The 67,651-nt window shown below is 61.1% G+C and overlaps 3 protein-coding genes across 4 annotated transcripts; 2 read left to right on the top strand and 1 right to left on the bottom strand.

Moving 5' to 3' along the window:
• Positions 1-20,980: 20,980 nt before the first annotated feature.
• Cd81 (CD81 molecule) lies at positions 20,981-37,622 on the top strand. Of its 2 annotated transcripts, XM_076847768.2 has the most exons (8): positions 20,981-21,279; positions 31,483-31,597; positions 34,652-34,749; positions 35,549-35,623; positions 35,870-35,974; positions 36,299-36,400; positions 36,888-36,974; positions 37,063-37,622. In XM_076847768.2, exons 1-8 carry the CDS (start codon positions 21,214-21,216, stop codon positions 37,123-37,125), a joined length of 711 nt encoding a protein of 236 aa, XP_076703883.1. In that variant the 5' UTR covers positions 20,981-21,213; the 3' UTR covers positions 37,126-37,622. The 2 variants fall into 2 exon arrangements, with proteins under 2 accessions (XP_076703883.1, XP_076703884.1); XM_076847769.2 differs by lacking the exons at positions 20,981-21,279; positions 31,483-31,597 and adding an exon at positions 33,122-33,140.
• A 1,680-nt stretch (positions 37,623-39,302) lies between these two features.
• On the top strand, positions 39,303-40,961 carry Tssc4 (tumor suppressing subtransferable candidate 4). The gene has a single exon (XM_076844875.2). It carries the CDS (start codon positions 39,831-39,833, stop codon positions 40,767-40,769), a length of 939 nt encoding a protein of 312 aa, XP_076700990.1. The 5' UTR covers positions 39,303-39,830; the 3' UTR covers positions 40,770-40,961.
• Positions 40,962-41,894: 933 nt separating this feature from the next.
• Positions 41,895-57,342, bottom strand: Trpm5 (transient receptor potential cation channel subfamily M member 5). Its single transcript, XM_076842958.2, has 24 exons — positions 57,226-57,342; positions 56,531-56,711; positions 55,553-55,716; positions 54,731-54,914; positions 53,345-53,409; positions 52,989-53,180; positions 52,560-52,662; positions 51,232-51,350; positions 50,493-50,843; positions 50,283-50,423; positions 50,058-50,181; positions 49,514-49,659; positions 48,989-49,101; positions 48,718-48,810; positions 48,333-48,591; positions 47,797-47,915; positions 47,497-47,629; positions 47,156-47,330; positions 45,108-45,261; positions 44,459-44,640; positions 44,056-44,188; positions 43,273-43,345; positions 42,848-42,914; positions 41,895-42,439 (listed from the first exon to the last, which is right to left on the bottom strand). Exons 1-24 carry the CDS (start codon positions 57,340-57,342, stop codon positions 42,333-42,335), a joined length of 3,495 nt encoding a protein of 1,164 aa, XP_076699073.2. The 3' UTR covers positions 41,895-42,332.
• Positions 57,343-67,651: the final 10,309 nt, after the last annotated feature.

Raw genomic sequence — 67,651 nt, 5'->3', positions numbered from 1 at the left:
GAGATCTTATAGGTTTTGGGGGGTACTCTATGCGTCACAACATCACACAGCACATCATTCCATACCGCGGGAAAGTCAAACAAGAACTCTGAACACTGATTAGCACATTCACTGGTGGGAACAAGTTGGGTAGGGTGATTGGTTAGCACAAGAGGGGGGTTCATTTGAACTGATGGGTTTAGGCCACGAGGGGTGCACGTGCTGAACGACGTGGTTTCCCAACAGGTTATCAACCACCATAAACTACTGGGGGGTCATCTGGCTTCCCAGGTATTTCCCTGTCTCATGCTGATTGGAGGTTGCTAGGGGGCTGCTATGGGTCCCCACCTAGCCTGACTGAGTCAGGGACACCTGGCGCCAGGTGTTATTTACAGACAAACAACTCAGCAGGGGGGTATGTGCCTAGGAGTGCTCTGTGGGTCTTTCCCAGGACAAGGGTCTCGCCCCCTTCCTTGGACAGGCCTTGAGGGAGAAGCTGCTGATTTATTTATTTTCAAAAATGGAGTCACCTTAGTTTCTCAGCCCATCTGGTGGTGCCCATGGCCTCCCAGGTGCCCACTCCTTGACCTGGTTTCGTGTTTACCAGCTGTGTCTGTTCTCTGTTCCGCGTCTGTGTCCCCTGCCCGCTGTTGGGGGGACCCTGGGCCTTTCTCACTGAGCTGTGGGGCGCCTTATGCGTTACTGGGTGGAGATGGCGGGAGCTCGCTCGGTGCTGAATGTGGCCTCCCGTCCATGGGCTCTCACCCTCCACAGCGACTCCTGATGAACCAATTCGATTCCTCATTCCTGTTTTTCACCTTTTCATGAAATTGTAATACAGAAAAGCAGGTTCAGCCAATATGGAAAGCAGTATGGAGATTCCTGGGAAAGCTGGGAATGGAACCACCATTTGACCCAGCCGTTGCCCTTCTCGGACTATTCCCTGGAGACCTTAAAAGAGTGTACTACAGGGATACTGCCACATCGATGTTCATAGCAGCACAATTCACAATAGCTAGACTGTGGAACCAACCCCGATGCCCTTCAATAGATGAATGGATAAAAAAAAATGTGGCATTTATACACCATGGAGTATTACGCAACACTAAAAAATGACAAAATCATGGAATTTGCAGGGAAATGGATGGCACTAGAGCAGATTATGCTTAGTGAAGCTAGCCGATCCCTAAAAAACAAATACCAAATGTCTTCTTTGATATAATGAGAGCAACTAAGAACAGAGCAGGGAAAAAGAGCAGGAAGAAATGATTAACATTAAACAGAGACATGAGGTGGGAGGGAAAGGGAGAGAGAAGGGAAATTGCATGGAAATGGAGGGAGACCCTCAATGTTATACAAAATTACATATAAGAGGTTGTGAGTGGAAGAGGAAAATAAACAAGGAGGGAAATGAATTACAGTAGATGGGGCAGAGAGAGAAGATGGGAGGAGAGGGGAGGGGGGATAGTAGAGGATAGGAAAGGTAGCAGAATACAACAGTTACTAATAGGGCATTATGTAAAAATGTGGATGTGTAACCGATGTGATTCTGCAACCTGTATTGGGGGTAAAAATGGGAGTTCATAATCCACTTGAATCTAATGTATGAAATATGATTTGTCAAGAGCTTTGTAATATTTTGAACAACCAATAAAAAAATACAAACAAACAAACAAACAAACAAAAAAAGATCAGAAAAGCAGCAGAAAGAAAATCAGAGTGAACATGGGAAACACTGATAGCTAAATCTGTGTCACCCAGGGCACGGCGCCCTCCTGTTTGTTCAAACACCAGTCTAGATGTCGCCGTGAGGGTGTTTTTCAGTGTTGAGCATTTAAAATCCGCACACGTGGGCCAGGCGCAGTGGTGCACACCCATGATCCTAGCAACTCGGGAGGACGGAAGCAGGAGGATCGCATGTCAAGGCTGGCCTCAGCAGCTTAGCAAGAACCTGACTCAAAATAAAAAGTAAAAAGAACTGGGGATGTGGCTCAGCGGTAAAGCACCCCTGGGTTCAATCCTCGGTACCAAATAAAGAAAATCAAATAAAATGAGTAAACTTGGAGTAGAGCTGGTCACCCCCATGAGGTGGGGCCACCCCATGAGATGGGGCCTCGCGCAGTCAGCGGAAGGCTTAAGAGCAGAGACTGAGGCTCCTGGGAAGGATTGGCCTCAGGTCCGAGACTCCAGCCTGCCTGACCCAGAGTCCAGGCTCTGCAGCCCCCAGTCACACAAGCCAGATCCTTCAATACGTCTATGATTTGCAGAAGCACACGTGTGGCACGTGTGTAGAATACGTGCGCGTGGTATACGGGTCTGTTGGTCTGCACCTCCGAGGGCCTCGGATGCCACCACCTGCCTCAGCACAGTGGCAGGCCATTTGCCTTGTCCCCTCCCCTTGTCCCCTCCCCCTCTGTGTGTTTCTTAAAGTAATTGCAATGAAATGTTTGTAATTAAAGTAAATTACAAACAGCATGGTGCTTCAAGCATAAATAGATAAATAGTTCAGCAAATTCCGCATTCAGCTCCCAAAATGGAGGCTACTCTCCAACGGAACCACAAGCCATTGGCACAGCTAGTTCAGTGACCAGTAATTCCCTGATGCATCAAAACAACCCACCGTCGCTTTTCCCATGTCCCCAGATGGCTCTCACTGCTGATTCGTTTGAGCTGAGACCCCACCGAGCCACACTCTGGGAATGTCCCCTACTCTTAAGTGCACAGTTCCCTCACCCGTCCACCCCAGCCTCTTCTCCCAGCCACCAACTGCTGCAGGAGCCTGGCTCTGGGCCGGCTCCTCGTCCTGGGGCTGCGTCCCCTGCTCCTCCCTTTCCCAGGGGTCAGAGTCTCCCAGGCCCTGTGGGGGTCTGCGCTCCTGCGGCCCACACCAAGGTGAGCGCTGCATGCTTGTCCTTCTGCGAGGCTGAGGTCACCCAGGAAAAGCCAGCCATTTCCATTATAGGTGGCTTCAGTGTCTGTATCCCTGCCCCCCACAATATATGTTGGAACGTCACCTTCCGCCAGGTGTCACCAGGGGGTGTCCAGAGAGACGATTAGGTCACGAGGCTCCACCCTTGAGAGCTGGCCTGTGCCGCCCACCCGGCACCCCTCGAGGACACAGCATGAGAGCAGCCCCCACCCAGTGCTGAACCCCCCCCCCCCCCCCCCCCCGTGCTGGACTTCAGCCTCCAGGACGGAGGAATCTGTGTCCAGACCAGGACACGGGGGTAAGCCTGTGTCTCCTCTTTGCACCTGGCCACCTGTCTGTGGAGTCGCCCTGGCCGCAGCTCCCAGGAACCATTCTCTATCGGAGAGTTGCGGTCTGGGTGTGGGGTGTCCCCAGAAGCTCACGTGTGAGACGGTGCAGGAGGTTCAGAGGAGGAAGGACTGGGTTGTGAGAGTCTTAACCCCTCAGTGCGTTAATCCCCTGGCAGGGATTAACTGAGTGGAGCTGCCGGAGGAGGTGGGATTGGGGTGGGGGGGGGGTGCTGGGCAGGTCTCTCTGTGCTCCTGATCGCCAAGTGAGCTGCTTCTCTCCGCCACACTCTTCCTCCAGATGCTCAGCCTCACCTCAAGCCCCGACCAATGGCGCCGGCCTTCTGTGGACTGAGACCTCTGAGACCGCGAGCCCTCAAATACACCTTTTCTCCTCTACCCTGTTCAGGTTGGGCCTTTAAGACACAGCAGCAAAAGAGCCGCTGACACGCAGAGCCTCTGTGCGGCCCCCGCCTGGGCCCCTCGCAGGTGAAACGGCACGGCTTGATTGGGTGGCATCTGACATCAGCCGGGGGTCCCGTCTGGCATCCCAGCCTCCTGCCAGCCCCTCTTCAGAGCCTGGGCTGGTCCTAGCCAGGCTCTGGCAAGTCAATCAGGGCAGAGGACTGGAGGCCACGGGAGCTCTTCACCCGGCCTCCGTCCCCCTCCTCCCCTCTCTCCTCGACAGCCAGCACCCATGGGCAGCGGCCTCTCAAGAAACTGAGGCCCTGAGACCAGCAACTCCCCAGTGGAGGCCTGAGACCGCCTCAGGGGAGACCCAGCCCTAGGCCCAGCTCAGGTGTCCCCCAAAGCCATGGACCGGATGCTTTTTGTTGGTTTTTAGTGCAGCACAGTTTATTTCTGGCTTTATATACATGGCATTTTGAGAGACAAAACTTGTTTTTAAAAGCTGTGCTTTTTAGCAGTACATCAATTTTTTTAAGATGTGGTATTAAAATATAACTATGATGAGAAAACCATTTCTGAATCTCCAGATAAAAATAATCAGTAAGGACATCAAATTGGGTCTACTTCCACCTTGACCTTCACAACTGTTACGTGAACGAGACGCAGCGGCCAAGTGGGCCAGGCCCAGGCGGAGCCCGCACAGCGGCCTGGGCGGGCCTGGAGACCGCGGGGAGGCTCCTGCAGAGGGGCTTGCTCCCAGCCACTGCTCTCAGGGTGCCACACAGCCGGCACAGCTCCCTCTCTGTGCCCCGCCCGCGGTTCCTACTGGCCCCTCCTGGCCACGGGTGCTGGGAGAGTCCCGTGTTTCTTTCTGTCTGGCCGCTCCCTCCTTCCCTGATGAGTCTTCTTTCCTTGAAGTTTCCTAATTTCACGGCCTACACTTTTTAACACCCTCTGTCGAGACAGTCAGAGATTCGCAGAAGTTGCAAAGGAAGGCCCGGGAAGGCCCGCCTCCTCCCCAGCCCCTGCCCCAAGGCCGCCGTCCTGCCAATCAAGACCACGGGCTGACCCACACTTCACCACTGCCCCTGTTCTTATTTGCAGGTGTGTGTGAGTGTGTGTGTGAGTATGTGTGTGTGTGTTTCTGTGAGTGTGTGAAGGGAGAGTGCGTGTGAGTGTGTGAGTATGTGTGTGTGAGCGTGTGAAGTCACATCACATGTGACTTTGTGTGGCCACCACTGGGCCCCCTCAGCCCAGCTCCCCAGCAGTCCCCACCCTGACAGCCACTGACCTGCCCTCTCTACACTCACATGTGACATGATGCTGGCCACACAGTGCACGCCCACTGGGTCACCTTTGTCACGATTCCCCCAGGTCTGTTCCCGCTGTAGCGCTAGTTATTGCTGACTGAGCACAGCCTGGGGCCGGGGAGGGTATGTTTAGTTTGTTTAACCTTTTTTGGGAATGGTGGATTGAACCCAGGGACACTGACCACTGAGCTACAGTCACCAGGCGGTTTTGTTTTTTTAATTTGTTCTGATTAATGCATGTGACAGTAGTGTGCGTGGGACACACTGTGCACTAAGGGAGTGCCACTTCTCTTCCTCTGGCTGTGGGTGGTGCTGTCACCCCAGTTGTGTGGTCACACAAGTATACAGGGTGACAACGTCTGTCTCTCTACCATCTTCCCATCCCCACAGCCCCTGCCCTACCCCCTCCCCGTGCACAATCCCCAGAGCCTTCGTCCTTCCCTGCCCACCCCCACATGGCCAGCATCTATCTGCTCATCAGGGGGAGCCTTCGGCCTTTGGTTTGGGGACTGGCCTACTTCACTTAGCATGATATTCTCCAGTTGCATCCATTTACCTGCAAATGCCATAATCTCATTCTCCTTTAAGGCTGAGTAATATTCCATTGTATATATGGACCACGTTTTCTTCATCCACTTAGGGCATCTAAGTTGAAGGGCACCTAGGTTGGTTCCACAGTTTAGCTATTACTAATTGAGCTGCTATAAACATTGATGTGGCTACATCCTTTTTTTAAAAAAAAAAAATTATTTTTGAGTCAGGGTCTCACTCACTTGCTAAGGCTGACCTCAAACTTGTGATCCTCCTGCCTCAGCCTCCTGAGTCTCTGGGATGACAGGCATGGCCACCACCTGGCTTAACTATCCACTTTTTAAGGCACCTTTTGGATGATCCCAACTCAGGCCATTATGAAGAAAGCTGCAGTGACCATCCACGCTCAATCCTCTGAGTGGACAGAGATCTTCGTTTCTTTTGGACCAATGTACAAGAGTGTACTCCTGGCCCGCCGTAGGGACCGCTCTTGCCCTCGTGCTGAGCCTGTCCACTGCCATCCTGACCTTCCCCGCATTTTGCTTCTGTAAGACTGCTACTTCACTGGTCTTTCCTGGGCTCCCTCCATGGCCTCTCCCCGCCGCCCCATTAAGTCCTGCTCTTAGGTTGTGATTTCCTTCTGCGGCTCCCGGGGGATGAGCCTTCTGTCCTTACTGCAGCTTCTTTGGTGAGATGCTCAGCTCGTTAACTCCAGCCTCGACCAGTGTGAGACACCCCATTTCCTCCCCCGCCCCTTGGCCATACCCCATGAGACTTCGATGCAGCCTTTTCCGTAGCATGGACTTCTGCGGACTTTTAATTCCCCACCCTGCGGCTTCTTTGGCCCATTAGTTGTGTGGAATCAGCGTTCTGAGTCACCTTGTGGCTGGCTTTTGGCTGGAGTGACACCCAGTTTGGGCCATGGTCGAGACTGTCTCCTCCAGGGGACGGAGACCTGGGCCTTGAGGGCTCTGAGTGGAGGACGCCCCACCAGGATCCCTTCTCTTCACCCTCAAATGCCCCAGTGAAGCTAGCTCGGGCCTTCTGGGCTGGGCCTGCCCTGACCACACGGGGACAAGAGCCCGTTCTCACATGGCCTGCTGCTGGGGTCAGCCAGGGACACTCCCAGCCACAGCAGGCCCTGACCTGCTCCTGAGCACTGGTGCTATTATAGCCCTCCATGACCCTGCCAGCTGTCCCTACCTCAGCGCCGTCTTCCCACGTGGACCGAGGCTGGCCACGGGCTCCCGGGGCCCTTGTGGCTCTCCCCTGATGCACTGAGAGAAGTTCTAGCAAGTTCCCCCAGAAGCCGAGGCCAGAACTGGCCCAGAGGCTCCTCTCAGCACCTGTACTCCCTGGGGCTTCTCCTGGCAGCTGGGGCTGGACTGGACGCTCAGGCTTTCGATGCTGAGGGTGGACATGCGGGGCCCAGGAGGCCGCGGTGTCCTTCATGGCCTGGGTGTCCGCCTGGCTCTTGTCCCCCCCTGCTGTGCCGCCGAGCACCCCTCTCTATTTATTTCTCTCTCTGTTTCTTTGGTGCCTGGGCATGAACCCAGGAGCCCAGTGCCCAGCCACCCGCAGCCCTCTTCACCGTGACTTGGAGGTGGGCTCCCACTGATTGTGAGGCTGGTGCTGCCTGTCTGCTGGAGAAGGGGCAGGGGAGAAGGGCCGAGGCACCTCCCAGACGCTCTCTCGTGGGCTTGCTGGGCGCCAGGCACCGTGGCAGAGGCAGCCTGCGGGCCACGGCTCTCCCTGACTCCCCGAGACGGCGCCAGGGGGACCTGAGAGGACGGACAACACCTGAGCCCTCCCCAGGCACGGCTGTGCCGGGGCCCTTCCTCTGGCCCTTCGCCCCTCTCTCCTCCTGCTGAAGGGCAGCCCACCTAGATCTGAGCTGTGACCAGTCCTTAGACCCACAGGCCCAGAGGGCCAGCAACGCCTTCCCTACACCCTGCTCTGGGATGCTGACCCTAAGGCCCTCCCAGCCCACGGCCTCGCTGCTCCCCCACAGACACCCTTGGGCTCCACGGAGCCGGAGGTGAGTTCTGGAGAGCGCCGCTCTGTCCCGCTCAGGGTGGCCCCGGGGAAGCCTGACCCCCCCGCAGGCAGCAGCAGGGCTCCAGCCCTCCAGGGTTTGGGGACAGCTCACTTCCAGGCTACAAGGATCCGAATTCCTAATGGCAAAGGAGGGGCCGGGGGGGCCATGACCACAGTGGCAGCCGGATGTCAGCTGCTGGGATGGTTAGAAATAGACCCTGGGGACTCCGCCAGCTGCCGCCTCTGACCAGGGTGGAGGCTCAAGCAAGGCTGAGGCTGGGGCCCCGGGGAACCTGAGGGCTGGTGAGGCCCGGGCCTCACCCACCCCTGCCTGGAGTCAGCCTGGACTCCCCTCCCAGCCTCCTGCGTGGGTGAGACCCCAGCTTTCCCGAGGCCAGGCCTGATCCCACACTTGGGCTCCTACCAGGAGCACCCAGTCCCAGCAGCCACAGCCTGCAGCCCAGTGGCCAGGGCAGAGACCAGACGGTGGGCAGTAGCCACACAGGGCAGCCAGCACTGGAGGAGGAAGGAAAGGGCAGGGATGGAAGCCCAGGGCACTGGAGAGGGGAGCCCAGCCCAGTGGGTGGACAATCCAAGCTGAGGTCCTACAGGGGAGGGGAGGCTGGGATGTGAGTGCACACATGTGCACACGGTGTATGTGTGCATTTGAGTGTGCACACGGTACATGTTGGGTACATGGAGGAACCTCCCAAGCAGTACACACTGAATGTCCATCTGTTGGGTGAGGAGCCCACTGTGTCAGGAACAACAGGCTGTAGGTGGCAGGTCGCTGGCATCACACAGGAATGGAAATGGGCACTGGCAGGGAGATGCACGCATGCCTGTAATCCCAGCTACTGAGGAGGCTGAGGCAGGAGGCTAGCCAGTTGAGGCCGGCCTCAGCAACTTAGGGAGACCTGGCCTCAGAATAAAAAATAGGAGGCTGGGGGTGTGGCTCAGTGGTTAAGCACTCCCGGGTTTAATCCCCAATTCAAAAGGAAGGAAGAAAGGGGGGAAGGAAGGGAGGGAAGAGGAAGAGGAAGAGGAAGAGGAGAGGAAGAGGAAGAGGAAAGGGTTATGGGAAGAGAAGGAAGGGGGAACAAAAAGAAGAGGACAAGAGAGGAAAGGACGCGCCCAGGTGATGGGTTGGTTGCCTCCATGAGGGGACAGCAGGGGAGAAGGGACGAGGCAGTGCCGGGCCTTCTACTCTCTCTGGGCACCGATGTGCGGGTCAGTGTGACCCTGGTTATGCGCAGACAGGCAGGGGGCCGGCACGGAATGTCGGGGTTCCACTGCCAACGTGCCTGGCCGCATGCCCACCCTCAGCGCTGCCTCTGGACGTCTGGGAGGCGTTTCTGGATGGGCCAGTCCTGAGCCTGAGGAGGTGGGCAGGGGCTTCTTTTTCCTGCTTCATGGTTGAGGCTGGGAGTCGGGTCTGTCCGGCCCTGGATGGGCGAACACTCTCAGAGCTGCTGGCCTTGGCTTTGGCCGTGGACTGTGCTGGACCACTGGCTTCTCCCGGTGTCCAGCCAGGGGCAGAGACCGTGGGACTTCTCAGTTTCCAGAACCGGGCACATGTGTATGCGTGGGTGTGCATGTGCGTGCATTTGTGTACGTGTGTGCGTGTGTGCATGTGCATGAGTGTGCGTGTGTACATGTGCATGTGTGTGTGTGCATGTGTGTGTGCGCACGTGTGTGTGTGTGCACGCATGCTTTATTTTTTAAATCCTCTATATTTTGCAGTACTGGGGATTGAACCCAGGCCCTGCTAGGCAAGGCTCTGCCACCAAGTTTCACCCTTCCCAACCCTGGTATTCGGTTTTGAGATGGGGTGTTGCTAAGTTGTGATCCTCCTCAGTCTCCCAAAGGGCGGGGACGACAGACGTGGCCACCCTGCGTGGCCAGGTGTGCATGTTGTGTCAGTGGTCCCCTGGAGCCAGGGGCTGAGACACTCACGTGAGACTTGGGAACACCCCTGGGGGAACCTGAGGGATCTGGTGCCATTGGCTGGCTGCTCTGACACTGCCAAGGCCCTGACAGTGACATGGCCCCAGGCGGCAGGGGCTGAGCAGTGGCACCCAAGTGCCTAGCAAGGTGGGTGTGGTGGCCTAAGGGACCGCACAGGCAGAGCCGCCATCTGAGGTCAGCTGGTGCAGACCTGCGGCGGGAAGCCCGGGAAGCCTGCTCAGCTGTGACCTGATTCACGTCACAGAAAGCTTGCAGGTCCAGGAAGCAGACGTCCAACCTGAATCACAGAAACAGACAGACCCAGTCCATGCCCAGATTGGAGCCCGCTTACAGACTCGGTTCCCTGGGGAGGGGAGGCCTGGCCCAGCGCAGGGAGAAGCCAGCGCAGCCCTAAGATGGGCACAGTCGCTGGCCCCGCCTGCCCCAAAGGGACCTCCAGGCTCTCAGCAGAGCACTGGAGACAGGGAAACAGCCGAGCTGAGGGACCAGTGGGCACCGGCTCCCGCCTGGCGTTGCTTCTGGGAGACGCAAAGCTCACAGTGGCCCCCGGAGAGGGGCTACGGAGGGCCGAGCGGTTCATGGGCTTTGGCACAGGTCCTTCTCACTGTTGGCCCAGTGGGTCCCAAAGCCATCCTGGGGCTATTGCTCTTCCCAGGACGCGTGGCTGGAACAGGAACGTGCAGCAGGGGGCAGAGTGCCCAGTGGTGAGGTCAGTGGGAAGGCCAGCGGGGCCACTGGAGCTGCCCCCACCTGGGACAATGGAGAACCTGAAGTGATGGAGCTCCTGGAGGAACTGCAGGTCGGTGGCACCACCAAGGACTTGGAGGAAGCCCCGTTCAGCGCCCTCTTTGCCCGTTGCTGAGGGCGCTGGGTCCTGGACAGTGGCCCTGGGCCGTCTGCCACAAGCACCGCTGCTGTGCCAGATGTGGCTTCTCCACTCGAGCAAATGAACACATCTCCTGACCACAGGCACTGCTGGGCCAGCACTGCCCCTTTGCCCACGCTGGTCCATGAGGCCACCAGGAGCACCGCCCTCAGGCTGGCCAGGCCAGCACCTCACCTGGCCACCATTGCTCGGGAGCATTACAACCCCCAGGCCGTGTCACAACAGATCACAGGGACCTTGGTCCCCTTCCCAAGCCATCAGCTGTCCCTTTGGCCTGGAGACCTAACACTGACTGGACCCAGTGAGCAAGAAACAGGGGGACATGTGACCAGACCCCAGCAGGCCCTGAAGGCACAGGGAGTGACACTGAGAAGTCCCCAGACCTGTCCCTACTCCTGCTTTCTGCCTCCTCTCAGCCTGCTCCTGTAGCCTCATGGGCAGCTCCCTATGGCCACTGGACAGAGGGTCAGCCTGGCCTGTTTGCCTCTGCACAACACAGAGACCACCGCATGTGGGCGCTTCTCCTCTCCAGGAGAACATGGCCAGGGGGCCTGACCAGGGGGCCGAGCCCGGGGCAGCACACAGGCTGTGCCCTCTGCCTGGGAGGAGAAAAGGCCAGGCCTGTGGTCATCCCCAACCAGGGATCCGTCCAATGGTCGCCTGGATGGCTAAGGACTGGGAGGGACATGACTGGAAAACTGGTGACCAAGACATGAGAGGAAGGGGGACGGGGATAGCCATTTGCGTGGGCAAAGAACACGTCCCCTGTGAACGCTCAGCCCAGGGTGGCCTCAGCAGAGGAGCCTTGGACATCAGGAGAGAGGATCACGTGTGTCACCGTGACTGGCCTCTTTCCTCAGTGTCCCCATCACCGTCCTGAGGTCCCTGAGCAAAGGGCCCCAGAACAGGCAGGAGGGGATGCGTGGGCTCAGCAGCCTGGACCGCCGCTGTCCAGCCAGCCCGGGTGTGTCCACACCAAGTGCTTCGTCTGCCTGCAGCTGGACCAGAGCCGAGCCCCACGGGTGGCAGTGCTCCCCAGGAGACCGGCCGGCCCCCTGGTGGCAGGTGGCATACATGGGGATGCTTCTGTGTCCCCACTGGAGGTGATTCTTCCACGTGGCCATCCCTGGGGTAACAGGAGGCCTCGTCCCCTTCACGGTGTCACACGCGTCATCAGCCTGCGAAGGCGCGCGCATAAAACACCGTCGGCGGCGGGCTGTCCACAGGGTGTCCCTTGTACCTCAGAGAGCGGGCTCCGTGTCTGGTGAGGGACTCCTCCTCATGCCGTGTCCTGGGGGAAGGAGAGGACGGGGACCTCCCTCTACACGTGCCCCAGCCCCGCTCCCTGGGGCTCCCCTGTGTGACCAGCCCCCCGAGGTCCCTCCTCCTAATGCCCTCGCCCTGTGGGCTACGCTCCTCCACCTGTGGATTTGGGGGACAGAAACACTCACGGCTTCGCTTCTGACGGAGGAGCAAACACTCCCCCGTCCATGGGCAGCAGGCCCCGTCCATGACAGCTCTGCTCTTGCCTGGCCCCACCATCCTGAGGCCGGGACTGGGTGGGACGACGGAACGGCCGTGGGAAGAGGCCAGCCAGCTGCGTGGCCCGCCCTGCAGGCCGAGGTCCTCCAGGAGGCTGATGTGCGCAGAGGCAGCGTCCACAGTGCGCTACCGTTTCTCCCCCAGCCAGGGCTCAGGGGTCCAGGAATCGAGGGGTGGACGCCAGTGGCCACTCACTGCCCGTGATCCCCAGGAACGAACTGGCAAAGCTTCGGCTTCTGCTCTCAGGACCTTAGCTCTGCTGGCCTGGAGGCCCCGGGTCCAGGGGAGGGTGCTCCCCCAGGAGACACACTGGACTCGGTGCCACCTGCTCTCTGGCTCCTCTGGCCTCTGGGTCAACAGGCTGAGGAGTTACTGTTTGTGGGCGACTGATAGGGACGGCCACTCCACAGCAGAGGGAGCAGAGTGTCCCTGGAAGGCTGGAGAGCCCCCAGGGCAGTTCTCAGTACCGCTAGCCCCTCAGGGGAACTCCACCCCCAGCCCAGGCAGGACGATGGAAGGTCCACCGGAAGGTCCAGTTGCCCCTGCAGGGCAGAACCAAGGGCAGCTGAGGGGCTTGCTGAAGGCCCAGCGCATGCAGGGGGTGAGGGAAGAGGCAGCTGGAGATGCAGCCACACCACCTGTGACTACCAGGAGCTAGTCCCTGTGGAGAACAGGGGTGCACCCTGGAAAGCGTACAGAGGTGTCTCAGAAAACCTGCAGTGGAACACCATCTGACCCAGCTGTCCCACTCCTCTGTCTATACCCAATGACTTAAATTCAGCACACTGCAGCCACGCAGCCACATCAATGTTTACAGCAGCTCAATTCACAACAGTTAAGCTGGGAACCAACCTAGATGCCCTTCAATAGATGAATGGATAAAGAAAATGTGGTACATATACACAGTGGAGTATTACTCAGCCATAAAGAAGAACGACTTTATGACATTTTCCAGTGAATGGGTGGAACTGGAAACTATCATGCTAAGTGAAATATGCCAATCCCCAAAAACCAAAGGCCAGATGTCCTCTCTGATATGCAGATGTTAACACGCAATGGTGGTGGGAGGGGAATAGAAGTTCACTGGGACGAGGGGAAGGGAAGGGGGATGGGAATGGGCAAGACAATGGAATGAGGCAGATTTCCCGTGTTCGTATAGGAGTACGCAACCAGAGAAACTCCACACCACGCACCAGCACAGGAATGGACCTTTCCTCCAGGTGTGGACCATCTGTCCAAACACACTCTACTGTCGTGTGTAACTGAACAGGCGTGTGGTCACCTGCACTCTCGCGGAAACCCTTGGCTTTCCTCGTTTTCCTTTATCATGCATTTTTTTTCTGTAGTGGAGTGTTGACTGCCTCACATTCGTCAAGTCGTGGGATGTCAGAGCAAATCCCCCCGAGGACCTGGCTGCTCCTCTGGGAAGGGGTACAGCAGATTTGGCCGTACTCAGGGGGCCGTGCAGTGTTGGGCGGCTAGGACTTGTGGCTGTCCTTCTGGGGACAAGTGTGGTGGAAGGAGACAGGTGCACGTGCCGCCTTGGGAAGGGGTGGACTCGTGGGCTGTGGGTATCCACCTTCCCCGGGTTAAGAGCGCCCAGAAGCTGGCAAAGCACTGGGTCTGTGAGTGCTCCCGGGTGAGCCGCCATGTCAGCCAGTGGCTGAGTGAGGAGGACCCGCCTTGCCCAATGTGGGGGGCACCACCCTGTAGCCGAGGGCCCACACAGAGCTCGCAGGCAGAGGAAGGGCACGGTTGCCCCCTCCCCCGCCCCAGTCCCTCTCTCCTGTAACTGGGGCACCATCTCTGCCCATGAACGCCAGAAGTCCAGCCTCTCTGGCCTTTGGACTCCAGGACCTGCACTAGAGCCCTGCCCTCTGATCTCGGGTCTTTGACTGGGGACAGAGAATTACACCATAGGCTCCCTGCTTCTGGGGTCTTTGAACTGGGACTGATGCTCGTAGCAGCCCCAGGTCCTCCAGCCTCTCGTGGGGGTCCTCAGCCTCCATGATCAGCCCACCCCCCTGGTAACCCCACCTCTCCCTGCGTCTCCCTGAAGGCTCTGGCAGGTGCCACTGTGCACACCCTGGCCCTCCCTGAGGGACCAAGGCTCTGGGGCAGCCGGGCTGAGGCTGCAGGCCTGGCATCTCCCTGGGGAATCGCTGAGAGGGCTCCCGTTGGGAGAGAGGGGAGCTGGAGTCCGAATGTGCTGTGCACGGGTGATGGCAGCAGCCACAGACCCAGCTCCGGGAGAATGGAGTCTGCATCCGCCCACTTCCTCCTCCTTCCGCCTTTTGTCCCCTGCAGACCCCCGCCTATTGTGCTGCCAAGCTCGGGTGGGCCTCCCCGCTGTGCCCCACGTGCCAGCTGTGTCTGGACACACCCAGCTCCACCCCCCAGGCCTTTTCTGGGTCTCTCTCAGTGCAATCAAGTGGACATTGAGACTGACGGTCGCAGGCGGGGTGTGCTCAGCAACAGCAACTGCAGACCAGGGGCAGGTCTTGGAGTGCAGCCTCCCTCCACAGGTCCTGACAAGGGGCCCGTCCACACCCTGGCAGGGTAGGGCAGGCCCTTCCTTCCGTGAAGATGCCCATTTCCTGTCCCTGAGGAGCTTGGACCCCAGGGCCACCAGAGAGGGACTCAGGGTCTGGCCAGCAACTTCTGACATGGTCAAGGGGTGAAGAGCCGATGGACACTTTCTCTGGAAGTGGAGTGAGGAGAGAGGGACCAGGTGTGACGAGAATGAAGAGGAGCCAAGGTGGCCCTGCCCACCGGGCTGCAGGGAAGTGCTCCCCGGGCAGGCGGACTCCCTCCCTCCTGTCTGCCCCGTTGAGGGCCCTCTGTCCTGACCTGGCCTGGTGGGTCCCTCTGTTCTGGGTGCTGTGACGAGGACCACTCGACCACAGTGCCCCTCCACAGCCCCTCACATGTCCAGGGCCCCGGGGGGGAGAGGTTCATCATCTCTCCTATCCCTGGGTCATGGCCAAGGCCCCTGGACAGGACAGACTGACAAGGGAAAGCAAGTGGGTCTGTTAACACAGATTTCACAAGACGGGGAGCCCCAGAGCGGAGAGCGCGGGTGCCCTGTGGAGTGTGACGCACAGAGGGGTGATGGTGATGAGGGTGCAGGGAGGAGGGCCCCTCCGGGAGAGGGCCTTGGGACCTGCCCCTGGGGAGAACAGCAAGAGAAGCCAGGTCACAGAGACCTGCCCCTGTTTGCTCCAGTACCAAGGGCCATGTTTCAAGTGGCATGTCCTCAGCCGTCACTCCCAAACCTGGCTCCTTGTGGGTTGAAGAAACACGTGGACTGGGGAACGGCCAGACCCACGGGGGAAGAGGTGAGCCTGCGAGGCCAGCTCCCTGCCGGCCCAGAGCAGGTGCATGGCGGGGACTGCACGGGGGCATGGGGGTGCAAGGGGGCCTGCCCTGGGTGCAGTGCTGAGGGGCTGCGGCCAGGAGTGGGGCCGGGGGTCGGGAGTTGGTGGCTGCTGTGGGCGGGAACTTCCCTGAAGGGGCCAAGGGCAGGGACCACAGGCTTCAGGAGGGGGCTCTGATCTGACCAGGGAGACAGACGCATGCCGGGACCCGAGGTCCACAGCTCCACGCTGCCCCAGGTCCCCGCCACACCTGCGCAATCACAGAGAGGACACTGGGAGGACACCGGAGCCCCGTCAGAGATGGCAGGGGGAGAAGACCCTGGTCCACCAGGCCTGCGCCTCCCACCTGGCTTTCCATGTGGAAGTGGCACCCGCCTTCGGGGCTCTGGGCCTTGGGTAGGGTGTGTCCCTCAGGGGCAGGCTCCTTGTGACTGGCCTGGCAGACAGTGTGTCTCTGCCTGAAGATGGGGCCAGGGCGTCCCCAGAACCACGGTCGTGTTGTGGGGAGGGGACGGGGTGAGGAGGGAAGGGGGAGCCAGGGCCCTTGCTGAGGTCTGTCCCCCCACACCTCGGGCTCTGCCCCTGCCCTTGCACCAGATCCCACTTTGGTGGCCCCTCTGCCAGCTCTCCTGCCCCCTCTCTCCAGGCTGGCGGTGGCCTGGCCTATGTCCCAGGAGCCCCCTCATTGGACCCACTTTATGGGGCCTCCTCGCTGCCTACCTGAGCTCCCTACAGCCCCTTTCAGATCCAGCAACACAAACTCCCCAGCCCCATTCCCATGGGGTCCAATTCCAGCTCCTCTGTGGGGCCCCCTGACCACAGGGCCCATCCTGAACCCTGACCCTCATCTGCCACAACTCCCTGAACCTCCTTCATTAGCTGGTCTCGCTTTGACATTTTTTCCTCTCAATTATTTAGTAGTGACCTGGAAACCAGAGCTGAGTTCGTTTGCGAGTAGCAGCAGCAGGCACTATTGATTGCTATTCGTTTTCTTTCATCTTAATTATTAGAACACCCACCCCACCCTGCCCACAGCCCGGTCTTCCCACTGAGGACCAGCGCCCACCCATCCCCGCCTGTTCTCTGGGATGTTCCAAGAGCCTGGGCCTAAGTGCACATCGCAGCCATGAGGGCCTCCCCAGAGCCCGTCCACTCCAGCGGGAGGCAGCCATAGTTAAAGATTCCAGAACCTTCTCTCTGCTGTGTCTACCAGTTCCTCCTGCCTCTGACCATTCCCAGGCCCAGACAAGACTCCTCACTTTGAAAGACCCGTCTGCAGCCAGACTTTTTGTTCTCTGTAGACCACTGGCTTCCCCTGTGGACACTGCTCCATCCTGTGGGTGGGGGACCCTCCCCAGGTCCAGTGGCCCCTCCAGCCTGTCTGGGTCCACAGGCTGGAGACAGTGAGGCTGCACTCGGCAACTCAACCTTCCTTCCCTGGGCTCATGCTGCTCCTTCAGGTCTCAGGGCAGCCCTGTGTAGGGTCCCCGTGGGGGACACAGGTCTCCCTGTGTCCCTGATCATACTGAAGTCAAGGGCCAGTTCACCAGCTGTTACCTGCAGCAGTGAATGACTCCAGGGAGTTCAGGGGAGAGGCCTGGACAGTGAGGGTCTGGACCAGGAGGCTCGGGGCCATCCTCCACAACAGAGGGTGAGGCAGGAAGAGGTGGGCCCCATCTAGGGCAAGGGGACTCTGACCAGCCCTGCATGAGCCTGGTCAGTGCTGACAAGCAAGAACTGGGTCACCCATAATGTTCCCTCCAAACCGGTGGTGGTCGGGTGGAGGTGGGGACCATGACGGAAGCCACTAGGTCCCCCCCCTAGGTTCTGCTCTACGGGGCTGGAAGCACCAGGGCATGGAGCTGGCCCCGTCACCTGCCAGCCTGGCTGTCCCCTTAGGGAACGGGATCCTGACATGTCTGTCCTCACAACTAGGCTCTTGCAGCAAGGAATCTTTCCCCCCCAAAATCCCACATTTCCTTGAAAGTCTGGCTCCCTCTTCCATAAAGGAACATCAGAAAACACGGTTCCCGCTCCTCCTGGGATTTCAGCCCAGGTCTTGTTAACATCTATAATTTTGGTCATGAAACGCGCCAGCATGACTTTGACCGGCACCAACGCAACTGCTACTTGCAGGACCACAAGAGGAGTTACCTGGGTTACGCCCTGCCGTGCTGCCACACACACGTGTTTGTCTTCGCAGGTGTTTAGTGGGTTTCCGAGGATTTTCTATATGACAGTATCATGGAATTAGCAAACAGTTTCGACTTGACTTGTCTGGGAGGCTGTAACAGAATACCAGAGGCTGGAAAGCTTAGAAACAACAGACATTTATTTTTACAGTTCTGGAGGCTGGAAGACAAAGACGGAGATGCTGGCAGACCTGGCCTCTGGCGAGGGCCGCTTTCCCGGCTCACAGCTGGTCATCTTCTGTGTCCGCGTGTGCTGAAAGGAACCAGGGGCAGTGGCACCCACCTGTGACCCCAGTGACCCAGGAGGCTGAGGCAGGAAGATTGTCTGCTCAAGAGCAACCTGGGTGATTTAGTAAGACCCTGTCTCAAAAAAAGGGGGGGTGTCTCAGGTGTAGCTCAGTAGTAAAGTGACCCTAAGTTCAATCCTCAGTACAAAACAAACAAACAAATAAATCGAAATTCTGACAGAGATCAAGCAGGGACCCCTCTTGGACCTCGATTCTGTCCAGCAGTACTAGGGATCGAACCCAGGGGTGCTCTACCACCGAGCTACTCCCCAGCCCTGAGCTTCTTCTATCAGGGCACAGGTCTAGCTCTTGAGGCCCGGCCTCATCTCCTGAGGCCCCCCTCCACGTGCCATCGCCTGGTGGGCACGAGTTCAGCCTGGGGCACCCACATTCAGACCAGGGCCCTGGACTCTTTCCAACATGATGTTTTCTACGCGGTTCTCCTGCCTGACCGCCTGGGCTAGACCCCCCAGGACAGTGTTGAATGCAATGTTGAGTCCTCTCCCACAGAGCGGGACTGTGCTGTGGTCTCCGCAGCTGCCCCCACGGCCGGTGTCCCAGTGACCTGCTTTCACCAGCAGAGCCCAGGGCTCCTGCTGCTCTTCCTGCACCGACTCAGACGAGCCGTGGCTCTGTCCTGTGCGACTGGGATCGTTTCGGGACACTGACCTCTCTCCCTCTCCCTTTTCTCTCCCTCCTGACCTGCTCTTGACTCCGTGGCCAACACCAGGGACAGAGGCAGGCCCCCTTGCCACAGCAGGCTCTGTGTGCAGAGCAGCTTGTTCTGGTTTGGGCCGTCTTCATGGAGATCAGGCACAGAGGGGTCCTGTGCCCTCGCCAACCGAAAGCTGCTCTGTGGGGGCCTGAGTCATGGGCCCTGGGCCTGCGCCAGGCGAGGAGTCTGTCAGTCACACCAGGCTCACAGGAGCCCTTGTCTGAAGGCTGAGGCTTTGGGCCACATGCCAACCACCAGCAATGCTGCGCAGCGGCCATGCCACAGGGGGGAAACTGAGGATCCAGCCCACAACCACACGGGCTCCCTTCCCCACCCACTGCCAGCTGTGCCTCGTCAGCCCAGCAGCCCCCCTGATCCTCGGGCACAGCTCCTCTGTGCTTGTCCACAGTGGCTTGCAGCTGCAGTGGAAGCTGGGCTGGGCTCAGACGACTGCAGAAGCCCTCCCCAATGTGCTCTTGGGCACCCACCAGCCGCATAACCACACAGACACTTGTCACAGATGCTGCCCCCAGGAGTCCTGAGGTCCCCACACGGTTGAGCTGGTGGGCTGCTGGGCAGGGTGCTTCAGGTGTGGGGCCCTGAGAGGCAGCCAGCCTATCCCCCCAGCAAGGCTCCGGTGCCAATGGAACTGAGGTAGCTCCCTGCCGCTGTGTCCTCATTCAACCCCAAAGCCAGGCCTGGGGAACCCTCCCATATGCCCCCACTGCAGCCCGATGGAATGTGGAACCACTCTGGTCTTTGGCCCAGACGCCTGCCCACCTCTTCGAGAGCTCACCGCCTGCCTGACCTGTGTCAAGCCCCGCCCCCTCCTGGAGGGCTTCCTTCTGTTCCTCCCACCTTGCCCCCCCCCCCTGGAATGCTCCTCTGGCTCCAGGCCTGGCTCCTTCAACACGGCCTGCAGGAGGGGGTCCCCATGCCCCTCCATCAACATCCTTGGAGCCACTTCCCTCCTCAGCACGGATATGATCATCATATCGAGCGACACCTGTCACCCCCATCAGAGCCGGAGGTCCTTGAGGGAAGGGGTCCTGGCTGCCAGGTGCTCCACAGCCGGTTCCTGGAGCAGTGCCTGACACAGTGGGCACCTGAGAAATGTTTGTGCATGACCAAGGAAGAGGACAGAACAAGCTGGCCAGGCATGGCCTGCCTCAGGCTGGTGGACCAGGGATGTAACGCGCATCCCACACCTTTGGTGAGAAGCATCCCATCCCTGGAGAGAGCAGAGAACTGCTGGGACAGCAGGCATCCGGGGCATGCAGAGAAACACTCCCCTACCCAGAAGGTCCATTCCGCACCCTTTTAACAGAAAGCGTCCCACAGACCCCCATATGGAGACTGACATCCTTTACTGTAGTTCACTCTGACACGCGTGAACACAGAACTACACTGTGCTGCTCAGATGCAAGCGCGAAGCAAAAACAAATTTACAAACTGACCACCAAAAAGAACTGCTCTGTCCAGGAGGGTATCCACTGGCCACCATCTATGACATACAATTAACACTTCCATTCCTTGGTGGCCACATTCCCAGTGCCCACTGCTGCCATGGGCAGTGATGCAGCTGAGTCGGATTGGTCAGGTGGTGAAGGTTGGGTTTCCAAAGGTGGCCCCACATGGTCCCCAGGTGAGGCTCTGTTCATGAAACAGCCCCATCCTCCAGCTTTTGGGGAGAGGAGGGCATAGGACACCTTGGTGGAGGTGTCACCTATGGTGACAGATAGCATTCCCCCTTCACCTGGGGAGAAAGCACTCCTCACTGGGAATCAGAATCGGTCCTCATTTCCTTACCAGAAGCAGTGAGGCCAGCGGGACCCCACACCTTCAGGAAGGCAGCTGGAAGACCTGGATGAGGGGCAACCAGGACCCCGCATGAGATGCACAGTACTTGCAGGTTTCTTGCAGGTGTTTGGTGCCTGCTAGATATTTAACGCGGGTCTGGGGATAACCTCTGGGTGCACCAGTGGCCTTTCCAAAGGCAGACTCCACTAACAGCAGCCAGCGACACCCCTTTCTATGGGACATGGGCCTGCTGACTAAAATCACTATCTTCAGGACCTTCAGGCCCAACTTCATGCCCACCCACTTTCCTTCCCGAGAGAGTAATGCGAACAAAGCGCGCTCTTAGCCTGAGAACATTTCTCTGGCGCATCGCGGCCTCTAGGAGTCCTCCCAGAATGTCCAGGGAGCCTGAGGCAGGAAGAAAGAGGTCGGTCCTCAGGCGCGGCTTTGCAACCAGCCCCGGGGGCTTAGGGCCTGACTGAGGTTCCAGGACGCGTCCCAGCCGCACCAAGGTCGCGAACCCCAAAGTGCTTGTGCACCGGGAGGTTGAGGGAGGTTTTGCAGCCCTTGCCCCTCGCCTGGCGGCCAGAGGCGGGGCAAGGGGGAGGGGCGCGGAGCGCTGCGGAGGCGGGGCCTGAGGGGGGCGGGACCGCCGCGGCCTATAAGCGACGCGGACGGGTCGCGCGCCTGGCCACAGAGCGAGCGCGCAGCCGAAGCAGCAGCGGCGACCCCTGCGCAACCCGGGCCTCGCGTCTGCCTGTCGCCCGCGCCTCGCGCCCGCAGGTCGCTCGGACTCGGCGTCCTGCTCGCCGCGCCCCGACACCCGCTGCCCATCAGGCCCCCCGGCCCGCCCGGCCCCGCGTCCCCGCGCGCCCGCAGCCCAGGACCGGCCCGCGCCCCGCAGGCCTCCCGCCGCCCGCGCCGCCATGGGGGTGGAGGGCTGCACCAAGTGCATCAAGTACCTGCTCTTCGTCTTCAATTTCGTCTTCTGGGTGAGCCGAGGGGAAGTGGGGGTCGCGGCGGGCGGGGGCCAGGCGCACCCCCTTTCGGGCAGGCCCGGCGGCAGCGCTAGGCCCCGTGGCGGGGTTGCGGCGCGGCGCGAAGTTGAGGGGCCACCTGTGGGCTCCGGGCGCAGTGCGGGATCAGGGCCGCCGCGCCCCTGGGCGGCCCGGCCAGGTGTCCGCGCGCCGCGGCCCAGCCCCCCCGCCCCGTCCGTCCCGTTAGTCTGGGGACCGCTAACCTGTCCCTGTTGCGTGATGGCGATGGTTGCGGGGCGTGCGAACCCGCATCCCGGGCTCCAACCCCTCAGCGCCGGCGGAGCCCGCGTGGCCCTGTTGGCCACTGTTTCGGGGACCACCCTGCTTCGCTGGTACTGAGGGGCCTCTAGGGCGGGACTCCCGGCGCCCCGCCCCCATGAGCTCATCCGGGCCACCGCCCCTGGATGGGCGGCCGAGAGCTGGGGCTTGGGGGCGCACACTTTCCTCCAGCCGTGGGGACCGTCTACACCACTTTTCTTCCTGCCCTGCTCACCCTCCAGCCTGGAGACCGTCCTGCGGGTCGGGTTTAGGGCGGAGTGCACAACAGGATGGCCTCATGCTGGTGCGTGCCTTGCCCCAGTTCTGGAGGCCCATCTTACCCTCCTCAACCACACAGATTCCAGCCCCAGTATGGCCCCCACGGGCCTGTGGGCCTGTGGAAGCATTGGCGGGGAGTGAGGCCCCGGGCTGAGTTGACACAGACTGAGGGTGACCCTAAAGATCAGAATCTCTCTGCGGCCGGGGTTGTCCACTTTTTGGAGTGCAGTCTCCCCTGGTCTCCGGGCCTGGCCCAGGAGCACTTTCTCCTCTGTGGCTCTGGCCTTTTGTTTCCATTTCCTGCGGAGTTGGAATTGGGAAGGGGTGGAGACTCTTCCCAGCCTGGGAATGTGGGTGGGTGTTGCTGGCCACTCCTCTGGGCCCCCAGCTGCTGTGCACCCCAGGCTCCCTTCTCAGGAATAGGGCCAAGTACAGGCAGTCTGTGTCTCAAGTTGAGGCAGGACGGGTAAACTTATAAAGCAGCCCCTGGAGTGAGTGTGTGGGACTGGGGACATCTGTTTTCCATCTGGACAGCCAAGGTTCCCAGGGCAGATCTAGGGTCAGTGGGATGTTTGTGGGGGAGACACACTGGTCTGGACCCTGCTGGAGTAGGTTTGGGGGGCACAGCATGTCTTGCCAAGCCAGGCAGTGCCGCATGGCCTGCTGCAGCACACCATCTGGGAGCCAGGGCGGCCACGGGGAGCAGCAAGGCCATGTGGGATGGGCTGGCCCTGCCTGGCATGGCCCTGGGGGCCGCTGCTGAGTGGTAATGTTGATCGGTGTTTTTCTGCTCTGGACCAGGCAGGTTGGAGGCAGGCCTGTGCCAGGGTGCCACTTTGCTGGTCTTGAGTCCCGGCTGTAACTGAGGACCCTGCAAGGAGTTGAAGGGCAGGCAGGAAAGGGGCCTCCTTTTGGCCTCTGGGCTGTGCATCAGCCCATGAGGCCCACCCACTGCCCCAGCTGGGAGGGTGCTCAGGCTCCCCTGGGAGCTGGGCCTCCAGGAGGTGGGTTGTTTCCCAGGCAGCCAGGATGAGGCCAACACATCCCCAGGGCGCTCCTCCTGCCCATCCCAGGGGCCTGCCCAGCGCAGAACATGTATGTCTTTTTATGTTCACACTTCTGGGGACCCATCCACTCATGCTGGACCCTGCACTGGCTGGAAATTCAGAGTTGAGCTGGGAGGGCCTGGCAGAGGAGCCCCTCTGTCCCCTGCATCGCAGGGCTGGTCCTGTGGCTGAGAGCACCATGGTGCCAGGGATGGACCTAATTGAGCCCAACTCCGCTGCTCCAGTGCTGGGCCTCTGCTTTCTGCCGCTCAGGGGGGTCCTCACGGTCCCTCCCCAAGAGAGACTGGGGCTGTAGGCAGACTAGCTAATGTACCTGAGTGTGGGGCAAGGGGCTCGGCATGGGGAGAGCTCAGGAAATAGATGCAGGGCACGATGTCCAACAGGGTCCAGCCAGGGAGAGCGAAGCTGAGGGTAGGAAGTGCATGGGAAGGGGCTGCCATTCCCAGGGCACCTGGAGGACCCTGCTGCGCCTGGCCTGATGTGGACACAGGGCAGTACCAGGGGCTCATGGGAAGCTGGATGAGCACAAATTGACAGTGGGTGTCTGGATGCGGCACTTTTTTTTAAAGTTCTGTTTAGAGCAGAAGAAAGCGTCCCTGTGGTTGGAGCACCCCAGGCCGCCTAGCCTGCCTCTTTAGAAGCGCTGTGGCAACCTGGTCTCTCACGCACACTCCCATTGCTGGCTCTCTCCTACACTGAGACGCAGGGCCCCAGGCAGCCTTGAGCTCTCAGCCTCTCCTGACTTGATGCTGCTTTGGGGCTAGTGAGGTCCTGGACACTTTGACTGTGTGGGCAGCAGGCTTAAGACAAGGGACAGGGCAGGAGGATGAGCAGCAGGCCGTCCCAAGCAGGGGAGACCATACAGAGGCCTAACCAAGTAGTGAGGACATCCAATCCCTTGGGGTGGGTGCAGGGGCTCCTACTGGAGATTTGGTGCCCAAGACTTGCTGCTTTGAGACTTGCTCCTGGGAGTAGGCAGGAAGGAGAGCAGGGCCCTGTCCTGGGACAGGTGACTGGCCTGCAGAACCTCCCTTCTCATCTTGTGAAATCATGGTGGTCTTCTCCATGGCTTCTGGCCAGGGAGCCCGGGAGAGGTGCCACCAGTCTTTGCTGGAGAAGGGTCCTATCTTCTGCCCAGAACTGGCTGCCCCTCTGGACTTAGGTGACTGGTGGCAAGCCCGCCTCAAAGGAGACTGATTAGCAGCCGCGCTAACTGGCATTCAGTATTCCCCTCAGACAGCACATGACTGTCACTTGGTGACTGTGGCCTTTTTTCCGGCAGAGGGGCTACCGTCCAGGCAGGCTCTGGGTGGGGGCAGGGCTTCCTGTGCCTGGTTGCACCCGGTGGGCGAGTGGACTTCCCCTGGTGCCCCCAGGCCGTCTGGCTTCTGGCCGCCCAGCTTTGGGGAGACAACCGTCAGTCCAGGATGGGCTGAGAAGAGGAAGTCTGTGGTTTGTCCCTGGTCATGCTGGCTCCAGTGAGGGTGTCGGCAGAGAGGGGCACAGAGCTGCCGCAAGGAGGCAGGGGGCCTGGGACCCTGGTGCCCCTCCAGCTGGCCCTGCTCCAGGGCCCACGTGTTGCCACTGTCTAATGAGAAGCCCCTCTCTGTTCCTTCTAGGGCACGCCAGGCCTTCTCCCACCACCTCCACCCTAGCTCAGGTCTGGCTCCAGAAATCAAATCCAGTCCCAATTCAGTCTTAGCTGCCTCCAAGCCCAGACAGGGAGGCTGACCCCACACCCTCCCAACCCAAAGTCCTGCAATCCGCAAGATCAATAAGGTTTAGAGTCCAGGCACCATGGAGGGGGCAGGTTCTCACCCTTGCACTGGCCTTGGGTTTTGGAACCCAAGGCCTGGGACACAGACCAATCAGGCAGTGAGTGCCAGGTGATCTTCCAGCGCTGGAGGCGTCCACCTTGTTGCCTAGACAGCTGCATGAACAACCAGGCTCATCCAGAATTGGCTCTCAGAGGCCTGCACCTGTCCAGTACTCTGACCCAGCATGCTGGGTGGCCTTCCAGGAACCTCTGGACCTCCTAATACCCTGTCCCCTCTACACAGTACTGTGTACCTCTGGGTGCAACAGAAGCCACTTTACCTGGTGGGCTGCAAAGCAGGTGCTGAAGTTTTTGAGATGACTGGGTCCTCTGGGTGGCCTCTGGCTGGGGGCATCCCTGTGGCAGAGGGCCAGGCCCCAGGGGCTGGTCGATGGTCAGCTGGTAGTTGGCTTTTACTCCCTGTGTGGCAGGACCGCAGCGTTTGCCGTACCAGCACTGTGGCCATGGGAGGGGAGGGGTTCTGGCTGGGGGCAGCCGTCCTCCTGGGCTCCAGGTCTGGTAAAGGCTGCGGGTACAGAGAGGTGCATTAGAACCAGATGCCCAGAGTTTCTTAGTCTGGAAACGCTGAGTGGGTGGTGAGAGTCCTCCTTGAAGGGGCAGAGAGTGCCCAGGGTGGGGTCCCCACACCATGGAGGTGAGGTGGGGCAGGGAGCCAGACGCTAGGCCTAGGGCTCCTAGCCCTGCTCTCCTCTCTGAAGACATGCCCTTTTCTGATTCGGAGAGGTGATTCATCCATCTTCATCCTTGCCCCAGTTATTGAGGTAACTTGGCCATTATCAGGAAGGTGAAGGCCCGAGGGCCCCAGCAAGGAGGCTCTGGGCACCCCGTGCTTCCCCGAGTGGCATCGTACTCCCGTCACACCCCCATCAGCTGGATCAGCATTTCTCCGGAGGGTCTGTGTGGTCACCTGTGACTGCACATTGAGCTTCTGGTGGTGTCTCGAGGTGCTCCGCGTGGCAGGGTGTGGGAACAAGGTCCCTGGTCCCCTGCCCTGCCAGAGCTCCAGTCCTGGGGCTTGGAGCTTGAGCTCTGGAGTAGACCCCTGGCTTGTGAGGGGAAGCAGCCTGCCGCCCTGAGACTCTCTCGGGGAGCCCAGCCCTCACGCAGTTCCCACGGCCTGGCCCCAGGCTCTGCTTCCTGCTCCCCTCCTTGGGTGTAGCAACCTCAGCTACGCAGACACTCCCCCCCTCTGTGCCCAAGGAGATGATAGTGGCTCCTGAAGTCGCACTGTGCCAGGCAGGGCGTGGGAGACCCTGGCCTCCAGCTGTGCGGGGCCGTTTTCAGACCAGACCGTTGGCGATAAGGAGATTGAGTGCAAACAACCACAAACCGCAGGAGGAGGGGGCGGGGGAGGCTGGGACTAGAGCCCGTCCCACAGCCTCTGACTCCTCTGTGTCCTGGCTCTGGGCTTCCCTGGGGCGGGCGGGCGTACCCAGGTGGGAGCAGGTACAGCCCTGAGCCGGTGGAGTGCTGCTGGCTGTGACACCTGGCCTGCCCATCCTCGGACCCTGCCTGCGGCCCTGCCTCCCGTGGCTGTCCCCACACCTCTTTGGAGCACACAGCTCCGAGGGTCCTAGTCACCTGCAGCCCCCTGCACATCTCTGGCAGGCGAGTCCCCACAGGGCCACTCAGGGCAGGTGGGCTTCCCAGTGGAGGCAGACGTGTGACGAGCAAGCAGGGCACCTCGTGGCTAGCCTGCCTCAGGGTGAGGGGCCGCCTCAGGGCCAGCCCACTCCCCGCCCCCAAGTGCTCATGTCTTAGTCCGTTGCACCCCAGCTGGACGGCAGGACCAGGTCTAGGTCCTCTCTTAGCATTTATTTTTAGACTCCGGACAGGCGGCTTCCTGAGCGCCCAGTGAGCGGCGCTGCTGCTTCCTGGCCGAGGTGAGCATCTATTCCTGCTCTCGCCGGCTTCCTCCTTCCTCCCCAGCCTCCGCAGCTCCTCTCCTGAGGCCACACTGGGCCCTAGAGGAGTGGCTGCCTCCAGGGAGGCCTGAGAAGGGTCCTGTGTCCCCCAGGGAGGAGGACTTGTTCCAGTCCCACACTCGGACCACGCACTGCCCCTCACAGTGGGCGGAGAATGGAGCTCGGTCTGCAGGGACCCAGGCTAGGGAGGACGGTGGCTGGCCTCCCCTTGGTGGGCTCCCCGCCACCCAGGTCACCTGAGCATCCCTCCTTTCCTCCCTCTCCACCTCCAGCACCCCAGCTGCTGAGCCGGTAGGCGCTGGGACACTTCCCAGCACGTGCGTGCACCCTGACCCTGGCAGTGAACAGACTCGGAGCCTGAGACACCCCCACTTTCCACAGGCAGGGGCAGGGTCTGAGCTGGAGTTAGGTGCCCAGCTTAAAGGGGCTAGCCGACATGAGAATCGTCCTTGTCCTCTGGCACTGTGGGCAGCACTTGAAGTGACCCCTTGGGCCAGCCAGCTGGGGGACTGGAGCCCCACCCTTTCTGGAAGGGGCACACATGCTAAAGTGGGAGAGCCCCCAAGAAGCCCCGGCTCTGGCTGCATCCTGGGTCTGGTAAGGGTCACTCACTGTAGGCAGCTGGCATGGAGGAGGAAGCTGCCCCAAGCCTGCACCCCATCAGCTGCTGCTGGGAAACACCAACAGGCTGGGCAGGGACCCAGCGTGCTGGCACCCCCCGTGTTGACGTCGAGCCTGTTATTTATTAATTCTCAGGAAGGAGGAAGAAACAAAACCCTTCACAGAGTCATGAATACGCCTTTCTGTTCCCTTGTGTGGAGGCCTTCAGGAACCTGGACACGTTACCTGGGTGCTCGCTCCACCCCTGCCCCTGAGCAGCGAGTATGTTAGGTGGCAGGAGTACTTGGGGTCAGGGAGCAGGTGGGAACTTCAGGCAGCTTTGAGCGGACGTGTCTCCGAGAGGGATGCAAGAGGACATTGCAGACTGCTTGTTTCTAAGGCCTAACTGATCACATCCCGAGTGCTGTCCACAGCCGGGTACTGTCCACCGTGTGGCCCGTCTCTGTGTGGGAGCTTCTGTGCCTCTACTTCATTTCACAAGTGAGAATCCTGGAGGCAGGAGCACTGAGATGGGCCTGCAGTCACTCAGCAGCCAGGGGCCCGGGCCTTCCTTCATGCCTGCCCTCTGCCCAGCTCTGTCACTCCTCATTTCCATGGACACTGGGCTCTTTACTTAGCCTCTGTGTTCTGTAGTTACACAGCTGGGTTTCCCTTCTCTGTGGACAGACTCCAGCATGTGCAGATGCTTGATGCTGGCCACGGGGACGTCTGGCTCCTGCCCAGGAAAACACGGGTGTCAGGAGGTCCTTTCTCCCCTTAGTGGTCAGTCTGCAGGACACGGGGGGCGGGGGTTCTCGAACAGCTTTCCGTAGATGCAGATGGCATGTAGCACTGGCCTAGGATTACAGTGTGCAGCGGAGTAAGTCTTGACACGCTGGTGGCCCCGTGAAACCGTCGCCACTGCGGGACGTGGGGATCCTTTGTCCTTCCTCCCGGCACTGTGCTGGGCTGTGGCCTGGACCCCCTCGCAGTCCTGCTCACACAGGTGGGGTCAGAAGGTGCCTGCTCTTTTGCTGTCCTGCCCCTTTTCGCTGATGAGGGTCCACACAGGATGAGCCCCAGGCCCATAGTCACCGGCGCTGGGCCCACAGGCTGTTACTAGTTCGGGGCAGAACAGGAAAGAACCTGAGTCTTGTGTGAAGCTGGGCTCCTTCTCTTGGGTGAATACCTGGAGGGTCCCGGGTGTGCGGCAGGTTGGAGGTCTGAGCATCAGCCACAGCTGTGCTGGGCCCTCCGAACCCCACTGCTGCCCTCGTGGGCACAGGGGTGGTGGTCACTTTCTATCTTAGGCAGCCTGGTGGTCGGGTTGGGGTTGTTCGGTGTTGGGTGCTGGAGGGTGGCCTCTGTCCGTGCGTGGTGCTGGCCCTGTGTCCTGTGGTGCCCGTCCTGCCTCTGTGCGTCTTGGGGGCCGGCTTCCTTGCCGTCGAGTGCCGAGCATCCTCTGGCCACAAGTCCTTTGTTAGGCACATCCGGTCCCAGCTGGGGCTGTCCTGCTTCCCTGGTCTCTGGAAGAGGATTCTTAGGAGCTCTGACTCACTGGGGACCTCCAGCTGCCCTCCTGGGCCCCTCCTGGGGGTCTTTCCCAGCCCTCCCTCTGCCTTCCCACTGCCGTTCTGATAGAAGATCTCGGGACCCTTTCAGTTTGGGGTCTGGCTCTCCCCTGCCTGGAAGGCCCAGCCAGCCCCTTGCTAGGGCGTACCTAGAGGTAGCCTCCTGCCACCCGACCCTGAAGTCCCGACAGGAAGCCCTCTTCCTTGAGCAGATGGAGAGGGGTGACTCAGCCCCATCGCACCACCAGCTGGGGTAGCTGAGCACTGCTCCCCCTCACCCCTCAGGAGGTGTTGCCCCCAGCCCCTCAGCTGCATGGAGAAGGTAGGGGTGCCCCACCCAGCCTGGGAGGGCACGGGGTGGGGTCAGCCCCTGCGGAACAGCTGTTGCCTGCCCAGCTGTCTTACAGGTGGGGACACTGAGGCAGAGGAAGGGGGGTGAACACAGCTTCACAGCTGAGTCAAAGTTTGTGACCAGGCCTCTGGGACCCCTCCCCCTTCAGGAGCCCCCCAGAACATGTCTCCATGAACTCTGAACCAGCTTCCCAACAGAATGCGTGACGTTTTCAGAGCCTCAGTGGGAGCCAGAGTTACCAGGGCAACTCAGCCTGTCGCCTGCTCCCCTAGAGCCCCAGATGGCAGCTGGCTCAGAGGAGCCCAGCGTGGCGCCCTGGGGCTGCCCGCCATCTCCTCCTCAGAAAGCCCTGGGGACCCCTGGCACCACCACAGGGCCTGGTCACGAGGGATGTGCTTAGGGCCCTCAGTGGCAGAAATGTCCACTGTGCTGGCTGATGGGAATGAGCCTCCGTCCAGGGCCCTGACGGGTAAGTGGGGCCTATTCCTCTCCCACAGGGGAGGCCCAAGCAGAGGAACCACACGGGAGGGGCGGGTGCAGTCACAAGAGCCACTGGAACCGCAGTAGCGGAGATGGGCGGGTTCACCAGGAGGACGCCCTGGCCTGCTGACCTGGGGGTGCCTCGGCCCTTGCCCTGAAGGTGTGGGGGCCACAGCTCCTGGCCGGCCCACTCCCCTCCAGGACCTAGAGTCAGCCTACCTGGGGATCCCCGGGCCACTCGGGGCTTTCCTTTGGTGCCGTTGGTTGCATGAGCTCTCTTACACGCATCTCCCTTCCCCCAGGCCCTGCTTCCCTGGCCAGGACCAGTGGAGCGGGACCTGGCCACTGGGTGCTTTTCTTGAGGCCCAGTTTCAGTTTCTGTTCCTGTTTGACAGCTCTGAGGTGAGCATCAGCCCGGACTTGCAGACCAGCGGTGGGGCCCATCCCTGCAGGTGGCCCTAGCACAGCGCCCCACGTGCCTGTTGGAGGGCAGCCCGCCTCTGGCACTCACTGCCAGTGGTGACCAGAAGGAGGTGCAGTGCCTCCCCAGAGCTGTTCTTGGTGTGTCCCCATGCACCTGCCTCCAGGAAGCCCCCCGTGGCCTGGCCCTCCACAAGGATAGAGTGGAGGATGAAGGCAGGGCCCTTGAGGCCCAAAGGAGCTGGTGGTGGGTCCCCCATGGAGACCCTGACTGCCACTCAGACCTGTCCCTGCCCCTGGCAGGACCTCATCAGCACATGCCTCCCCAGGGTCTCCGCCAGGTGTCAGGCAGGTCTCCAGGTCCTCCAGCGAAGCAGAGGTCCCTACCCAGACAGTCCAGGGATGTTGGCCCCACTGTGAGTCAGGGACCCCAGAAGAGATTGATTCTGTGGTCCCGGGGTTACAGTGTCCCCAGGTTAAGGGATTATGGGACTGTGCTTCACACCAAGGGCAGGGTGGGACAGTAGGAGTCGAGGGACAGTGTCTGTGCCCTCTGCTCCTCTGAAGTCTTTGGCTGAGAGGTGCTGGAGTAGAAGAGGGCCAGGGCAGGCAGGACACAGGGTGTCCCGCCATTCCTGGGGACTGTGTGTCTGCAAAAGCCCTTCATGGTGCCAGGTACCAAGAGCCGCAGCAGGGTGAGCCTACAGCCACCACCCCGGGGCGTCTGTGGCCTGAGGAGGGAGGGCCAGGTGCCCGGGCCCAGCAGGCATCTAGCCTGGTCAGCTGCTGGGGGAAGACCAGGCTGGGCCTGGTCGGGACCTGCCTCCAGGGCAGTCCCCAGCTGGCTGAAGGCGGATACACAGGATGGCCTATGGTGGAGGGCTCCCTCAGCCTGAGCCTGTCCCCTGCATGCCAGCCCTGAGCAGGGACCCCTCCCCAGCAGCCACTTCCTCCACAAGCCACAGCCTGTCATGCCCCTGCCACTTCCTGGAGGCCACCAGATCTCCGCCCCCTTGGAAAAGGCCCAGCAGTCCTTAGGGTGCTCAGGTCCTGGTGTGGCCTCTGGCCAGCTTTAGGACAGAACGTCAGGTCAACCTGGCGTTGGAGATCCATGGGTTTCTTGAGTGTCCCTGCAATGTTGGGCATGGGTGGACTGCAGTAGTCTTCCTTGTTGATCGGAAATTCACGTTGTACATCCTGTCTCACCTGGCAGCCCTGCCTGGAGTCACAGCTCAGCTGCTGGGGGTGGCCCTGGGGTTCCAGTGAATGGTGGCCAAAAGACCCGTCTGTGGTCCCTGCTGAGGCCCCCTCCCCGACTGGAGGTGCTGTCAGCAGCTACATGTGACACTGCTCCCCACTCTTTCTCCAGCTGGCCGGAGGCGTGATCCTGGGTGTGGCCCTATGGCTGCGCCATGACCCTCAGACCACCAGCTTGCTCTACCTGGAACTGGGAGACAAGCCTGCACCCAGCACCTTCTATGTGGGTGAGTGACACGTGGCACAGAGTCTGCTCAAGAGCCCAGGGCTTCCAGTGCCTTCCAGGAGGAGGCAGGGCCCGAGGGTAAGTGGGCATCAGTACGGGGTCCCAGCCAGCTCCAAAGGGGCTCTTGGAGCAGGAGGATCCACCCAGGGATGGACTTGTGGCTGCTGGGGACCCCACTAATCACCACGGACTAGGCTGGGGCCCAGGGAGGGCGGGCAGCCGGCAGGGCTTGGGGATTGGTTTCAAGATCTTATTTTAACTCAGGCATTTCTGGGGAGGCTCTGGGTGGGTGGGGCTGGATGCCTGGGCTGCATGGAGGCTTCCCCCTCCCCCAAGCTGCTGCCACACCTTGCTACCTTCTTAGGCTGCCTGAGGGGGACTGAGCCTCCAGCGCCCCAGAGGCAGGGTGACCAGGAGGAGGGCCCTGGCTGGGCAAGCAGCCTTCCCCCTGGCCCTCCCTTGGAGGCGGGCCTGGCGCTGCGAGTTCTGGCAGTGTTGATGCTTCTGCCCTTTAAAGGAGGGCCCTTGGTTCAGCGCTCCATCTGAAGCCGCTGCTGTCCTCCGTCCTGGTGGGGCCTGGATGGGGTGGGGCCCTCTTACCAACTTGGAAGACATGCTGGCTGCTGAGTAGGCCCTGGGAGCCCAGGATAGGCAAGAATTCTGATCACCCCAGAGCTGTCACTCCTTTCTCCCCTTGCCCTACCCACTCTCCTCCCGGGACCTCTGTCTTCCACAGAGAGCATGGACGTGGCTGAGGTCCAGACAGGACAGGGGTGGGTGCGCCTGGGGCTGGGGCTGGTTTCCAGGCCCAGCTGTTCTGGGAGGTCCCGTGCCCTGACTGCAGGTCCCTGTAGCCTGAGTACTGTGTGCCCTCCCAGGGGGCAGCCACCCACCCTGCAGGCTCACACGCAGACTGTGGCCTGCTACACTGGTGACATGCTTAGGCCAGGCTCCCTTGGGAGCAGACTGTTAGCTTTGCCCCACATCTGATGAGGGGATGGGGGACCTGACCAGTACCTTCTGAACTCCTGAGGGGTGGGGTTCTCCAGAGAGGTCCCTCCCTGACCTTTTTTTCCCTCTTCTAAGATAATCAGGAGTATTGGGGGTTCAGGGGGCTCCCAGCAAATGCAGGAGCTACCACCCCGAGCTGGTAAGAGCCAGGCATGCTCCTGGCCAGAGTGTCATCGGCACATCTCTCCTTCTCTTGTGCAAGTGCTGCTGCCCACCTGCCTTCTCCCTGGGCCTGGGCACCCTGGTTATTGGGCTTTGCAGGGCTGGAGTTAAGTGGCCTTGGGGCAGGCACTTTTGCCAAGAACCACTCTCTTGGGGACATGGCAGCCGAGACAGTGGCTAGAACAGCTCAGTGTGGGTCACTGTTGACCCAGTGGGGCCAGACAGGAGTGGAGGGCTTACTTCACTTCAGACGAGGTCAGTTGGGGTGAGCTGAGCAAGGGCAAGGACAGCCAGGCATGTTGGCCCTCAGGGCTGCACTCCTTCAGGCCTCCTTTTCCCCTCAGCAGGGTGGACACCACAGGCTTGTCAAGGTACCTGCTGAGGGTGGTACCAGGGGAAAGGGGCTGCCAGGCAGGCCCCACGGTGCCAGGACACGGAGCCTTGGAAGCAGGCCTCTGGATGGTGTGTTCTCTCTGTGGCCCATGTCAGGCTCCAGCTCCAGAGCCACCTGCTCTCTCTCCTTGGTTATTGGCTTCCTGGGCATGGAGGACAGCTTTAGGCATGGGACTACTGGGCAGGTTGGGTTGGATGTCGGAGCTTGCCACTCTCTGGCTCTGCCTGTGCCCTGTGGGTAGGGACCACTCAGAGTCCCTCTGGCCACCAAGTCTCTGCCCATTCAAAATTGGCCTTCCTGAGTCCCCGCTGCTTATGGGTTGGGCCCTGCAGGAGCAGATGCCAACTCTGACAAAGGCGCTTTGTGCAGTGCTGGGGGAGGGCGAATGGGCCAGCTGGCTCAGCACCCCCGGAACACTGCAGGCTCCAGAACACTGGAGGGGCTCTGGGCAGCCCTGGGCCTGTCCCTGAGTCCTGTAGGCTTGGGTCTCCTGCTCCTAGGACTCTTCAAGACAAAAAGGCAATGCCCCTTTTGTCCTGGGACACTGGAAGTAGGGCTGAGGAGAGGGAGGCCCAGTTTGAGGGTGCTGTGCCCCCCAAGTGGGGAGCTATCTGTGAGGTGTGCCCAATGGGAGACTTCTCAGCCAGATGTGTTTGGTGCCGGCCAGAGGTGTCCTCTGGCCAGTGAGGGGGCCCAGGAGACCAGGTCCCAGATACGTTGCTTTTCTAAGCCTGGTGGTGGGTCCTGGCCCCTGGCTCCTTCTCCCTGGACTGGCCAGCCTGGGGGACAATGGGCCTGGCTTTGAGCAAAGAGGTTTGGGCTGCCCGGCAGCGTTGCCATGGTGATGGGGGGATGGGATGAGGGGCTGGGAAAGCCCTAAAGGGACACTGTGGCCTTTCCCAAGGGATAGGGGGTGGCATGGGCTCCAGGACAGCAATGTGACTGGCACCTCCTGGGCCTTGGTGACCCCCTGCCCTTTGGGATGTCTGCCTGCCTCCCAGGAACACATGCCAAGCTAGTGGGTATGGGCAGGTCAGCAGGGTGTGCTCTCCTCAGCTGCCCCAGCCACTCTCAGTGGCTTGGACACTCCATTCAGTTCTCAGTGTACAAGGCAGAGCAGCCTGGCTCACATGGTGACGTCCCTACGATGGGGTCAGCTAGAGTGCACTGTTGTGTGCCAGCAGGGGCCCTCCACCTCATTTCACCTCACCACCCCCAGGTCAACAGCCGGGACCCCAAGCAGTTCCGGATGCTACAGCGGGTGTCCTTCCCAGCCTTCAAGCTGGGTGTGGACATGGGTGCTGGGTGCTGGGGCACTAGTCGCCAGCACTCTGCACACTTGGGTGCTGTGCAGCCCTCCCCTTGGCATCGTCGGCCTCCTCCTGTGTCACAGAAGAGGGCTGAGGCACAGAGGAGCTCATGCAGCCAGGCCGAGCCCATGTCTCGGGCAGTGCCAAGCAGCAACTCACCCTGGTCCCTGTCCCACAGGCATCTACATCCTCATTGCTGTGGGGGCTGTGATGATGTTCGTCGGCTTCCTGGGCTGCTACGGGGCCATTCAGGAATCCCAGTGTCTGCTTGGGACGGTAAGCTCAGGAGGCCGGGGAGTCCTGGGCCTGGAATGGGGAGCAGCATCCAGCTGGCAGAGGAAGGGGTGGCCATGAGCACAGGGGCAGGCCCAGGGTCTTTGGTTCAGCCCAACAGCCTCTGGGTAGCCTCCGCATCTCCCCAGAACTTGGGCTCTGATTTTCCTGTTTTGTTTGTAAATTGTCTCTCACTGTGTTTTACTTCCATCTAGTCCTTGAGGCTAATACTTCCAAGGAGAACTTTTTATTTTCTTTAAAAACAATCCACAAACATCACAGAGATTGAGTCCCCAAGACCAGCTTCAAGTGTCTTGGGGACCACCCACTGGCAGGAGACCGAGGCCCTGCTGTGCCTTCCAGGCCTGGCCATTCTGGAAGGGGGGCCCTATGCTCATGTCCCCAGCTGGGAAAGTTGAGGCACATGTCTCCTTTCCCATGGCAAGCAGGAGAAAGGGTGGGCTCAGGAGGCATACTGCTGCATGCACCTGCCAGGGGCTCCAGCCCGGGGCTTGCCACCCACAACCCCCCTGAGTGATTCTCCATTGCTCCTGCAGCCCCTCCTGCAGACCCCGGGCAGTGTTTCTGTGTGAGTGCTTTAGCATCTCACTAGGGGGCCTGCGTCTTGGGCTCTGTGCTTTCTGTCTCCCTGGTTGGGATGTGGGTTGGTGGATACTGTCAGCTTCTCCCCTGGCCATAATATGCACACCTGCTGGTTACATGGGCACCTGCCCTCTGCAGAAGGGCAACCCCATGTTGGTCCAGGACCGTGCCACAGCCTGATCCCTCCTCCTCTCTCCAGTTTTTTACCTGCCTAGTGATCCTCTTTGCCTGTGAGGTGGCTGCCGGCATCTGGGGCTTCGTCCACAAGGACCAGGTGAGCCTGGGCCCACCAGGGAGCCTAGACGGGTGGAGGAATGCCCTCTGCCCAGGTCTTGAGTGATGGGTGGGTCTTAGTCCAGGGTTTTGGGGTTCTCCTGGGACTCCTCCTGGGGTCTGCCTGGTAGGAGGATCTCAAAGGTTCCATGGAGGAGGTGGCATTGGGACCAAACACATTAGGGGAAGCTTATTGCAGGGTGTACCCTTAGGGATGGTCCCCACTAATGTGACCACTCTGCCCCAGATTGCTAAGGATGTGAAGCAGTTCTACGACCAGGCCCTGCAGCAGGCTGTGGTGGATGACGATGCCAGCAACGCCAAGGCCGTGGTGAAGACCTTCCATGAGACGGTGAGGCTGAGCTGGGGCGGGCCCCAGTGGGGTACTCACCTTTCCAGATGAGTTCTGCCACAGCCCAGACCTCAGGAGGGGTCCCAGCTAGGCAGTCTGTGTGACCCTGGCATCCCTGGATGGGCACCTTGTGGCCTGGTTGGCCAGAAGTGTGGGAGTGTCCGAACAGTGCAGCTGGGCACAACCCCCACCGCCCCCAACATCCCTGGTGCATTTCAGGGGGGTGTAATGCGTACCCCTGCTCCCCACCCCCTGCCACACCCAGAGCTCTGGCTGCTCTCCCCCGATGCCCAGAGCTGACCCAGACACTCTCGGTCTCTACAGCTCAATTGCTGCGGCTCCAACACTTTGTCTGCACTGTCCACCTCAGTGCTGAGAAACAACCTTTGTCCATCGGGGAGCAACATCTTCACCAATATCTTCAAGGTGTGCACTGGTGGGTGGGGCAGAGGCAGGGGCCTCCACCTATCTGGGTGGGTCCTGGTTTGGGGGTGGCACCAAGGCTGCTCTGTTGGGAGGGCTGGGTAGGTTGAGTGTGGCCCATGAGGAAGAGGGGAGACTCCCAGATGGGCCTCGCCCAGGGCCTGCACTTCCACTCATGCATGGGGGCACACAGAGTCCTTACCACCTGGGTCACTGCCCAAAGCTGCTGATGCCACTGGAGGCCCACCCAGCACCTGTGGAAGTCCCTTGGTAAATGTAGCAATACCAGTGATCATAGCCTTGAGGTAGGGAAGGCTTCAGGCAGTACGTCCCCATGGTTTGGATTCTTTTTAAATGGACAGAACAACTCTGGGCAGAGCCCAGCTGCTGTGCCACCTCTCCTGATGTGGAGGTGGGGGAGGCAGGGACAAGGCCACCCATCCCTTCTGCTTTGGGGCTAAGCTGTCTGCTGAACCCACTGCCCCTGCAGGAGGACTGCCACCAGAAGATTGATGAACTCTTCTCGGGAAAGCTGTACCTCATCGGCATTGCCGCCATCGTCGTTGCTGTCATAATGGTGAGCTGGTGGGGACAGGGCCTCTGTTCGTGGGCACTGAAGCCCCCTGCCTTTCGGGTGCTGACCTCACCCTGCCTCCTCCCTACAGATCTTCGAGATGATCCTGAGCATGGTGCTGTGCTGTGGCATCCGGAACAGCTCTGTGTACTGAGCCCCTGCAGTGCCCCAGAGTGACCCGGAGGTGCTGCAGGGCTGTCACCACCTGTGTATATAACGTTTCCGGTATTACTCTGCTACACTTAGCCTTTTTACTTTTGAGGTTTTTTGTTCTGAACTTTCCTGTTACCTTTTTGGGGCTGACGTCACCTGTAGGTGGCGTGTGCGTGGGTGGGGGTGGAGCAAACTTGGGCCTTGGGGACCCTGTGCTGAAGGGGCCCCTTAGTGAGCTCTGCCTGCTAAGCCAGCGCCCTCCCAGGGACAACCTGTCCTGAAGCTCAGCATGGCTGGGCTGGGGGGCTGTTGCCCCCCCTTCCTTGTCCCATGGGCTGCACCTTTTTAATCCTTGTTCCTTCCCTGCCCCCATTTTGAGAGCCGGGTCTGAGCACTCTTTATGCCTTCAATGCACCTGTCCTTTCTAACACGTCACCTTCAATTGTAATTACAACATCTTGAAAATCATTTAATAAAGAAGGAAATCAGGCATGCTAACAGGACTGTGGAGCCAGTTCCTGTGCCAGCAGCACCCAAGGCCAGGTGAGCCCATTGTGAGTTTGGCCCCGATCTGGAGTTTCCCAGGCCAAGGGGGAGCTGGCCCAAGAGGGGCTGCTGGCTACAGTGGGTGGGCAGGGCCGGACTCTGGGGAACAGTCCCATGTGCTGAATGACCCTTTTGGGGGCTCTGTGCTGCCACAGCAGTCTTGACGTCACTCCCACTTCACCCCTTGGACACATCATCCCCTGAGGGACAAGTGGGGCCAGACAAGGAATTCAGTACATGATGTGCTGGGGGTAGAGCTGCAAGACCCTCCCCCAAGCATTTCAGGATGTCTCCCTATTTGGGTGCCTTAAGTATTCCATTAAGCTGGGTCACTCAGCCTAAAACCGTATTTTAAAGGGGCTGGTGAGGAAAATTTTAAAGCCTCCTGGAGGCCCACCCAGCCCAGAGTGGTGAACTGAGGCTCTGAGGCTAAGCAGTCTCTGGGCCACACCCACCCTTTTCTCCTTGCCCCATCTCTTACAACCAATGGGCTTGACTAGAGGCCCCTGTCTTCGAGGTCCCCAGCCTAGGCCAGGCTGCTTTCCCCTTAGTCTGGGTAGGACAGTATGAAAAACTGACTGGGACATTTAATCGGCTGGACCTGGGTGGAATTCTGTAACTGGCACCCAGCAGCCTCCTTGAGTCCGACTCTGGACACTAGCCTGGCCTACACTGGAGCACCGCAGGGTCTGGCAAGGACCGCTGCCCCATCCCCGTCTCTGGGGTTAGCTGATGGTTAGAGGCGCCTCCTCCTTCCTACCCCCCTCAGTGTTGCCTACTAGCTGGGGTGCCTCGACGTGGGCTTCTGGAAGCAAAAACATTCATTCCTAGCAAGGTTCTGGGCAGGGCAGGATAAGGTGTCCCAAAGGTGCCCCGCAGACCAGGGGGCTGAGGAACGGGGCCTCAACAGGACCTTGCGGAGGAAGGTCAGAGGTCGGTGGTACTTCAGCCGAGGGAAGACGCCGCCCTCGGGTGGAAGGGACAAAGGATGTCGCCGGGCTGGGGCCTGTGGCCTATCGAGGGGAGAACCTGCCGTGGAAGGCCGAGCCTCGCCCCCCGCCCGGCACCTCCTGGTCAGGCCTCGGGTCAGGCTCGGGTCCTTGGAGCGGGGGGCTCCAGGAGGTCAGACCTTCTTACTGCCTCAGAGGTACTGCTACTCAGCATCCTGGGCACCTGAGCCATCCTCTGGAGCCAGTCTGGTCTGGGCTGGTGGGTTGTGGTTTACAGGTTCTTTGAAAATGAAGTACTATTCGGCTGTGCACGACCGGTCAGCGGTATACGGCGCCGGCTCCCGCGGACAGACCAACGCAGCACAGCACGGCCTACCGCTACCGCTTCCGGCCAGTACCGGAAGTGCGCGCGGAACGGATTCGCGCCCGTGGGGTGCGATGACGCACTTCCTTGTCAGAAGCGGTCGCTGAACTCGCGGTCTCCAGCAGGCGGCACTGGAACTCCGGCAAGCCGGCACGGCGAGCCGCAGCCCCGGAGCACTATGGGAACCCAGTCTTGGCTCCGCCCCTTCCTGTTCGTCACTTCCGGAGCCGAGGGATCGTGGGGAGGAGCGTTGGCAGATCCCGGCGTGCGCGCAGAGTGCGCGTCCCGGCAGGCCTCGGGGTGGCCGTCGCGGCCTTGTGGGAGTGGTAGTTCCTCAGGCGCCGCAGTCGCGGCGCACGGACGGGGGGGAACTCACTTTCCCAGAGCCCCCTGCGCGGGGCGGGAGGGACCGCATCCGGAGGCGGCGGACGCGCCCGTGTGCCGGGCTCCGGCGAGTTCCCGGTCGGCCCTCTGAGTGCCGGAGGCGGCGTGTCCGCCGCGCTCCTTCCGCCTTGCGTTTCGCGCGGCCCAGCGGAGCGGAGCAGAGGCCGCCACTCGGCCCACCCGCGGAGCGATCGCCGAGCGAGGCAGGCAGCCGCCGAGAGCCCGGCCCTCTGCGGGTTGCACCGTGGACTGGTGGCCGGCTCTGCTGCAGCCCTCCCCCAGCGAATAGCCGCGCACCTGGGCCGAGGCCCTTCATCGGCCCTCCGCGGGGCCCGGGGGCTCGCGGCAGGCCGGACAGGGGCCCCCGGAGGACGCGGGTCTGCGGGAGCGCCTCGTTAAGAACACGCTCTTCACGGGCAAACCGCTGGCCGCTGGGCTCCAGGGCAGCGTGGCCGGGCGCCCATGGCTGAGGCGGGGGCGGGCGAGCCGGCCCCTGGCTTGGAGGCGGAGCAGGCGACAGAGTATGACACCCTGCCTTCTGACACCGTCTCGCTCAGCGACTCGGACTCAGACCTCAGTTTGCCCGGCGCTGCTGAGGTGGAGGCGCCGTCCCCCGAGGACTCCGGCGCCGAAGAGCCCCCCTGGTCCCCGGCAGGCCTCCCCCGCGCCGCCGCGCAGCCCTTCCTCCTCAGAGGCGTGAGCTCCACTTTCTCCCAGCGAAGCCACAGCATCTTTGACTGTCTGGAGGGGGCGGCCAGGCGGGTGCCGACCTCTGCAGCTCCAAGCAGCAGGAGTGACAACGGTGGCCCCAAGCGGCCACCGATGCCCTCGAGCCACCCTCCAGCGGCAGACCCTGACCCTCCGAGGGTGCCGCCTCTCCCTGACTATGTGGCTCACCCTGAGCGCTGGACCAAGTACAGCCTGGAAGACGTGGCCGAGGCCAGTGAGCAGAGCAACCAGGCAGCCGCCCGGGCCTTCCTGGGCTCCCGCAGCCGGGCGGCCCCCGCTGACTACACGCCCTCCTTCAACCAGCGTCCCTCCAGCGGTGGGGAGGGGAGAGTCGTCTTCACCAAGCCCGTCCGAGTTGGTGAGGCCAGAGCTGAGAGGAAGAGGGCCCTGAAGAAGGGGGATGTGCCAGGTGTTGGGGGCGAGGGTCCTGTGGAGCTGGCCCACCTGATTGGGCTCGGGAGCCCAGAGGCCGAGGAGTGTGGTAGTGCCCTGGGGCTACAGGATTTGGGGACACCTTCAGGGGCTGTCCACCCTGGATCTTCACCAGGACCCCCAGGGGTGGAGATGGTTGGTTTCCATGGCAGCAAGAAGCGGAGCCGAGAGCACCTGCGCAATAGGGGCAGCAGCCCTGAAAGCTCAGGGGCTGGGATGGGAGGGGGACACTCAAACTGACCACACTGCCATTGCCTGCCTGCCTGCCCAAGCAGAGACTGCTGAGTGGGCTGGAGTATGGGGCCATGGTTGCTGGGGTGGATGGGGAACCATCCTCTTGGTAAGGAAGTTGATTAGCTGTCTGGAGGAGGTGTCAGAGTTCTGGCTACCCAGTGTCCAGGGGGGGACAATAAAAGTTTTGGCTGTTCTTCAGGTTCTGTGTCTATCTGGGCCCCTCACCCTGAGGGCTCTACTGGCAGCCCTCGTTTGTCCTCCAGCCTCTCTTGACCCTCCCCGCCTAGTGGGGCTGCTCTGAGGGTCTCAATGACCTGCATTGGTCACTGGTGGATCCACTAGAAGGACTGAAGTGGCCACAGCAGGCTGAGACCCCAGTTCCTTCCAGGGCTACAGTTCACAGTCTAGCGTCCATCCCTGTGTCCTGCATGGTGGGGCTAGAGCTTGAGCAGGGACCCTGGGTGGCCACTCTCCCAACCCTGACCATGCCTGTCATGGCCATGGGTCCCACTTGGGCTGTATGTGAAGATGGACACGTAACAGATGTCTAGGATGTACCGCCAGGACACCTGGCCTGTATTTAGAGCACAGATGCCACAAGGTCAGTGCTGGAGACTTCCTAACTGGGCAGTGGGGGGACAAGGATGGTTCTCTATGGCAGTGGGCAAGGCAAAAAGGAATGGCCACGTCTCCCCTATGATGCCCAGGATCTGGGGGTCAGATTAGCCTACTATGTTGTGGTTTTGCATGGGCAGCCCTAACTCCTGGACTCATCCCTAAGGAAAGGAGGGACCAACCCAATTGGTTACTTTGCTTGGAGTGGGGGACTCCAGGAGGTCAGGCTCCACGTGCATGGGGCAGTAGGCCTTCTTACTGCCCTCAGAGGTACTGAAACTCAGCATCCTGGGCACCTCAGCCATCCTTTGGAGCCAGTTTGGTCTGGGCTGGTGGGTTGTGGTTTCCAGGTTCTTTGAAAATAAAGTAGTATTGGGTACCTGTCTGGGCTGGGTCCTGAGACCACTGCCGTGGGTGCCAGCACTCCCCATACCAGCTGTGGGGGGTAGATGGTTACTATTGCCACCTGGCCCTTCCCACCAAGAGCCGATCAGCTGACTCCTAAGAGGCCCTTTGTGTCTTAAGGGGTAGAGATGTTGATCACAGGCATTTCAGGAAAAGATAGTTTCTTATCAGATGACACAAGTGGAGGCAGGGCAGGCCCCAAAGCAGCTGCCCAGCCTGGATGGAAGGAACCTCCAACTTCCTGGGGTTTGGCCAGAACTGGCTGTCCAAGCCAGGCCAGCCAGGTCTTAAACAGGGACATGGAGGACTCATCCTGTGAGGGACACTGCCACCAATACTGCTGGGGGTCCCAGGTAGGTCAAGAGAGAATGATTCATCTTCACAGGGACATGTCCAGGAAGAGGTGTTCTGATGAGGCTGGGAGGGCTACTTTGCTCTGGGACCTCCAGTGGAGGTGGGGGAAGGTTAAGGTGTCCCCAAGGCCCGGGATGACCAGTGAAGGGCCAGGCCTGGGCTCAGTTGGGCCTGTGGCATGACAGGCCAAGCAGCTCAGTTGACTGAGGGTGGCTGGCCAGCCTCTGGGTGTTCTCTGCCACCAGGGCCCTCTCCGTGGCCAGCAGGGGCCTGCTGGCTCCCATTACCACATTGCCGAGAGCCTGGTGGGAAGAGAGACCCACCTCAGCTGTTGAGTGCCAGCTGGGCAGGCCTAGGAGGCAAGGGCAGGATGTGGGGGCCTCAGAGTGGGTGCCTGTGGAGGAGGCTGGGAGTCCCAAGCAAAGGTGGTGTCCTCAGGGCTGTGGGTGAGTAGGGTGGCACTTGGCAGGGTCAAGAGTGCAGCCCAGTAAGGCAGATATTGGACAGAGCTCAGGGTGTATCTGACATCTGAGGGTGCCAATGCCCTGGACCTTGCAGCATCCCAGGATTAGTGGCCAGCCAAGGTGGCCAGCGGCCTCCAGAGTGGGTGGGGTGGTAGAGTGCATCAAGAGGCCCGTCGGCCCTGCAGCCTGCCCACATGGCTGGGGAGGAGGAGCCCAGGCCCACTTCACAGCCAGCTGTGCACTTACTCCAGTAGTTGCTGCCTGGGGCTAGCACATCAGCCATGGAGGACAGGAGCAGCGTGCAGTAGTTTACCTGGAAGTGGATGGGCCAGGAGATTCCAGGGCATGCTGGTGGAGCCCACCCATCTGCCCCCTCAACTGCCAGGGCCCTCTGCCACAGGACCCCTCCTCCTCAGTGTGGCCTCCATGAGGATCTACAAGACCAGCTCTGGGAGGGCACTTAGACTTTCGGGTGACAGGGGTTGGGCAGGTACAGGCCCACGTGCACCTCTGTCCTGGGACTCGCCGGCCACGCCCACAGGAGTCCACCACTCTGTCCAGGCCCTGGCCCAGCCAGCCTATCAATTTGGATGTTGGGCTCAGGGATGTGCCCACAGCACAGGTGGACAGCCTGACCCCAGGAAGCATTGGGGCCTGGAGTTGCTGCTTGCCTGTGATTCCAGACACCGGATCCGCTTTTCTTGCTCTCTCAGCCCGCCGAGGTACTTGGCAACAGAGTCCACTCTGTGGGTAAGCAAGGGCAGCTGTGGGCCATGACAGCCATTACTCCATATGGGGGCCACCTGTCCTCCCTCGCCTATCCCCCAGGCCTCTGGGTACTGAGTCTGATGTGCTGGCTCCTTCCTGTCCTGCTCTCCCAAGTGGGACCCATGGCTCTAGGAATGGTCGCATCCATGACCACTCAGGACATGGCCAGTCTGCATGTAGAGCACTTCTGTGCCCTCCCAGGGTCTGGGCCCTGCCCTGCATGACCAAAACAGCAAGAGGGGGCACAGGGCAGGACATCCCCCCAACAGGCATCAGGGAAAGGTCCCCTGGAGCCAGGGCTGGGTTCAGACCACTCGGTCCCCAGAAGGGAGGGGCCCTGCTCCCTGGCCAGTGTCCCAGCTGCAGAGCAGGCTAGTCCCTGGCAGAGCCCCTCAAGTGGGCAAGAGGTGGGGCTGCTGGGCCCAGGGACCCAGCCACGTCATGCTTCTCGCCTGGTTCCTCCGCCCTGATCCGGTTACTGACACTGGAGGTCCTCTTCCAGCTTTCAAGCAGCTCAAAGCTGACCAGTGAGAACGACAGTGGTCTTCCCAACGCCCAGGCTGGGCACCACTGCCCAAGTCTGCTGCCCCTCACAGCAGACCCAGGTCAGCAGGGCTGGGCTTGCCTGGGTCCACCTGCCACCAGGGCAAGGCCCTTTCCGTTCCTGGGCAGCCCCGGGTGTGTACCTGTGGGCGGTTTTCCGCAGCACCTCCCCCTCACTGTCCCTCCTCCTCCTCTCCATGTTGCTCAGGAAGTTCTCCTTCTGAACAGTCTCCCAGGTGACAATCTTCTGGTCCAGGGGGTCCGGCAGGTCTCGCTCTGGGGAGGTGGGAGCAGCAGGGAGTCTTGCTGGAGCCAGGAGGTGGACCCAGGGGCAGGTGCAGCTGGGCAGGTCATGAGGTGGCCCCTTGCAGAGACCCCCCTCCCCAAGCTGCTGCAAGACAGGCTGGGCCTGTGTCCATCTCCTCCGGACCTGGGACTTTGATCAGCCTAGACAGTGGAGCTGCGGGACCCCAGGACCCTGGCCTCCCCATGGCACCTTGACAGGCGGAGGCCCTCAGGATGGGTGGTGTCCAACAGGTGCCTCACCCAGGTGCTCCTGCTTTTGCTGGGCTGCCTTCCTGAAGACGCGCTTGAGCACCAGGCTCAGGTGGCTGAGCAGGATGAAGGGTGGGGCCAGGGCGGGACGCCCGTGGTATTCCACGATGAGGTGGTATCGCTGGAACTTCCAGAACATGTCGGCGTTTCCCTGCACCACCTGGAACGTGTAGCTGTGGGGACACATGGCCAGACCCCTCAGCCCACTAGCCTCCACCTCCTCAGCACGTGTGACCCTGACCCCCCTGTGCCAGGAGCAGTCTGGGCCCTTTCCGAGGCAGAGGTCCTGCATGCTCTCCCGTCTCTGGGGTGTACTGCAGAGAGGGTCCACCCACTGGCCTCTTCCCCTGCCGTTCTGCCCCCGGGTAAGCTTGGGCCACACCACCTACCCCCGAGCCCCCAGCCCCTGAAGCCCTGGGCCCTGCTTCCTGGGGGGAGGGAGTGGCTGTGGAGCCTGAGTGGACTTACAGTGCGGACTGCACCCCTCCCCACACTCTGGTCTCACCCTTGGCTTTGGGGCCAGGGAGCTGAGCCCCTCAGCAGGTGCCAAGGAGCCACCCTCCATCTGCCTGCTCCACAGTAGCAGGACAGGGCTGGTGCAGCGAGGGCAGGTGGCCTGGGAGGGGCAGGACATGGGCACCTGAACATGGCAATGAGCAGGTTCATAAGCAGCACATTGGTGACCAGCAGGAAGGTGACCAGCAGGAGGATGACCAGCCAGTTGGCATAGAGGTTGGGGCAGGAGGGCGAGTCCTCCAGCAGCAGGGGGTGGACGGAACAGTTCACACGGGCTTCTGGAAGACCGACCAGTGGGCACTTTCAGACTTGGGGGCCCTGTCCTGAGGCTGTGGCCACCAGGACACAGAATGCTGGTGAGGTGACCCAGTGTCGTGGTTCACACAGCACCGTCTGGGCATTTAGCACTGGAAGTCCATTGTGGAAGCCCCAGTCCTGGCAACCAGACAGGCGGACTGCCCAGCACCAGTGCACATATTCCACTCTGCTTGGCTTCCACCAGGAGCCACAGGCCCTGGAGGGTGGAACCGAAGACCAGGGAGGTGGAACTGAAAAATCAGGGAGCGGCGTCTGGTGACTATACGAACTAACTCCTCCATCCCTGTCTGGGAAGCCCACCATGGGGCTCCCAGCTCCAGGCAAGTCTACCGCCTTTCAGGATCACTGCTAACCCTTGACACAGCTCACTCTGGGCCGCAGTGCCATCCGGGAGCCGTCAGGCTGAGCTCCATGGGCCTGGACATGTGCATCTGTCTCCGCACGTGTGTGGTGTGGGTGTCTGCGTGTGAGCACACAGTACTCTCTTCTGTTCATTTCAGCATGTTCTGGTGCCTACCCCTCTGGGTCTCTGGGCTGTGACTGACTCCAGGTCACCTGTGTACCAGTGTCCCTATGACTCCCTCACTGGGACAAATTCCTGCCTTGTCACCAGAGTGAGTTAGAAGGCAGTGTGGGGGGTTCATGCTGTAGCCAGGGAGGCCAGGCCCCACCCTGCCCCTCCTCAGGCACCCTGGCAGCCCTCAACCCATGAGCCTCCTCCCTCCTCCTGGCGCCCTAGAGAAGTGGCCAAGCTGGCGTTTGTGATGCTGTAAATCTGTCCGATGGAAGCCTCTGGGAGGTAAGGAGACCCCACCCCTTCCCCAAGATTTGAGAAGGCGCCACTAGGCCTGCTGGAAACCAAATTGCCCCTGGCCCAGGGGCCCAGGAGCCCAGGGGAAAGACCAAGCTGGAAGTGTGTGGAGGGGCCCTGGGCCCACAGGCGGTGGGGAGCTGCGGGACCTCGGTTTCCCTCTGGGCCCAGGAGCGAGAGAGTAACTGTCTACCAGGCGGCACAGGGATCTCAGTGAAGGGCTGGGGCTTGTGCCTGAGGGCCCAGAGAGGGGAGAGGACATGGGCAAGGGCGCTCAGTGAAGCCTGACCACGGTGGCCATGCCTGTGGTGTTCATGGCAGCCCCACAGACCTTTCTAGCCTGTGCCTTCCCAGGTGGCACTGTCCCAGGAAGAGAGGGACTAGCCCAGGTCTGTCTCCTTATCCAGTGTGGAGGGCAGACACCTGGGGCTGAGTGGGCTGGACATCAGCCCCTGAGGAAGGAGGACCCCACCCTGCCCTGGCTGAGGCGTCCACCCTGTCCTCCTGCCTCAGAGGCCCAGTGGGGCTGGAATGTGTGGGCGAGTTCCCAGGGCCCCGCCAGCCCCATTCAAGTACAGGGCCTGGCTTGGGGACACCCACACCACAGGCCACATGCCCCTGATGACAATAGGTGGCACACACACGTGGGTGGGTCCCCAGCAGAAGCAAGGGTGCTGTCGGGAAGGGCCTCACCACCCTGGGCCTCTGGAGGGTGACAGGGAGACCTTGGCCATGAAGCTCCCAGGATGGTCAGGGTGGCCTGAATGACTCTGTTCTGTTTGCCCACCCTTTACCCCCTCTCCCGATGACCCCAGGCTAGGCCTGTCCCTGGCCTGCCAGGCAGAAAGTAAGTCCCTGTCAGCCTGTGGTCTCCCAGGTCTCAGCTCCCTGCCTGAGGGTGAGGCTGGGGCCTCCTGCTGGGGCTGGCCCTGCCCCTGCTGTGGGTCCGGCCTGGCCTACACAGGCGTGCAGGGCACGGGGCAGGGTGGGGGGTACTGGCAGAAGGGCCCCACCAGTCCACTCCTGCCCGGCTGTGGGCGCACCGTCAATCTCATCCAGGGGGATCTGCCCAAAAATCTGCAGGTAGGGCCGGTAGAGCACGCGGCGGAAGATCCACTCCAGGCGGCCGTCATGGGGGTGTAGCAGCGCTTGGGTGGTCACGCCGTAGGCCACGAGCCACACGCTCAGGAAGAAGAGGAAGAAGAAGACGTCCTTCATCTTGAGGACAGGGGACGGAGAGTAGGGTGTCAGTGGCCACTTGGATGGGCATTCTGGGGCTCACTACCACCCAGTGGGGGTCCCAGGTCTGGGGGATTCTTTTACCCAGAGTCGGGCCCAGGTGGGGACTGACCACCCCCCCGGGTCAGGCCCAGGTGGGGCTCACCATCCTCTCCACAATGATGATCTTGGGGCCCAGTTGCTTGTGGATGGCAAAGATGTGGATGAGCCGAAGCGTGAATACCATGAAGTCGATGGCGAGGATGGTCCGGCCGGCCTCAAATAAGGAGGTCAGCATCCTGGAGGAGGACACAGGCTGCACAGGGCTGCTGGTCCTCAGAGAGGGGAAGACCCTTCCCCACAGCTCACTGACCAGAAGGCAGCTGCCGGGCCTCCAGAGGCCTGAGTGACTTCACAGGAAGCCTGCCCACCAGCCCCTGAGAGGCCGCAAGGTGACACCACAGACCTGCAGGTGACACCGACGGTGAACAGGAAGATGGCTACCATGTCACACTTGTTCCAGTTGTCCTCCACATACAGAGTGAACTTCTTTACCAGGCGTGTGTCCTCATCCGTAAAGAAGCCCTGGGAGAGGGAACAGTCGTTGGCAGCTGCCCAGGCTGGCCCAGCTGGGGTCTGCAAGTGTCGGGGAGGACTCCTTTCAGGCTTCGGATCGACCTATTCAGGGCTAAGTCTGGGGACAAAAGCAGACCAAACTGGACTTGGGAGTCAGGGCTCTCGGTGATCAAAGTCCAGGGCCATTTTGTGGGGGGTATCCAGGCTCAGCTCTGGGTTCAGGCCAGGATCTGGGAGACCATGGTCAGGCTCAGCCTGGAGCTGGGCTCAGGATGTAACAGGGATTGAGGCTCAGGGCTCTAGGAAGACCCGAGGCCCCTGCTGTTCTTGTTCTACAGACAGGTCCAGCCCCAAGCCAGGACCTGCCTGTGGCCACACAGCCTGCAGCTTCAGAGCCAAGGGCCCAGGGCTGGGCTGGCCACTGACCTGCCGGATTTCCTCCAATACCAGTGTGAAGACCCAGAAGTAGAGGGTGATCTCAGGCCCAGATGGCCCCCGGGGAGGCGGCCTGAAGTCCACCAGCAGGACGTAGGTGAAAAGGAAGAGGAAGGCGAAGTACATGACCACGTTCCCCAGGAACACAGTCACCGGTGCCCCCCAGAACTTCCGCCAGCGTGTGAGCAGGAAGGCTGCCTGTGGGCCTCGGTCACCTGCACCCCTTGGTGCCTCCACTGGCTCCTCCATCCTGTGCCGGTACAAAGGAGGCCACTGTGGTGAGGCTGGCCCTGGAGCCCACCTCTGCCCAGCAGGGTCCAGCCTCCTGCCACCCCCACCAGCCCGTCTGCCCTACCCAGCTCCCTCAGTCCCTGACCGGCTGCCTGAGCCACACAGAAGGCTCCTCTCTGTGTCCAGGCTGTCCAGCTCCTGCAGGTCCTCCAGGCCCGTCCTCAGAGGGGTTTCCTTACTGTGGTACAGAGGGACGCTCAGAGCCCTCAGGGAGGGCACCTGCTCAGCCCTGGGCTCCCAGCCAGCAAAGTGCTGGGTCTGCTAAGAAGAATGAAGGCCCATGTGCCCCACTGAACACAGGGCTGTGGGCAGGGGGACAGAGGCTCTGGCACCTGGCTGTGGCCAGCCTGACCCACCTGAAGGTGATGAGGTTGGTGTAAATGAGGGCAGGGCAGGTGAAGGCGCCCAGCAGCCGCAGGATGGGTGTGCCTGCAGCCATGTCTCCCCACCAGATCTTGGTCAGGAACGCCTGAAATAAAGACACACTCATTGGCTGTCCCCTGCCCACCTGGCCCATGCTGTGCCCTCCGCCAGGAACGTCCTTCCCCAGGCACCTGGCGAATGCAAGTGCCTTCCCAGACCAGCTGTAGAGGCCCCTCCCACTCCACCCAGGCCCCATCCTGGTGGGAAGCCAGGGATCCTCCTGGAAGCGTGGATCCTGTCCTGCTGTGACGCTTCAATAAGGGACTGCTGGAGCCCAGGGGCCTACTCTGAGGAAGTGAGGTCTCCATAGGCAGGAAGAGTCCGGCTGGCAGAGGGCGCAGGAGCTGAGTCACCATGCCCAGCCCCTTCATTGCTGGGATTGGGGAGGGGCCTGGCTGGGCTGCCTGGGCCCCTCCAGCCCACGTCGCCCCAGCAGCCTTCCCCTGGCCGCCTCTTACCTGCACGCCATCATGGGCAAAGAAGGCCTTGGCGTCCGCCTCGGTGGCCAGGTGCAGGCAGGTGGTCCGGCTCCAGCTGCGGTTGCGGCGCACCAGCAGGGCGAAGGCCCGGTCCTCACTGTTGCTGTAGCACTCGGAGAAGAGGTCTGCCCAGCGGGCCCTGTCTGCTGTGACTGGCCCATGCCCACCCTGTCTTCTGCCCCCTCAGGCCTCCTGCGCTCTGGGGCACTGACCATCCCTGCCTGGCTGCCCAGCCCCTTACCTAACCTTTGTCCTTCTCTGGCCCTTCTCCTCTCCTGTCATAACTGTCACCCCGAATGTCCTCCACCTGCAGCAGGACCCAGCGGGGGTCCAGGGACATGGGGCTGTGCTGTCTCTAGCACACGCTTTCTCATTTAGGACTCCAGGGCTGAGCTCCACCACCAGGAGGAGCCACCCGTCCTGTTCCACCAGGGAGGCCACGAGGCAATGGCCTGAGGGGAGCCCGGGCCCCTCACTGACCTCCCACTCCTCTCCCACAGTTGGCCTGCCCGCTGTCACTTACCCAGGGCCAGCTGCTCGTACTTGGCCTCACGCATAGTGCGGGCCACCTCTGCCTCTGTCTCCAGGTGGGACATTTCTTTGAGGATTTTACAGGCGGCCAGGGCTGCTGCCACACCCTCCTGGCCCTGGGAGACGGGGTCTCAGGAGGTTGGCCCACCCAGTCCCCACCTCCCAGGAATCCTGAGGAAGCCCAGACTCAACCCGGGGCCCCGGGGCCACTGCTCACCATGGCCCAGAAGTAACTGGCCATCTCGTGGCGGTTCTGCAGCACAGCCCATAGGAACAGGTCCCTCCAGGGGTCCTCGCTTTTCTGGTTGAGGTCCAGCAGCCACTTCTGGCCGGTGGGCCTCTTGGCCGGCCCCCTCTCCTGGAGGACATGTGGACATCAGGCTCCAGGCACGGCCCAGGCCCCAACCCCTGCTGTACCCCTACACACCACCTTCCTCCGGCCGGCCGCCCGGCTGTCCTGGTAGAAGCCGCGACAGGCATCATGCAGGAAGTCCTTGAGCACGCGGGAGACCTCGTGCAGGGAGAAGGTGGGTGGCCCTGCAGGCAGGTCCCGGGAGCGCTGGGCACCCAGGCCAGCCAGTGTCAGCCGGCCCTCCTCATGCTTACGCTGCAGCAGGTCAAAGAGCAGGCTTTTGGGGGACACAGAGCGGTAGAGCTGCTGCAGCCGCCCATACGTCAGGAAATCAGCCATGTTGGCACCGCTGTCCACAAAGAGGCGCACGAACTCGGGCTTGTTGCTCACCAGGGCATCCATCATCACCTCCTCCAGGTCGCAGGACTGGACCCACCCAAGGGAGGGAGATGGGGATAGTGAATGTAAAGGCCAAGAGGCCGCAGCCCAGGAGCCCTGTCCAGGGCTAGCCAGCACTGATCCCCTCCCCAGGACATCTCTGCCTGTCCCCTATGCTAGGGATGGCACAGGGTGGACAAGCTTGCTCCAGGGCAGGAAGGGTCCAGATGTGCTGGTGAACACCAAGGGCACTGGGAGCCCTGGGCTTCGGGCTGGCCCACACCAGCCTGCCCCTGCGGCTACAACAGCTGGGCCAGAATGGGCCAGTCAGCAGCCCCAGGACATGTGGACATAAGGCTGTGCCTGCCCCAGAATGGGCCCTGCCTGTTTTAGCTAGAATCAGGGACCAGGATGCGTCACAGGGTCAGGGAGGCACCTTCCACTCCACGTCCCCACTGAAGATCTCACTCTTGGCGATGTCCACGCGGTCCCAGGCCACAGCCAGCTTGAGCTCATCCAGGTAGTCCTGGGCCTCTTGGCTGTGGCTCTTGCAGGCTGTGGGGAGAGTGGGAGGACGTTGAGAGCCCCCAGAGCCCAGGATGCAGACACTGGAGGTCTGTGCTAGGATTTGGGGAGACTTGAAGGGAAGCGGCCACTGCCCATCACGAGCACAAGACGGTGAGAAGCCAGGCCCCATGGGCGCCCTGTCCCCTTTAGGACCAGGTCCAATGAAGCAGAAGGATCCTCACAGTAACGGGGCCTCAGATGACATCCAGGTATTGTGGTCACCTCCCAGCACTGCTGGTCCAGGTCCTCTTCCCATGGGCAGTGTGGGGCAGCATGGTCCCACATCCCACATTCCCTCCATGGGGAATGGCTTTCACCCACAACTTGGCCCTGCAGGGTCACTGGTGTGGGGTCCTGCAGCACCTGGCTGCCTGGAGACCCCCTCCTGAGAGGAGGGTAGAGGGTAGAGTGCCAAGGTGCCAGGCCTCGGGTTCTCAGGCTGCTGGGACCCAGCTGGCTGGTGGGAAACCGTGGGGGACGCCCGCAGAGAGGGCTCCTGGGGCCTCCTCTTCACGGGAGGGGCACAAAGCCCAGAACCACCCACAATCCCAGTGCATCCCTGGAAGGGCCCTCCCGCAAGCATGTCCCCACCCCTCAGCCAGCACTGCCCTCCCAGCCTTGGGCCTGTGTCCAGCTGCCTGAGGTCAGCCTCCCTGTCTGTCTGTCTAAAGCACCAGGAGTGACAACGGAACACTGCCCTCCCTCCCAGGCCACAGTCGCTGGGGTCTGTCCACAGAAGGGGTCACTGCTCAGTCGTGAAGGGTGTTCTGGCACCTGCTTGATCTGGGGCCCCGAAGACCCCGAGGGAGGGAAGCCAGGTGCAGAGGCCACGCACTGTTCCCCATTTCTGTGCCATGCCCCTAGGGGTCAAGTCCACAGAGGTCGAAAGCAGAGGGGCGGTGGGGGCATGGGACCGTGGAGGGTGGCTGCTGGGGGTGGGGCTGTTTGGGGTGACGGAGTTCTGGAGGGTGATGGTACAAGGACTGGTGAAGAGGTACAAACCACTGGACTGAGCGCCTTAGATATTTTTAAATCGTGTGTGCATGTGTCATCGGATTCCCCAGCACAGAGCACCTCATGGATGTGTGCCACCTTCCCCACCTGGGAAGGGCAGGCAGGTGTCCACCATGAATGCTGGAGGGCCACCTGGGCCGAAGTGGCCTACGTGCTGTTGAGAAGACACCCTGCTCCTCTCACCTTTCACCAGTGCTTTGAGGATGACGGTGTCCAGGTCCTCGGAGCCTTCCTGCTCGAAGTCGTACACGGTAAGCAGGTGCGGGTGAGAGGTGATGTTCTGTAGCTGTGGACACCAGGAGAGGCCCTGAAGGGCACCCATGGCACGACTGGTGGCAGTGGGCCAGCAAGGAGCCCAGCAGAGTCCCCAGCTGGGTGAATGTGTGCCCACCACCCACTGGTCCTGGCTCAGGACCACCCACAGACCAGGAGCTGGTTGCCAAATCCCTCTACCCGCCGAGGGCTGGAGTAGAAGCAACCTGGGGTCCTGGCAGTGGTGGGTGGGCACAGAGATTGCACTGGCCGGAATCCCCAAGAGCCAGCCCACCCCAAGATGAGTTGGAGGACAGAGGAGGAAGATCAGCCCCTCCCGAGTCCCCAGGCAGCACGTACCAGCTTGGTCCAGTGCACAATGGCCTCCCAGGAGAAATGCTCACTGGGGAACTTCTCTCTAAACTGCTTCTCAGCCACCTGGGGTACCAGGAGGTGGGGCTGGCTCACCAGGGCAGCAAGCACGTCGGCGATGCCACCTGAGCCTGCCAGGATCAGCCAGGGGGCAGCATGCTCCACAGCCCTGGAAATCCTCTGGGATAGGGGCAGAGTGGACCCTGAGTCACTCCAAGTGATATCTGCATGTACCTTTGGGGACATCCTCATCCCTCCCTGCCTGGGGACCTGCCACTCCCTGCAGGATGCTCTGGACATTCAGGGGCCTTCAGCCCAACCCCCACTCCCTCCCCAGCACCTACCTCCAGGATGCTGGGGTCACCATTGACCAGCAGGCAAAGGACAGGGATCTCGATGCTACTAGTGCCTGCAGATGAAGCAGCCATGAAGTTCCTCCAGATACCCAGGATGGGCCCAGCTGGGAAGGTGAGGAGGAGCCTGGGGACCTTCCCCATGATGTGGGTGACCACCCAGACCCCAGACTCTCGAGCTAGCGTGTTTCTGGGCACAGGATGGTCAGAGGCTTTTTCTCATGAAAGGCTTCAGGCTCTATGCCAAATCCCAGGACCAAAGGGACCAATTCTACACCTGTACTGTCCAAGATGGCCCCCTGTGGCTAGAGCAAGTGTATGGCCGTTTTTAAATTTTACTTTTCTTTTTTTAGTTGATGTGTTACAAGTATATGCCGTAGTGGGGCTCGCACCATATGCACACATGCACGTAGCCAAACCTGGCCCATCTCTTGCCCCAACACCTTCCTCACCTGGCCACTTAGATACCAGGGAAGGCAAAGGTAATGGCGCACTCCTTGGCTGCACCAGAGGAGCAGGGCAGCCTCTCGGCCAGCGCAGGATGCCCAGCAGGGCTGCTGTCCCCCAGCAGGCAGCCCGAGCAACTCCAAGAGGCAGAGCGGGGGCCTCTTCCAGGCTGTGCCCCCAAACAGGAGCTGACAATGAGACTTCCACATATGAAGTCCCCGAGGGGCCAGGACCTGCCTGGGTCTTCCAGAAGGACCCTGGGTCACCGCACACTGCAGGAGAAGCCTGGATCACCCGCTGGGGAGCTGAGGGCTGGGGGGCCTCTGACCATGAGGGGGCCTCCCGACTGAACTGCCAGGGTAAACTGGGGCTGGTCACAGGTGCCTGGGGCTGCCGGGGAGGCAGGGCTGCCCTCCCACCTCATTCGCACTGCTGGGCACGCTCAGATGGCATGCAGACAATTCCACTCTGTGCATTGATATTTACATCCCTCGTACCCGTTGTACCTTGTCTATAAACGGCACTCACACTAGTGTTTCCCTAGTAAGGTCAGCTCTGGAGCCTGCCACTGGCCCACGCTGCCTCCTGGTGGCAGATTGCCTCATGGCAGGTGGTGGTATGGGCCTCCGGACTTAGGGGCCTCTTTTTCCTTCTCAAAGATCCAAGTCCATGGCCAGAGCCTGCAGCCAGGACAGCCCCAGCAAAAATGGGGCCAGCGCGCCCTGCCGTCTGGCTGGGGTGTCACCGCCCAGCTGGGAAGCCGCTCTGCCGCCCCCGCCCCGCCCCCTCCTCCTCCCAGGCCTGGTCGCCCAGGTCTCCATGCTCAGGTGTGCTGGGGGCCTTTTGCCTAGAAGATCCTTCCCTCTCCGCGGGGCTCCCCCACCCCCTGCTCCAATTCCCTGCGGCCCTGGTGGCTGGAGCAGGCCTTACCCCCATAGCTGGTCCTCTGCTGCGAGATGTACTTCTCCAGCCCCAGCCGCAGTTCTGCCAACCCGTCCCCCTTCCCTGGGGTGTCCGGCTCCACCAGGATGAAGTGAGAGAGGTTGCTGTCCAGGGCGCAGAGGGGGCTCTGGCTGCCCCCATCGTCGGCTGGGTAGTGGATGGGGGTGTTCTCCTGGGCCATGTAGGGGGAGAGCCTCAGGTGGCAGAGTCGCTAGGCCCTGTGGCTGGGTCTGCCCCTCCCCCACACGTGCACAGGGCCACAGGGGCATGGGCTTTACTCCCTCCACCCCTCAGGCGGAAGGAGGCTGAGCTGCTGGGCCCAGGCCTCCCGGACACACAGAATCATAGAGACAGCCAGGACTGCAGGAACTCCTCCTTCTAGACTCTTCTGGGCTGGAGTCCAGACTTCCCTGGAGCTGCCTGGGCCTCTATCTGGCCATGTGGCGATGGCCTGGGTGGGGGATGTGAAGAGGGACCAGCAAGCAAAGCCACATGCCCAGGGTTTCACAGGGCTCTGGGACTGTGGCCAGGTTGTGCCCCTGTGGACCCCCTGAGAGCCAGGTCCACCTCCAGAGGATCTGCCCTCTGAGCGATGCTGCCACCTGCTGGCGCCTGGTGGACCCGCGGCCCCGTGCTGGGCCCCCTCCATCTCCAGCTCTGTGTCCTCCGCCTGGAGCTTCACTCTGTGGCCCTAAGCCCCTACTGCCCCTGGAGAGTCCCTGAGGGCAGGGACTGGCCTGTCCACTGTGCCTTCCAGCCTCCCAGGCCCACCGAGACCCCAAGGCCGTGGTACCAGGAGCCAGCTACTACCTGGGCATCTAGAAGTTGATGGTGCAGAATGCGGCCCAACGAGGCAATGCCAATGGCCACCACGCGGACCTTGGTGGACGTGCTGGCCAGGGAGTGGTCACGCACAGCCTGGCCGACATGCCGGGCCAGGCCCACACGGAGAGCGCTGGTCAGGATCCAGGCGCCTAGAGGGATGGGGCCAGGCGGGGCTCACTGTGCCATGTGTCCCAGGTCCTCCCCAGCTGGCCTGCCAGGTCCCACAGATGGGCCCGGAGTCCTCAGGCCTGGGGGCCAAGGTCGGGGTGCTCGTGCTGCCTTGAGGCAGTGATGGGTAAGCTGAGGCCTAGGGGAACGGGCACCTGCCCAGCGTCTCTACAGCTTGGAGCCTGGTTCCTGAGCCCAGGTCTGCAGTGTGGTCATGCAGCAGCAGCCCCGAAACTCTGTGCCGCAGAGTGCGTACTGGGGACCCCGCCCCCCATTGGTTCTTCCCAAACCAAGCAGGCCACGGCTGTGCCCTGTGGCTGTGCGGGCCAGGACCACAGCACCGCCGTCAGCCTGTGTCTGGGCGCACATCAGTCTTCGTTGCTATGGTCGTGTCTGCAGAAACCCCGAATCCCCCTCCGGGCTGTCTGATAGCAAAGCTAGCCACCAAGTAAGCCCAGGGGCTTGGTTCTGACCCCAACAGCTGGCCACCCACATGCTCCCCAGGGAGGGGAGGTGTGGTGGACCCCACCCTTGATGCACCTCCTCCACTGGCTCAGGTGAGTGACAGCCAGGGCCTCTCACTATGGCCCACAGGCCCCACGAGTGGAGGTGGCAACTCCGGTGGGGGCCTCTGCCCACTATGAACAGGCACCAGCGGGGAAGGCCCTTGGCCTCACCTGTGTGGCCTCCCCACGAGCAGCTTCCACTACAGCCTGGTGCCCTGCGGAGCGTGAGTGGGCAGGTGTGTGTAGGAGGGGAGGGGGTGGGCAGGGCAGGCCAGGTGGAGGCCCTCACCTGTGCTCTGAGCCGCCTTCACCAGCCCCTTACGCAAGACGTCCCGCAGCCAGGACTTCATGGCAAAAGGCCTCTCCTCACCCACCAGGGACACCACCAGGTTGGGGGCCGGCAGGTGCCACTCAGCCAGCAGCAAGTCAAAGAGAACAGAGGGGGCCACGCTGCTGGGCACCTTCACGAACTGTGGAGCAGGGTACCCGTGAGCTCCAGGGGGGCTGGAGGGCACTGGGCATGGGGTGTGCTGGGCATGGGGATATGGGACACCGAGGGAGCTCTGGGCACTGGGAGGGGGCGATGCACACGTGTGCAAAAGTAGAGGCCCCTTAGACCATTTGTGGAGCAGGACGGGTCCAGCTTGGACCTCCATGTGGCTGGTCAGTCCCAAACCTCGCTAGCCTGGCTTCCTCCTCGGGGAGCTGAGGCCCCGGCAAAGGAGAGTTCCGGGCACAGGGGCCGCCAGCGTCTCCCAGGCCTCCCAGTAGATCCTGGGCAGTTCCAGTTAGTGCTAGGGGACAGGGGGCTGGGAGAAGACAGCAATCTGAGCCCACCAGTCTGAAAATCTGCCTGTCTGGTTAGGGGGCCCTGACCCTGGCCTTGGGGGACAGTGGCCCAGGACTGAGTGAGCAGCAGGTCCTGCTTCCAGGGAAGGAAGCGGACGCAGGGTCCTGACTGTGCTGAGGGGCGGCCACCCCTACCTTGCTCCGCTTCTTCCCGGACCCTCCAAAGTCCAACTCGCCCCGACACAGGCCCAGCCCCTGCTCATCTCCTGCGTCTGGGGGACTCCCAGGACAGTAGCCGTGGGCGATCTGCATGGCGGCCTCTCTGTGGGGACACAGTAAGCCCTGAAGATGATGAACCCAATCCCAGCCTCCCTCACTGTAGTGAGGGAAGACCCCTCCCCAGCCCATAAATCTGCAGAGATTTGGGGACCCTGAGAGGCAGTCTCTGCTCTGGTGACCTGCTCTCAAGCCAGCCCCTACCTGTGACCTCCAGCCTCAGCATGGCCCAGTCAGGCTCCCCCAGGGGAGCGCAGGGATGTGTCCAGCCCTCTGCCCAGCTCTGGTCCTGCTGCTCTCCCCACCCCAGGCCCCTGCGCCCAGCCACACACCCCCACCCTCTCCAAAGGCTCTTGTTAGGAGGGTCCTGGGGACCCCGAAGAGACTTGGCAGAGGAGCGGCAGTGTTTAGCCATGCAGCCACCCCAGGGCAGGCATGAGGACACCCAGGTGCTCCTGAGCAGGCAGGTGCCAGGGCCTGGGGGTCATGTGGAGGAGGGGACTGCCCCTCCCTGCCCAGAGCGCAGAGGCTCCCAGGGTCCCGGGTCAGCGGCAGCACCTCACCCCATCCCAGGCTCTTCCCACCCAGTTCCTGACTCAGCAGATGGAGGGCCAAGAGGCTGCCAGCACCGTGCCCTGCCCTGGCCCTGTTCACAGGACCTTCTAGAGGTCACATCCAAAGCTACCAGGGGTCGGGGCTCAGGTACAACCTGGAAAAGCCAGGCCCCAGCCCCATTCCTTGCAGCAGGGACCTAAGGGGCCTAGCCTATGTGACCTAGAGCCCTGTCCCTCAAGATCCCCAAGAAGCTCCCTGGCCGGTGCCTGGTGTCACCCACCTGCCAGCACCAGCCTTAGCTGAGCCTAAGTTGCTTAGGCCCTAAGCAACTTAGCAAGACCCTGTCTCAAAATAAAAAGGGCTGGGGTTGCAGCTCAGGGGTCAAGTGCTCCTGGGTTCAATCCCCAGGACTTAAAAATAATGAATAAAAGAGAGAGATGCTTTGGCCAGCATACTTGCTGAAAGTGAAGTTGCCCTTCTTGATACCTCTGCCCTTTTGTGCATGAACATAAAGGAAACAATGATTTTTAAAAGTTCAAAATGTATTAAGTTCATGTGGATCATTTTGAACTTAATCAAATGAACTTTTAATGTAAAACTTTTGAGTTTCTAACTATGAAGAGGCAATTTCTCCTCCCTTTAAATTGTAATTGTGCCTAGAGTCTAAAACCCCATAAAAATATCATCAATGCTGGGTGCTATGGTGCACGCCTGTAATCCCAGCTACTTGGGAGGCTGAGGCAGGAGGATCACAAGTTCAAGGCCAGCTTGGAAAATTTAGCAAGACTCTGTCTTAAAACATTAAAAAAAGGGTGGGGGACTGGGGATGTAGCTCCTCTGGGTTCAATCCACAAAAAGGTTTTTTTTTTTTTAAATATTTATTTGTTTTGGTTGGACACAATACCTTTGTTTTTATTTATTTATTTTTATGTGGTGCTAAGGATTGAACCCAGGGCCTTGCACATGCTAGGTGAGTGCTCCACCATGAGCCACAACCCCAGCCCCACAAAAAGATTAAGAAAAGAAAAAGGATATGCTAAGATAAGGTCCCCCCAAGTGGGTGTGACTGGTGTCCTTGTGGGAGGGGGAGTTATGGAAGGCAGAGTGTGGAGACAGGCAGAGTCCGCAGAGATGGCCTGGGGCAGGGCCTGGGGCAGGGGCAGCCCTCAGGGCAGACACCACCCTCCGCACCCTGGCTTAGGACTTCTGGCCGCCAGGACTGTGAGAGTGAGTTCCTGTCATGTTCGGACACCCAGTTTGTGGTCCTTTGTTAGGCAGCTGTCCATGTGGCCACTGACCAAGATGGACTAGAGCTCAGCTGGCCCTGCCCTCCTGGGGCCCGTCCCCCTGAGCCTGGCCTCCTCGTCCACCAGGCCTGGAGGCTCTTTCATGCTGTCACTACCTGCTGGCCTCTGTCCCCTGGGAATGCAAATCCTCCCCACTTCCCACTCCCAGAGAGGAAGCTGGCGTCCAGGGCCCACAGAGGGGCAGGATTTGCATGTGGCCTTTCTGAGCTGGCAGAGTGGTTTGATGGTTTTGAACCGGGGTCTGAGGACAAGACCTGGCTGCGGGTGGGGCAGACAGCACATGGGCAAAGGGCCACAGACCAGCTGCCCAACACCCTGGAAAGGGGCCTCTCCCAGTCACGCAAGAAGAAGTCCAAGATCCAGGCAAGGCAGGGCTGTCCCCCAAGCCTCCAGGGAGCATCCCCTGCCTCCTCCAGCTCCGGGGACTCTGAGTGTCCTTGGCTTGTGGCCACACGGCCTCTTGTGTGTCTTTGTGTCCTCTCTTTTCCTTGTAAGGACACCAGTTGCCGAGTGGGGTCCCCATCCTCCCTCAATCACATCTGCAAAGACCCTATTTCCAAACGGTGTCACGGCCTGAGGTTCTGGGTGGGCACTGGTCCTTCTTGGTGTCCCCCCACTGTCTAGGTATAGGGCCATTCCTTGCCACATCTGGATACGTGCTCTGCAGCAGGGTGCGAGCTGGACATGCTCTTTGGCCCAGGGTTGCAGGGGCTGGGGGGGAGTTTGGTATCAGAGGGCCTTAGCCCTGGTGCTGCCCCTCAGGGGTATGACAAGGGTGACGTCATCTGCTGTCCCGTGAACTTCAGGCCAGGGAAGGTCCCACTCTTCTCTCCCCTTGATCCCGGTGAGGAAGGTGGTAGGTGGCCTTGCCACAGGAGGGCGGCTGTGGGGCTCCCTTACCCCTGAAATTCCTTCCCCACAAGGCTAGCCCCACCTGGGTGCTGGGTGGCCCGGGGTGCGGCATGCCCTCCCACTGGAGGAACAGCACCCAGGGAGTTGGGGACAGGTCACGGGCCCAGGCCCCAGCACGTCCCACAGTCTGCCACCTCTTTTCTGGCTCAGGACAGGAGGGTGCCCCTGAACCCCTGGCCTTCCCGAGGGCCCAGACAACCACCACACTGGCTTCCAGCCCAAGGGCTGAGGGGCATTCGGACGGGTGCCAGCCCAGGCAAATGGGGCCACCAAGGGGGAGGGCATGCAAATGGCCAGGGATTTGCATGAGCAGGTGTCCAGGTCTCCAAGGCCCTCCTTGCATGTTCCTGGAGGAGTGGGGGACCCGGCCACTGGGGGTCCCGCAGGATGCTGAGACCAGAACTCCCAAGAGGCAAACCACGCAGACCCCTGGCCTTGTCAGTGAAGGTCGGGGCCCTTGCAGGGCAGATGGCCAGGCCAGCTGGGGTCTGGCACTGAAACAGCCCAAACAGAATGCATCCCTGACACAGGAGGGGACGGCCCGGGCAGAGCTGGGTGTGAGCCCAGGTCCCAGTCCACTCTGTCCCCCAGTTCCCTTGGACTCCTGGCAACCTGCCCCAGGAGATGTGCTGTAGGTCCTGCATACAGCGGGCACAAGGTGGGCGGCGTGCCCATGTCCCCCCAGCAAGGACCCTGGTCTCCCTGGAGGGTGACATGTGCATACAGCTGACGGGGCAGCCGAGCCTCCCCTGTGGCCCTTTGCGGGCCTCTGAGCACCTCCTGGCCCCCAGGTGCCACACATATCCCCTGACATGTCTCTGATTTGTGGGGCGCCCGCCACCCAGACCCTCCAATCGCCAGGTGGCCCCTGCCCTCACGGAGGTGGGCCTGCTACCCCACAGCCCAGGAAGAAGGGTCCTGTCCCGCTAGAGAAAGGGGCCCAAGGCAAGCAGCAGGGAGGTGGCTGCAGCCACACAGCCTGGCCCCCCGCTGCCCACCCTTGGCGGGAGCGGGCTTTCCCAGGCTGGGCCCTCAGGAGCCTGCGGTGGGGCCTACCTGCCTGCTGTCCCCCGCTGCTGGCCAGAGTGGTGGAGCGTCACCCGCAGCCTGTGCCTGAGGCCCTTCCCCTGGGCTCCTCACCCTCCCCGCCCACCACACCTGGCACGCGGGCAGCCAATGCGGCCCCAGGAAGCTGGTGAACGATGGTGCGGAGCCAGCCTTCCTCAGGTATGATTGGCTAGACCCCAAGGGCACCTCCGCACCCACTGCTGAGAGGTCTCCTGTGTCTCTGTCATTCCTGCAGCAGGCCTACCTGGGGGCACACAGCCTGGCCAGGTCCACCAGGGCCACACCCGACACCAAGTGGGACGGGGCCCCTTGCTTCAGTTCCCACCAACATTGATTTCCCCAGCAAGTGAGAATGGGAGGTGCCAAGGGCCTGGGGCCACTGCTGGGCGTAGGAGCAGCTGTCCCAAGGACAGGCTGGCAGAGGGACCGTCCTTCCCCCTGTGACCCATGGAGGCCTCGAGACAAGCCCTGGGTGCACCGGTGGCATCCACTAGCAGGCAGCTGCTCTGGGGATGCTGTGTGGGCACGGCCCCTGCCGCTGGCGGTCGGGCGAGGTGACGGTGGGCCAGCCTGCCCTCTGTAGCCCTGGCTCAGACCTGCTTACCCCTCTCGCTCCCTCACCAGCTGGGCCTCAGCCCGTCTTAGAGCGGGGATCCCGCAGACCAGCTTCCTGGAGTTGGGGTGACAGTGGGAGGGCCTGAAGGGGGCTTCTGTGAGCCCCTTTCCCACAGAGTCCCCAGGACCCTTCCTGGCATCTCTCATGCCCCAGCTCCAGGTGGGTGGGGACAGCGGCCGGGCCCACCAGCAGCCACCAGAGGGCGCCCCAGGACCACGGGCGGAGGCCCACAGGCTTGGTCCTGGGCAGGAGGGCTCAGGTCACTCCCACAGTGGCACCTGTGGGCAGGGCTGGGCCTGTCCCCTGGTCCCCAGCCTCTAGCTCCCGATACATGGGACTGCAAGGCAGGGACCCCAAAGCCATGGGGCCTGAGACCCTGAGGGTCTGGTCCAAGTGGAGAGGCCCTTCTCCAGGTTCCGTGAGGCAGGACCTGATCCCAGCCCTGGGCAAGGCTGGAAGTCCAGCCGGAGCTCACACTCGCCCTGCCAGCCTGGAGCCTGGTCCCACTGTGTCTGGGGGTACGAAGAGTGAGGGGTCCCTCAAGACTTAGACTGTGGGAGTGGGGGCAGCGCTCCCCAGCACTTCCTCCACCCTGCCCCGCCCTTCACCTCTGGCCCCCTCTGACCCGAGGGATGGCAGCAGCCACGCTCTGGACACCCCGGTCCAGTACCAGGTCATGCTGCTTCCTGCCTAGAACCCTCTGGGACTCCCTGTCTCCCTGACAAGGACCCTGAAAGAAGCCGTGGAACTTTGTCGCTCCTGCCTGGCCGCCAGCACTCTTCCCTGGAGCCCTTCCCGCCTTCCTGTCCCCTGGGCCTCAGCCGCTGGCCCTTCCTCCCAGACCCTCCGCCCTGCCCACGCCTTCCCGGTGCCTCCCTGAGCTGTCCCCCGCGGCCCCGGTGCTGTCTTTCCGAGTGTCTTGCATCTGAAATGACCTTTCATTTCCTCATTTGCTTGTCTGCGTCTGCTTCCCTCTTGGGACTGGACACTGGGCACTTGCTGCCCCTGAGCCCAGAATGTGCCGGGACAGGACACATGTTATCAGTGATGGGGTGGCTGCATGAGGGCGCGTGGGGGCCGCCGGGGTGAGGTGGGACTCAGCTGCCCACCCACTCCCTGGGCTGTGCACTGCCCCAAGGGGAGAGGTGCCAAGTGCCCTCAGGAGGACGTCCAGCTGGCCACCAGAGCGGTCTCTGCCCGCCTGCCCTGCAGTGACCTGGCCTCCTTTGTTACAGGCCCCGTGAGGGAACTTCCTCTTGGGAGGGCCACACCCATAGAGCGAGCTCCAGCAGGGCCTGGCCTGACCCCCACCAGGCCTTCTCTAGGAGCAGGACCCTTCCAGACCCCCAGTGCCTGCCAGCTGCCCACGCGGCCCACCTGCCCCTGTCATGCCCTGCGCGGGAGGCAGCCACGCTCAGAAGTCAGCCCTGGTGCCCAGGAGGGCCAGAACCCCCGGTGGCCTGAGCACCCCCCTGGAGGCCCTTGGGCCTGGTCTGGCTCCCTCCTGTCCCCTCAGGAAGCCCTTTGACAGGTCCACCTCACAGTGTTCCTCCCAGGAAGGGCCCCGGCCTCCCTGGGGACCACACGGAGGAGTTCAGCCTCAGTGGAGGGAGGCAGGTGGCCTGTGGCCCTCCTACAGCAAGAAGGGATGCAGAGGAGAGTCCTGCCCAGCACCTCACTGCTGACCACCACTGGTCAGGGACAGCAGGGCCACAGCTCTGCAGGGTGGAGCTACTGCCCAAGGTTTCTGACCAGCCCTGCTCACCCAGGAGTGGAGGCCAGGAGCTCAGAGAGGCCATGCGGGGACGTCTGCTCCCCCCACCAAAGTGTCATCCACTCGGAGGCTGCCCAGACACCAGCCCCCCACTGCCCCAGGAAGATGCTGCGCCCTTGCTGCCCCCACCCCAGGAGTCCTGGGCCCCTCCTTCCCGCGGCCGTTCTCCCCGCCGTCCACGTGCGTCCTCATCCCTCACAACAGGCGGTTCTCCCTGAAGCAACCCCGCAGGCTCGTCCCAGGCCAGGATCGGAGTCCAGCAGGCTGGAGCCTCGACTGTGGCCCTGCCCTGGGAGGAGGACCAGGAAGGCAGGGGATCCCCTGGCAGCACCTGCGGTGGCCTCCTGTGCCTGCTGCCCTCCCTGGACCATCAGCCCTGGAGGGGCGACCTTGCTCCTGTCCTGCAGGTGGGGACAGAGGCCAGGTAGGCAGCGTGACCAGCCTAAGCTTAGCCAGGCCTCAAGGCTCCACCTTCCAGGCCATCTCGCCCTGCGCTCCGGAGCTCGTGTGCACTGGGCTTGGTGGCCACTCGGAGGAAGCAGGCCTGCTCTAGGCAGCACAGGAGGCTGGCCAACTCTGGCCACCAGGAGCAGGGCTGGCTGGGGGAGGCCGAGCAGCCGCCTGGGCCCCGGGGCCTGGGGACCCATCTGATGTGGGCGCTCTGTGTCCACTCTGCCTGTTTGTGCCTGTGTGTGAGTCCCCTGGTGTGTCCACGCAGAGCTGGGGCTGCAGTGTGACCTTCAGTGACTGGGATTCAGGTCCCATCAGTAAGTGGACACAGTGATGATGCGCCCCCATAGGTAGCCGTGCCAAGGACAGTGCCCTGGACCTGCTGAGGACAGATGGCACCCGGAGGACAGGCCAGGCCACGGGGAAGCACGAGAGCAAGTGCCCGCACGTCTGTGTGTCAGTGTGGACACCCATGTGTGGACCTTGTGTGTGTGCATAAGTGTGGACAGTGTGTGTGTGGACAGTGTGTGTGAGTGTGGACTGTGTGTGAGTGTATCTGTGGACAGTGTGTGTGTATGTGTCTGTAGACTGTGTGTGTGTGTGTCTGTGGACTGTGTGTGGACTGTGTGTGTGTGTGTTTGTGTGTGTGTGGACAGTGTGTGTGTGTGTGTGTGTCTGTGGACAGTGTGTGTGTGTGTGTGTCTGTAGACTGTGTGTGTGTGTGTCTGTGGACTGTGTGTGGACTGTGTGTGTGTGTTTGTGTGTGTGTGGACAGTGTGTGTGTGTGTGTGTCTGTGGACAGTGTGTGTGTGTGTGTCTGTGGACAGTGTGTGTGTGTGTGGACAGTGTGTGTGTGTGGACTATGTATGTGGACCATGTGTGTGTGTGTGTGTATGTGTGTGTGGACAGTGTGTGTGTGTCTGTGGACAGTGTGTGTGTGTGTGGACAGTGTGTGTGTGTGGACTATGTATGTGGACCATGTGTGTGTGTGTGTGTGTGTGTGTGTGTGGACAGTGTGTGTGTGTGGACTATGTGTGTGGACAGTGTGTGTGTGTCTGTGGACAGTGTGTGTGTGTGGACAGTGTGTGTGTGGACTGTGTGTGTGTGTGTGTGGACAGTGTGTGTGTGTGTATGTGTGTGGACAGTGTGTGTGTGTGTCTGTGGACAGTATGTGTGTGTGGACAGTGTGTGTGTGTGTGTGTGTGTCTGTGGACAGTGTGTGTGTGTGTGTGTGTGGACAGTGTGTGTGTGTGTGGACAGTGTGTGTGTGTGGACAGTGTGTGTGTGTGGACTATGTGTGTGGACCATGTGTGTGTGTGTGTGTGTGGACAGTGTGTGTGTGTCTGTGGACAGTGTGTGTGTGTGGACTGTGTGTGTGTGTGTGTGTGTGTGTGTGGACAGTGTGTGCGTGAGTGTGGGCTGTGTGTGTCACACACAGCACACGTCTGTCCCTGGGCATGCTGTGAGTGAGTGCAGGTCAGTCTGTGTGGACACTGCAGGTGTCGGTGTGAGCGCACGTGTGTGTGTCCTAGTGTGCTGCACTCTGGCACGGGGCCTGTGGGTGCAGGGTGAGGGAGCACCCACCACTGCACCAGCCTCTGACCAGCCCGCAGCTCCCTGGCCCCACCTCACAGATTGTCTGAGCAGCTCGACTGCTAAGTGCCAGATCCTGGGCCAGGTGGCCGGGAAGACCAAGTGACTGTGGGAAAGAGAAACAGAGGGCAAGAGGTCGGGGGTCGCGAGTTTAGACAAGCTGGTCAAGAGAGCCTCATGCAAAGGTTATTCTACAAATAACAAGGAAGGACGGTCCACCCATGGGTCCCTCTGTCCACCCCTCACCTACTTGTCATGATCCACACCATACACGGGCCTACTCTCCCACTCCAGCCATCCAGTGTCCATCATTCACCCACCCGCTGGTTCACCCACCCAACCCCTTGTCCACCCACCACAGACCACCTGTCCATGCTTTATGTACCCACTCGTCCTGATCCACCCATCTTCTGTCCAACCACTCACCCATTCATTCCTCTATCCCTTCATCACATCCCTCCCTCCTTCCATCCACCCACCCACCTGCCCACCCAGCAATGTCTATAGATCCCACTCAACATTAATCTGTTCATCCATCCAACTACCCACCTGTCCATTCATCCACCCATGCACCCATCCACTCATTCCTTCTTCCCTACGTTGACTATAGAACCACCACAATCCACCCGGCTTCCACTCACACCCATCCATGTATATATTTATCCGTGAATCACCACCCACCCTCCCATCCATCCATCCATCCATCCATTCACCCACCCACCCATTTATGTATCCATCTCCACATCCATCACCACCACCACCATCCATTCACCCACCCACCCATGTACTCATCTACCTACCCACCATCATCCTTCTACCCACCCATCCACTCACTCATCCCTCCAACCTCCTACATACCTCCCCACCCACCCACCCACTCATCCTTCCATCTACTGAAGCACCCCCAGCCAGCCACCCATCAACTCACCTGCTCATTCAGCCACAAAACCATCCACATCCCTGTCTACCCACCATCGCCATCCGTCCATCCATCCATTCACCACCCATGCATGCTTCTGTCTCCACATCTGTCACCATCTGTCCATTTATTGGTCCATCCATCCACCCACCCACCCACCATCATCATCCATGCACTCATCCACTCACCCACCCACCCATCCGGCCTCCTATACACCTCCCATCCACCCACCACTCATTCATCCATCCAAATACCCACTCATCCATGCATCTGTCTACCCAAGTATCCCCAGGCAGCCAGCCAGTTAGCCACCTGTCTGTCCACCGGCTCATCCACCCATAATACCTTCCACCTCTCTGAATAGCCGCCCGTCACCATCCACTCACTTATCCACCTGTCCAACCATCCACACAGCCACCACTCACCCATCCACTTCCCTCTCCAGCCATCCACTCACCACGCACTCACTTCTCAGCCGCTGGACTCACCAAGATGGATGAGTCAGCTCCTGGTCTCATGATGCCACACGGCAGAGGCGGCGTCTCCCAGGCCCTGGGTGCAGATGGGGGTTGGGGTTGGCCCCAGCCCTCATTAGGCGTGTGAGGTTCCATGCAGTTTCCCCCTGGTCCGTGAACCTCACAGACAAGTCACTGTCTGCAGAGACCGGGGGCATTGACTTCCGCTCCTCTGGCCTCTCCCACACTGGAACCAACGAGGCCAGGAATTCAGTAGGCACACAATAACGACCACAGGCTAGCTGAGTCACCTCCTCCCTGTCACTGCCTGAGTCTGCTCTCTCTGTCACCCTCCTCCCGCCCCCCATCCTGGGTTGGCCTGCTCACCTGCTGCCTGAAGCCTGTTCCCAGCTGGGGCCACTCCAGGCTGTCCCTGTGCTGTGGCCTGCTAGAGGGCAAGCCCTGGCAGCACAGTGCTGGGCTGGGAGCTCCAGCTGGGAGACAAAAGCTCCAACTGGGGACTTCCCACCACGGCCTGGAGGATCTGGGAGAGGTCACCTACCCTGGGTCTCACTCTCCACTCTGCGTGGCCAGGACAGCTGCACTAGAGGCTGGGTGGCTTCACAGGTGCCTGGACTGCAGTGGTGTCTGGGAGACCTACTGAGGGTGCTGGGCCCTGGGCGTCCCGGCCAGGGC

Source organism: Callospermophilus lateralis, chromosome 2, assembly GCF_048772815.1.
Source record: "Callospermophilus lateralis isolate mCalLat2 chromosome 2, mCalLat2.hap1, whole genome shotgun sequence".
NCBI lineage: Eukaryota > Metazoa > Chordata > Mammalia > Rodentia > Sciuridae > Callospermophilus > Callospermophilus lateralis.
The sequence above is the reverse complement of the archived record's forward strand: the minus strand, read 5'-3'. Positions and strand labels throughout refer to the sequence as shown.

Bases quoted from the DNA above. Each gene is read 5' to 3' on its own strand.
- Tssc4 (XM_076844875.2), top strand. From the start codon at position 39,831: ATGGCTGAGGCGGGGGCGGGCGAGCCGGCCCCTGGCTTGGAGGCGGAG.
- Trpm5 (XM_076842958.2), bottom strand. From the start codon at position 57,342: ATGCAGATCGCCCACGGCTACTGTCCTGGGAGTCCCCCAGACGCAGGA. The intron at 53,410-54,730 runs GTAAGGCCTGCT...CTTCATCTGCAG, and splicing joins GCAGAGGACCAGCTATGGGG to GCACTAGTAGCATCGAGATC. The intron at 49,660-50,057 runs GTAAGTGACAGC...CCCGCTGGGCAG, and splicing joins GTACGAGCAGCTGGCCCTGG to ACCTCTTCTCCGAGTGCTAC.
- Cd81 (XM_076847768.2), top strand. From the start codon at position 21,214: ATGGGGGTGGAGGGCTGCACCAAGTGCATCAAGTACCTGCTCTTCGTC. The intron at 35,624-35,869 runs GTGAGCCTGGGC...ACTCTGCCCCAG, and splicing joins GCTTCGTCCACAAGGACCAG to ATTGCTAAGGATGTGAAGCA. The intron at 36,975-37,062 runs GTGAGCTGGTGG...TCCTCCCTACAG, and splicing joins TCGTCGTTGCTGTCATAATG to ATCTTCGAGATGATCCTGAG.